The sequence below is a fragment of the Sceloporus occidentalis genome, unplaced genomic scaffold (genome assembly GCF_023333645.1).
Source record: "Sceloporus occidentalis isolate IW3139 unplaced genomic scaffold, rSceOcc1.0.p SCAF_31, whole genome shotgun sequence".
NCBI lineage: Eukaryota > Metazoa > Chordata > Lepidosauria > Squamata > Phrynosomatidae > Sceloporus > Sceloporus occidentalis.
In genome coordinates this window covers 5,998,459-6,070,547 of record NW_028317011.1, presented here as the reverse complement: position 1 = coordinate 6,070,547, position 72,089 = coordinate 5,998,459, and the positions used below count along the sequence as shown (strand labels likewise).

Below are 72,089 nucleotides of genomic sequence, written 5' to 3'. Positions count from 1 at the left end.
AGTTATAATACAGGGCTGGCCTCAGAAGTATTGTGGCCCTCTATAAACATAAAGCCACGGCCCCATCCCACTTCCCACCCCATGCTCCTTCTATCACTCTTACAATGGGGCAAAAATTGACCTAAAACTTGCAATGGGGTTACAAGGTTCAGAAAGGTGCCACAAGGGCACATAAAGGGTTAATGAAAAAGCCTATTCTTATGTATAGAATCTATGGATAAAGCTGTACTTACAGGCTTCTTCAAGGACGCCCCAGCCCGCGATGTAGCAGTCATCCGTTTTACTCAGAATGGCTTGTTTGCCAGGGAGACACGCTGGCTGAGTGTATTCGTCAAATGCTAGAGGTTTATTCAGCCTGAGCAAGGTGATGTCATTGCTCTCTGTCCCTGGGTTGTATTTCTCGTGTTGAATCTTTTCTCTTATAGTTCGGATCTGAGCCTTTTTCCCCATGTCTGAAAGTTGGTTGGCGCCAAACACAAGTCTCCAGGTATAATAGTCACTGAATAAACCAAAGTAAATTTTATTAGTGAATTAAATTTTTCAGGCATTAATAAATCTCATACTGACCTAAATGTTTGCCATAATTGTTTTTGACACAAAGAGACAAGCCTCAATATCTTAATTATTGTAAGACATATAAACAGGGGTTTTAGTTCCCCAAAGTTGTGTACTAAGCAGACATTCAGCAAATAAGCATGCTTATGGGTTCTCCTAAAGAATGGATAACTATGGTTCTGATTAAAGGATTTCTGTTAAAAGATCTCAATTAGTTGTAACACAAAACAAACAGGCCCACCACCTTCTAACCCCATCTAACTCTGCATATTTTCCCATAAAACAATTTAAGTTACTTACTTGCCGCGATCTTTGAAACAATGGGCAGCTGTGAGAACCCACAAATTATTCAGGACAACACCGCCGCATAAATGATAATACTCATAGTCAAAGTACTCCTGGACACTCACTGCCCAGGGCCAGTTACCAGGCTCCGCATCCTTTCCCCCCACCACACGGGAGCCACGGAAATCCTCCGCTAGGGGTCTATTTCCACAGACTGAAATAAAAACAAAACTTCATTTTAAAAACAGGGTGTCACTGTAAACTGTAAAATTGTTTTTTGTTTTTTTTTAAATGGCAATTATAGACATTAACCTGTTTTAAATACAAAAGGGGGAGTTAAATAGTTAATAATAATAGAATGAGCTGCAAAACTTTAAAACATCCATAAATTGTAAAGTTAATGGTAACAATCTTTGCCGGATATCCTCCCTAAAGCTTTTGATGCCAAATTATCTGTAATAACCGATAAACTCACCTTCATGTTCTGAGCTCTCAGATGGCACCAAAAGAAGCCAAATTATAAAACCAATCAGGAACCGCTTCATGCTAATAGATCCACATTGAAAAGCTATCTATAAGCAGAATCAATTATTAGTTCAAAAAACAATAAAGGTGTGAAACACAGCAAAATGATGAGGCAGGGTGAAAAAAACAATAAATAAATAAATACAAATCACATAAATGTACAAAAGTACATTATTAACCCCTTAATGACAATGGGTTTAAGGACCGCCCATTGTCCTTAAGGGGTTAAAACAGATATGGATTCACTGCTTCTCTAGCATATAACAAAGTATTAATGTACTTACGTTAAATGAAATATGGTCGTTAAATGTGATTAATGAAATTAATTGAAACAAGAAAATGTAAGACCAACCTTGTCTTATGTTATTTCATTAAAAACTATTTAATATGGAAAAACCTGGTTTTGTGTTTTGGAGGTCACCCAACTTTGTTCATAGCCTTTGACCCTATTTAAAGCAGAAAGCATAGCCAGTAAAGCTTAGTCTTGTGAATATCCAACAGAGAAGTATATTATTATACTTCTTATTATATCACCTATAAAATAGTTTAAATATGACCAGTAAGAAAACTGTTAATTGGCTCAACTGCCATTTCTTTGCTACCAAGAACGTGCAGTGAGAAGATGTGTTGTTAATCATGGGGGCTTCAGTTTCACAACCAAAGAAAATATTAACATTTAAGAAATTACAGTTACTACCCCATCTGGAAAAGCTTTATCAAATGGGTGAAATCATCTCTTACCCATACAAAAATGATAACGTTTGGGACCTCTCACAGGTGCAGCCGCTCCGGTTCCTCTCCAGCAAGAATAACAGAAATAACTGCCGCATGAGCAGATAGTTGTGGCGCACGCCAGAAGGTTATGGTAGAGATATATCCACACGAGTATAAAATTTCAAACGAGCTTCATTGTTCCTCTTGAGGAGCCATAAGAACAAAGAAAGGAGTCCTTATCTTAACGCGTTTCGCCCACTGGGCTTCATCATAGATACTACTTTATTTAGTGATGATGCGGCAGGTTAAGCAATGTGTGGCCATATAATGTGATGAATTCCAAATATATATATCGTATTTGCTTGATTATAAGGCGACCCTGATTATAAGACAACCCCCTATAATCTGAATATTAATTTAATAAAAAAAGTATGATTGAGAAAAATGCATTTCTTGTTTTTATTTCCTTTTATTTGCCAACCTGCCCCCTAGTTATGCGACAGTGATTTCACTTAGTGCTAATGAATTTTATTAATTAGTTCAATATATATTGTTTTTTATTAGTATATGTTTAGTTACTTTACCTTTTTTTCAACTATACTAATGAGGCCATACAAGAAGCAATTATATAAGTGAGGTGCATTTAACATTTTCATTTTAATACATACATGATACACATTCAAAACACAATAATAAATAAATTATTTATTTATTTATTATATGATATAAATTATTTATTTATAAAAATGTAGTTATCATATACTCATCTGTAACATAGGTTGATGTCCATTTTTAGGATATTTTATTATGATATCAAATTGTGTAGCATTAACTAAGCTTGGGAGTGTCATCAGTACCTTACCAAACAGTAGTTTTAGTGAAATGCTCTCATTGTCCTAGGAGTTAATAGGTAATTTGTCTTCTGCAATATGACAGGCTTGTTTTAAAAAAGTGAATCATCATCTTCAAGGACCACACATCAAATTAGTACTTAGCCAATGAAACTGTTGAGGTTAAATTATCTTTATTTTCAGAGGACATGCACCAGAATAATACTGACCAATGCCCAAAATGGTGTGGAAATGTTAAAAAGGAATACATGTTATACTCGCTCATAAATATTATATGAAGTAATTTCTACATCATTTTAGATGTCTAGCACTCTAACATTATTATCTCTGTTATGGTCATATCCTTTTGTAATGGTATGTAATATAGTTTTAATAACTACCTTTTTTCCACTCACATTGGTTCAGTTATTCATACCAGAACATACTATTTACTCGGGTAAGTATATATACACAGTATATACACACACATGTGTGCGTCAGAATGAGTGTGCTTGGCATAAGCACTTTGAAAGAAATGTATAACAGTAGAGAATATAAAAATCACGAAGAGCAAAAGGTGCTCAAACCCCAATATCCAGCCAGTAGTTCGTGTGAATCGGGGGTCACTGTAGATGAAGCTGACCATCAGTTAATGTTATCGTTGCACCTGGCAACTTGAAAATAATAAAATCCATCTCAAACGGATTGGTGATTGTGTTAAAAAACCCAAATATTTGTCATGTTATGTTACTCTATCAGTAACAGTTACATATTAAATTGGAATATTTTTTTGGGGGCGGTGTGGTATCAAAGCCAAAATAATGGCAATGTGTATTTCCTTCATACTCTCTGTACCTGTCGGCCCTGCAGAGCACTAAGCGAGAAGTATCACTAAGTAATGCGGGCAGACTTTATTCCCCTTGCATATACATACACCTATAAAAGCAAATACTGCTATAAGCCCTGTAGCATTGTAAAATTATCCAGGAGACCTGCTTGTGGCAGCCAAGCTAGGGCTAGCTTGCCCAATGGCCATCTCCTGCCCATTTAACTTAGACATAAGAGGGGACTACGTATGGTCTCACTCAAAAATTCAAATCCACCCCCATGTGTCCTTAGGGGTCACTGTGACAGTTGAAACCATGACAGCACTCATTTAAATGTCCCGAGCTGTAGCTTACCACTCTTGTCGGATCCTCAGTTTGTCTTGGAGATGTTGGCTTTCTGACCCGTTATCTTGACAAGTCTGATTCCTGTGCTATGCGTGACTCCTGGTTCATTTGACTCCTCTCTGTCTAGCCTTTTGTATCCTGTTGACCACTTATGCATCCAACCTGGCTTTTACTTGACTACCTACTCTGTGTATCAACATTGGCAACATCTGACTCCCCACTTTGTGTACCAAAGCATCGTTTGAGTACCTGCTCAGCGTACCTAACCCCGCTTCGTCTGACTACCCATCCTGTGTAACAATCACGGCCTCCTGTGATTGTCAGCTCTCCAATCAAGGTACATCTGGCCTACCCTGTAGTTACTTTCCCACACTACCACATAGTCTCAACCGTAGTAGCCATTACCTAAATTTGCACACTCTGGGATCATCTAGTTTCAGGCATGTTGCGTCATTATCTTTATTAATATCTTTATTAATAGAAATGGCTCAATTGACTTTTGCAGTTTGTAAATGCTTTATTTTACGTATTTACTACAATTATAGAGTACTGCTGAGAGCATTTGAAAGCAAAGATGGTTCGTCTACACATACTTTTGATTCTGAAAAGGGTAAACATTAAGAATGGCATATTTCTATGTGCCTAAAGGGTATGCAACAAAGGAAAGGACACGGGATATTATATACTACGTAATAGCCAGGTACGCATATTCTATTCATTTAAGTGGTAGGAAAGTGCTCCTCTGTATATATATATATATATATATATATATATATAGAATAATATATATCATTTAGCTGTATGCATAGAGCATACAATGTTCTGTCCCATTTTAGACGCTTATGAATTGCAAATTGTTGCTTACCCCTCTAGCACTACTTTGAATGACAAAGCCTGACACATTTATCAAGGACACCTAAGGCATAGGATATAGGACTGCAATGTCCAGGGCTGTCTTGCAGTTTACTGGCAGATATTACCGTATGTGCTCGATTATAAGACGAGGTTTTTTCCAGAGCAAATGCTCTGAAAAATACCGCTCGTCTTATAATCGAGGTCGTCTTCTAATCAGACCTCAAAAAAATTTCTGCTGGGGCCAGGCTGCTTACCGGGCTTTGGTCGCGAGCAGCGACTCTGCTTCTAGCAGCAGGAGAACAGGAAGCTAGCAGAGTCCTCACATAACTCTACCTCCCCCCTCCTTCCTCTGGGGGCGGGGCCAGAGAAGTTGCTCGCACAGCCGGGCCCCTGCAGAAGTCTAAGAGTGAGAGATCTGCAGTTCAGGTAAGGGCGTGGGGGAGGGTTTTTGTGATTAATGTGTGAAGTATGTGTGATTAATGGAATGAATTAGTATTTAAATGTTTGTGAATGAGTGTGTATGTGATAGCATGGATGTGTAAGGGGGGTGGGGGTGGTAGCATGGCATAGGGAGGCTGTAATCCCACTACTATCATCCCCAGGTTTCAGCATGTACTGGCTGCCTTGGCTTGATAGGAGTGTGATTGCTGTTAGCAGTTATATATATATACCTCCAGAAATGCATTTTAACCCCCTATATGCCACTCAGCCCCATGATATGCCTTTTAACCCCCTATATGCCAGAGTGGCATATAGGGGGTTAAAAGGCATATCATGGGGCACAGTGGCATATAGGAGGGTATAAGACATTTCTGGAGGCAGAGTGGCATATAGAGGGTTAAAAGGCACATCATGGGACAGAGTGGCAAATAGGGGGGTATAAGGCATTTCTGGGGGCAGAGTGGCAAGCCTGGGGGCAGATGTGCATAACTGGGGGGGGCAGGTTGGCAAATAAAAGGAAATAAAAAAATATATATTTTTCTCAATCATAGCTTTTATTAAATATGAAAAAATAGTTTACATGAATTAATATTTACTAGTAAACCTTTTCCTATAGGGTAGTCTTATATTCAGGCTTTTTGTTTTTTCCCTAAATTAATATTTTGATTTTGGGGGGTCGTCTTATAATCAGGGTCGTCTTATAATCGAGCAAATACGGTAGTTTGCAAGCATCTCCCTCTAGGTTGTCTAAGACAGTCAGAAGGGCTAAATGGGCAGCTACCCAGGTTCCCTGGAGTCCTCAGGAGCTCCTATGTGTTCAGCAGTATGTAAATCCACTAGGGAGAATGCTGCTTGTAAAAGGACTGAATGGTAGTCGAGATGGAAGGAGAGCAAACAATTTGCTGAAATGAATCTGGTGTGATGAGTGAGAGGAGGCAGCACCAGAAAAAAATGTGGTAATTGGGCAGTGGTTTCCTCAAGACCACATTAAACATAGAGGTTGCCCTGAATCAGATATGAGAAAAATTTGTTCTGCATTACAGAGAGACTATCAAATAAAAGCAAATGCACCCACTATAACACAGGCCTTTTGTGTGGTTTTAACTGGCTTTTTTGGGAATTTTACGCTCCATACATGCCTATGTCCAGTACCTATGATACATGGCCATACATATAAATTTGCTTTTTGTCTTTAGGAAGGAATACATAAAATGCATTGGTTGTTGATGTGTCCCCTGTATATACTTTAAAAACGTTTTTCTTTATTAATGTAATATATAGCAGGCACACATGTTATGTTGTACTCAAATCCAAAGTTGATAAGTGGGGCCCATGGTATTTGTAATGTGATCAACTACTTCAAAGGTGTATATGACGGTATAGGAAGTTTGTTCACATATTACTAATTTTTGTGCATATATGTAACTAAACACCTGGCATAGGTCTCCAATGGAAATATATTGTCATGATGCTTGAGAAATTTCTAGTGAAAACTAGTGTTGCTCTTTAGTAAATATTGACAAGGGACACATTTTTTGTGCACAAAACATTTATTTGAGGTGCAAGTTTACATTAGTGTGGAAAGCTAACTGCAGTTTGAATGCTGATGCAGGCAGCTTGCCAATTAATTTAATAATGGAAACTATTTTATAATGAAATGTGATGCGTCTTGTAGCCAATAAATAAAAAAAAAAATCTTAAAAAAGCACAGACCAATTTGACTCCTCTGTATTACATTTTGTATTGTATCTTTTTTTTTATTTTATTTTATTAAATTTTTTCAGAACATGTACATTTTTCCTGAGACAAGTTTTATGTCCATGCATGTTAATACAGTACTTATTGACATGAAAAGAAAAGTTTTAACAGTTTCGACAGCAATGAAGAATCTGGGTCAACAGAAATTGAAGTTACAGATTTGGCCATACACTGTGCCTGTGTCTTGATGTAACCAGATCAGAAGGCAGATTAACTTAATCCTGTCACATTGTAAGTGGCAATTTATACAGCCTGCTTAAAACCACATATAACATATCTGTTTTCTATGATGATAATGCAAGCGAACACTCTTAACACCCATTAGTACATCCAGGGATATGTCTCATGTATTCTTCGGAGTATAATAATATGTCTCTCTGACTTCCAGATACATGGTTCTTCTTACAATTAAATATTCTGTAGTGAAAAATCAGAACATATATCAGTTAATGGACATCTTCACATGACGTTCCAACATAATGCAAAAACTTCAAAAAACAAATTCAGTAGGACCATGTATGTTGGAGGTCCTGTGGCAGTGCAGAAATTTGATAAATCAGTAACTATATATATAGCTCCTTTCCCAGAGAGGCACCAAACCTTTTCAGAACCTTCTTCTAATTATCTCAAAACTTTTATCTATGACTCTCAGGAGTGCGACAGGCATATCAACATAGAGTTAGGTTACAAGTGCATTAACAGACCTCTTATGTACATATTATCTCGTAATGGTTTATGAAATTGGCACAGTAGTTTTCAACCTCCAGGCTGTTCAAATTCCACTGAAAACCTAATTTTTTGGCTATCTGAAAACAGATGATGTAGAACATAATTAGTGTACATTGATTATTGTATGATAAAAACAAATTATCTGATATATTCTTTCATTTACAAGAACATTACTGACAGCTCCTAATAGATGCCTAGCACCTATTGATTTTCAGTGTAAATAGATGTATTGAAATGGTCCATATGGAGGCAACAATAAAATTGTTATATATTGATATTATCATTTTATCCAGGCCCCATAAAGAAGTTGCTGGGTGATGTGTAGGCATGGCACCGATTATAAAAAAGGGCTTGTGCATAAACTAATTTGTTGTTGTAAATATCTTCCATCATATCATATTCTCCAAGTATACAATGCAATTGTGGGACTCTGTGTGGTTTGTATAAATAGATATCACCTATATGCCCATCAGAATTGCACTCATATTTTCCAGAGCCTTTAAAGTTAGGCTCTGGTTAATGCGGCATATGGAGTGTGAATCTTAAACTGTGTGGGGATCCTTCCCTGTAGAATAATGGTATCCCTCGTGATGCAGGAACACTAAGGCATGTTTGTCTACAGAAGAGGGCCCCCCAAAAATGCAATGCCAATAGATCGGGGCCAGTGTAAGACAAAAAATGAATAGAGAGGATACTGATAAATCTCACTATACATTTATTAAAACGCACACAGTTGGTGCTTTTGAGAAATGAATTAAGGTATGATAAATGCTATGAATTGGAGAGCTTCTATAAGACCTGATAATTGCCACACTCTACAGATTTCTGAAAATATATGCGCTTCACTGCTTGGTTTAAACATTGCGCTTCCTAGTTATTCTTTAATCCATGACACAGTTAAATGCCAACTTTTTTGAAATTGCTAAAATGATTAATTGCATGAAAGTGAAATATGATAAAAGATACATAAGTACACTACATTGTATCACTTTCTAGAGGATGTGGATTGCAGCACAATTGCTGTTTAATTACATCATGTTCAGGCCCGGACTGGCCATCGGGCACACCAAGGCTGGATTGACGTAGGGGCTGGTGGAGCTGCAGCTCCAGGCCCCTACCTTAAAATAGTCCCAGTCAGGACCGGACTGACTGGGCCTATGCGGCCTCTACAGCAGCATTAACGCAGGGCATAAGGGGCACCTGCCCTTTAAGCCCGCAGCAACTGCGACCGGGTCCGCCACTCTAGGGAGCCGGGCAGCCCCAACCAGGGCCGGCCTTAGAGGTGCGCGGCCGCACAGGGCTTAAATTAAAACGTCGGGTTTTTTTTTTTTGTTTACTTTATTTAACATCCTTCATGTTAAATAAAGTTTGTTTAACTTTATTTAACATGGAGGATGTTAAATAAAGTTAAAAAACCCCCCCGATGTTTTAATTTAATCTGGTATGGTCAGGAGCGAGTCATTTTAGTACTTATTATTTTATTCTAATTTTAAATAGTTAGATATAACAATACAATGTTTAATGTCTGTTCTCAATTTTCAATAAATTCAATAACAATGTTATTGTTTTGGAGACGTGTTTTAAAATTAATGAACTTGTTGACAGTTTTTGGTAAAATCAGGCAATACGTAATACTCCCCTTGCATTATTCTCCCCTTTGCTTACCCCACCTGCCTACTGCTGTAAATTATTTTAATGAGTAAGATTGTCAGAACAGGAAGTAAAGATCCCGTTAAAAAGGAGGATTAACCCACATCAGCGTGCATTGCTGGCACACATGCATTCTTAGACTGCATTGTTAGAGTCCTTGGATTTTTATGCTGGCAAAGCAGCCATGCAACCCATGCTTGTTTTGGATGCTGGAGGAACTATCCAATAAGACTGCTTACTGTGAGCTGGGTAGAGGAGAGAGCTTGGGAGAGTGAATGAATGAAGGAGATCCCATATGGTTCTGCTTGATGGAACAGAGTGTCACTGAAAAACCTTCCCAGAGAAGGATTTCCAAAGACTGATTGTCTTAAGTAGTTTGATTTTTATATTTGGTTACATATAGAAATTCAACATTTTAGTCCCTACCCAGGCTTTTAAAAGGTAAACAAAATATGATTGCATTCAGAGATATTGAGGAAGGATTTATTGTTGGCTTTATCATATGAAAATATTGGAGCCTAAATTCTGTGAATACTTATTTGGTATCTTTTATAAGACAAATGTTCAGAATAGACTTATGCCTACAATATAAATGCTTAAAAATCCCAGGAGAAAAAAGACATGGGAAAGAAGAAAAGGGTGAAAGATACTGGATGAAGAAATCACATTAAGAATAAAATGATGATGGATAAAAAACATAAAGAAGAATAAAAATAGGCGAAATATGGTTTAGCCTTTTCAGTCCACAGGAACCAGCCAATGCAATGCCCAAATATCTAGAAGAAAACAGTAAAACATATTTATTTTTTTACCTTTAATCTGATTACTCTAATACTGAAAAATGATAATAACCACAATCCTTTATCTACATTTATGTTTTGTTTTAGTTGAATTGAAATGCCTGCAATAGCTGAGTCAGTTTCTGTGTAAATCACTGCTGAAACAAAATATATTTTTAAACACATCATGGAAACTGTAGCATTGGCAGTACTATGCAAATAAAAGAGTCACATTGTATAAAGCATTGGCATACACTGAATGATTTTCTAAAATGCCATGTAAAACCACACGTTGTAAAAGCATTTGATGTGGGTGGGGAGATGTACACAGATGGTACAGTGCTAAAGATGGTACAGTACTGTTCAATAATCAACATCACATTTTATTTCACATTCTTTAGTTCTGGTCTATAATCAGAGAATTAGCATTGACTACAAAGACTTATGCAACCTCTTACCTTGACTAATGAACTTTTCACCTCCTTAGTATCAAGAGGTTACCCCAGTATTATACACTTAGCAATTTGCTGGAGAGTTTGCAGCAGATTTGTAGTTTCAAGTCACCCAAATCATCATGCATGATGTAGAACCATCCCTGGTAAGTGTCTCCTGCAAGAAGTGCTGACATGGACCTGTATAATACATAGTTTAATCAGTAAAATAATGGTGTTATAGGGCTAAAAATTTGGCAACATAACATTTACAGGGGTCTGTAAGTTGGAACTGCAAATGTCTTGCAAACTGTCCTGCCAACTCCTGCTTTGGTGAATAGTGTCCAGTCTTTATTTGTCATAAATATAGCTTTATACAGAGTGTTGATATACTGTATATGGTAAAGTCCAAAGCGTTTATAGCACTTTTGCCATATTATTTTCAAGCATAATTTCCCATAAATATATATAGGTTTTTTTCCAGGTCAAGTAGGGCTCTTTTATGAAACCTTACATATATTGAAAAAACCTTATTATGGTTATTTTCACTGTTTTGCCTAAACTAATTATATAGCCAGTACTGATAATGTATATAATATTCATTTATTAGTCCTCATTTTGTAATGATCCCATTTGCCATTGTATTCTTTAAGTTTATTTTTATGGATCTTTACCCAAAATCTATAGATCGGCAGTAAAATATGCCCCCCCCAATCCTAGTTTTAAAAAATAACCCTTTAGAGTTAAAAATGGACAGCTATACAAAGACTGCTGATCACTGTATAATAGTATGATCAAACCCATTAAAGTACAAATTTATAACAAAATATGTTTTTGTATTCACCCTAGCTGTCTTCCTTGCCTCTCAGCCTCACGGTCAGTGTGAAGCAGAGAGAGGCAGCAATCACTCTCAACTGTTGACATACATCACCGTTGGTGGGAACATGCAATCAAGCAATCACATGCACGGAAGTGCCCTCTATGGGCTACTGCTAATCCGCTTGGGTCTTCGGGCAGTCAGCAGCCGTGGTCTTGCCACCAGTCATGGCTGTAATTATCCATGATTGGTGGAGGATGCAATATTGAATGGATCTAAGATGGATCTAAGATGTAATATAAAGGCTGGTTTTGTATAGACAAAATAGTACATCCTTCTCCCTTAAGGGCTTAATGTTAAATGTATTCCACTGCTATTGTGTATAATAAAGGTGCAGTCACTAGTTCCAATGTATTTACTGAATATTTGACCACACATCTACATTAGTTAAATCCAGACAGGTGTCTATTCTAGGAGAAAATCATTTAGCACATTCAATAGTTTGGTAAGGTATAATATAAACTCTTTTGTGAATCATATCAGCATGTTGGGCAGATCTGGTTTAAATAAACAACATAACCAAAGTCTATATTCTGCTGTTATTTTAAAAACATTGATCCCTTAACAGAAGCAAATAAATACATTCTGGGTCACATACAATCTCTTTAATACAGACCGCCTAATATCGTTTTTCCATGTATAACATCAACAATATATTCCAGCATACGGAAGTCATTGTTCATGTATTGCTTAGTTAACTCCAATTCCAGGAAGTAAAGATCTTGTTTTGGAACACTTTGTGAGTCATGGCTGCAATGCAGTTGCATTATGGGAACTTAAGCATATATTTTATGACTCATTGTCTGAGTGACTAGTAAAACATTATCATCACTTGAAACATAGGTTTTCCTTTAGGATAAAGACATGTCCAAAATATAATCAGTCCCATTTATCTGTGTCTCTCTCACTCTCTCTGTGTAGGGGTTTTAACCATTTGAGTGTTGAGAGTCAGGATACATTTCTCCTCATAGGCTGTGCAATACATATATATATGAGCAAGTTAAGCTATTCATAGATACCTAATTAAAAGCACACCGTGAAGTGCATCTGATCAGATGGTATAATGGTAAAAATACCAAATAGTAAAAGTAAGTAAATGAAACTTCTTAAAAGAGCTCACCCTCCTCATCTGCTTCATATGATATGATTATTAATATTTTTGTTTTATATAGGGCCATCATATTCCACAGCATTGTAAACAAGTGGTATATATAACATAAAAATAACAAAAAATCAACTTAGAGAAACAAGAGGTAGGGAGGGCCCTGCTCAAATGAGCTTACAATCTAGAGGGAGTTAGGGTGTATTACACAAGAGATAAAAGTGCCACTGGGATAGACCAGCCACATTAGGATAAGTATTGTCCAAAGGCAGGAGAGGGACTAGGAAAGGTGAGCTACCGTAGATGGGAGGAAGGGCATTAACACATAAGTTTGTAGGTGTCCTTAAAGAAGTGGGTCTTAAGGGATTTTTTGAAGGGCCGAATGCAGGAGGAAAGACAGGCCAGGGGAGGGCATTCAAGATGATGAGGCAGCCCATGAGAAATCTCTCAAGTGTGCATGAGAACTAGAAATCCAAGCATAGGACAGATGGGGATCATTGGATGAATGGAGAGACTGGGTAGGAGTGTATTTGGAGATGAGTGATGAGATGTAAGTAGGTTAATCGCTATAATGAGCTTTAGAAGTAAGAGTCAGGATTTTGAAATGAATCCTCAAGCGCACAGGCAGCCAGTAAGATATTGACATTTATAAAAGGGGTATTGACTCGCAGGATGAAAAATATCATTTTGGCTTTGTATAAGTCAAAGGTCACTTTGATATAGTGCATATTTGGGTAACTGTACATTAAAAACACCTTATGGAACAAAGCAGTTATTGAGAAATGCTACAAAAGTTGAATTTCTGGCTTGGTGTCATACTTCCGCAAAAGAGCAGAACTCTTCCACTCGGGAGAGAGGGTGTACTCTGTGCCCCTACCCATATCTCTCTTTGGCCATTGGAAATATTTGAAGGTATGCTTTATAGCCAGGAACGATTTTAGTACCAGGTAGCCCAGGCAACTGCAGCCTGTATCAGGGGTGCTGGGATAGGAAAAATAGGTGAAATAGGCACAGTGGGCACAATGTTGTTCTGATGTCACATACCTCCGTTCCAGGGACAGACTGACCAAAGGACATTCCCCACATTGCTTAGAGACCAAATGGGTCAGTAGAGATGGGCACTGAGCAGGGTCATGTAACCCAACACAGTTTGGTAGATCCTAAAGCATGCAAAGGGAGGGAGGAGACTAAAGTTAGCTCCATTCCTTGCAGTTAACAGTAGGCTAGCTGTCAAGTTTGTGCACTGGTGACGGAGATGTGTGATACAACAATCTCCTTTCATTCTTTTCTCACTTCACCCCCAAGCATATCATATTTTTTCCATGAGTTTCCATGGATCATGCAAGCCTGCTTTTTACACATTTTTAACATAGAATATTTATGGGTATATGGAATTATATATACACAGGTATATATGATGCATGTAAACAGCAGGACTAATGTGTGTCTACATGTACCAGTACATGCACTGACACATATATAGTTGTGTACAGTGGAACTGCAGGAAATTATTAATACACAATGTGGTCTATTCACTAAAGGGAGAGTTTTCAAGTTGAATTCTAGAAATTCATTGTTTAACGATGGCTGGTTTTCCAGCTAGAATGAATGAAGTGGTCCTTGTAAGCAGATAAAGGGAATTATAGATGAACAAGCACAGTGGAGCCTTCTCCAATAAAGGTTAAACCATCTACCTGTACTGGTTCTCTGTGTTCAGTGAAGATTCAGTGAATAATTGTGTATTAGAAAGGTTTACAAGTGGTGCTTGCCTATTGGTTGTTTGTTCTGCCCTTCGCCTGTTGTGACTAGTTTTTGGGGGGTTTTCACTTCTTGCAAAAGAGCTAGCATTACAGTGCTTCTTCAGGACCTCCAAAGCAACAGTGCTCTTGGCAGATAAGAAAGAGGAGCAGCAACAGTGATGGTTCGGGGACTGATGGCCCCAAATGTGTACAGTAAGCCTAGTTCCATCAAAGCCCTGTATAGTATAGTATGTATAGTTCAATGGGTGAGGAGACCTTGAAGTAATCTTACTTATTTAACTGTAAATTATATAGGACTACCCAAGCTCTTCATGTATGCCTTTATAATTTATACAAAATTCAATGAGCTAAGACACAACTTTTCTGTCAACTTGAGCTTTAGTGAATAAACCCCATTAATTGCATAAAAATATACAGTTATCAAAATGTAAAAAAATGGGAGGGAGTGGCATTCGGTCAAGGACTGGCCTCGATTACAGCTCACAGAATTAATATTCCTGTACTGGGAAATAAAACAAAGTCAATCAAATTGTAATAGCTAAAATATTTCCTTGTATAGAAGACATTAAATGCATACTCAAAGAGAACCAAAATCCCCACCAACACTTGTAAAGAAGTGCAATAAATATATAATACTTCCCAGTGTCACACAAATAAATCTTCACTTTTTTTCACTTAGACGTAAAGGTTATAATCATTAAGATACACACACTGTCAGGAACCACTTTTTTGCTGCCTGAATCACATCTGCTACAACTAGTGGCCACCCTCCGCCCTCTGGAGCACTCAGAACTCAATTACTGGGATCAGGTGTGCCTTGTTACCTGGGTTGAGCCCTAGTCAATACATCCAGCTGGGGCTTGTTACTTGGATTACCCTCCCTTTATGAACCTGCCCTGCCCTTCAGTCAGGGCCTTTGTATTGAAGTCTGTGGACCTTTCTGCACCTGCACCTGCACCTGCACCTGGTTACTTGCTTTGTGTCCTGATCAAGTGGATTCCCTGCTTTGTGTCCTTCCAAGTGGATTCCCTGCTTTGTGTCCTTCCAAGTGGATTCCCTGCTTTGTGTCCTTCCAAGTGGGCTGTGTGCCTTTCGTGCCCTTCCAAGTGGGCTGTGTGCCTTTCGTGCCCTTCCAAGCGGGCTCTCTGCCTTTCGTGCCCTTCCAAGCGGGCTCTCTGCCTTTCGTGCCCTTCCAAGCGGGCTCTCTGCTTTTCGTGCCCTACCAAGTGGGCTCTCTGCCTTTCTTGCCCTTCCAAGTGGGCTCCCTGCCAAAATACTTATTACCGGTATTTATTTTGCCATACGTCCGGTTTCTTGCTTAGACTGTATTACCCTTATTTGTTTGTCCTGTTATATACATAAAATACATTGCATTACCTGTATTTCTGCTTGTGGTGTCTTTGTTTGCATAATCATGCACTGTGGGTTACAGACCGAACCCCAAGTATCGCCTGCACATGGGCTCCTACCCGACCTGATCACCCGAGTCCTGACACACACACAAATACATCTATAACTTTTATTTATTTATCCTTTTTGCCCATTGATGATCCGGGAAACCTCTCTGCTCACTCTGATGAATACTCGAGCGAGCTAAACACTCACTTTTGAAGTCCAGCTGTGCACTAGCGAACAATACAGTTGAGTGACACTGACGGGACGAAGCTCTGTGCGATACGCGATGACGTCAGGATCCCGGAAACAACACAGAATAAAAAGCCAGTAACACTGTTCGGACACGTATAAACTTTCTCCTGAAGAAGCCAAGAGCGAAACATGTCGAGAGAGCAGTTTTCAAGTTACTTTTTACTTATTTTTAATCGGACTACGCTGTGGACTCTGTGAGAATCAAGGGACATTCAAGCTGCTTTACACAGTTACTGCCATTTGCGCTTAACCTAATTGTAAGTGCAATCTGACTTTCTGTAAACTCCACGATCAGAGTTACGATCACCATTGCGGTCTGTTTTGTTATAAATTTTAGAGTTTTAAGAAGATATTAAAGATAATTTTTTAGGAATCATCAGATGGGCTCGATATTTCTACCTTATTTGTGAGTGGTACTTACACCACTACACATCTATTTTTAGTATTTACTATATTACACTAATTTTTTTTTTTCTCCTTTTGTCATTGCGCCCCAACTTTGGATATATGTATTAAATGCCTACTGCATTATAACCAAACATATAAAACAAATAAAGCATGGCCAGTTCCAGTTGTAAACTTCCCTTGAAGTTGCAAGAGACAGCAGCACTCCATTCCAAGGAGCCAGAATATTATTACAGTGATTTACTGTCACTATGCAACGACTTCTGTCTTGTACGTCACTAGCTTTTGTCCCATGCCATACAAAACACAAATAATAATCTTTCTGCTAAAGAAAAGCTGAAAATAGAAACTGATTTGGGTAATTTAAACTAATGTTGTTGTTTGAGTGCAAAATTAAGTGTATAAAATGTCACTCATTTTGTAGTTTTATAGGGACAGCTAACATTATATAAAGATTTAAAGAAAGGCGGGTATGATTTATTTTTTTGAACACACGAAACCTCTATGTCTAAATAAAATAATGACAACACAGACTTATTTCACCTTGGATACAATAAAAAAGGTAAAAAATACTGTATTTGCTCGATTATAAGACAAGGTTTTTTTTTCGGAGCAAATGCTCTGAAAAATACCCCTCATCTTATAATCGAGGTCGTCTTCTAATCAGACCTTAAATGAGGTCTGACTATGAGACTAAGATCCAGATCCCCGCAGTGCTGCAGGGGACCTGGATCCTCCTGTCTGGTAACCTCAGCTACTGCCGGCACTTCCACCAGGCGTCTATCACCGAGCACCGGCGAAAGTGCTGGCAGCAGCGGGGGTTGTCTGCGTTCACCGGCTGGCAGAGAGGATAATTCCCTGCAGCGCTGCAGGGAATTCTCTTCTCTGCCAGCCGGCGAACGTTCGCTCGATGAACGCAGACAACCCCTGCTACTGCTTGTACTTCCGCCGTAGCTTCTATGACGCAGCACCGGCGTCACATGACCTTCTAGTGCTCAAAGAAGGTCGGGGTGGGGGGTTGTATGGGTGGCATAAGGCCCCTGTATGCCACTCTGCTTCCAGAAATGCCCTTTAACCCCCTATATGCCACTCTGTCCCATGATATGCCTATTAATCCCCTTTATGCCAGAGTGGCATATAGGGGGTTAGACACTATGTATCTGTTATGGTCTAGCTGCTTTTCTGCTGCATTGCCGGAGGCTATACAGCCTGGCTGGGTTGCGATGGCTACACTCCTGTCACTCAGCCCATTGTCCAGCCCACAGCCAGCCCCTTTTGGCTATTTAAGCAAACTTCACTTCCTCCTTGCCCTTGCGTTGTTTCCGGCTGCAAGTGCTATCTCTGTGTTCCTGAATTCCTGTTTATGACCTGGCTTTCTCTGACGTCCCTCCCGGCTCCTGATTCCTGGCTTGTTCCTGACTTCTCTGATCTCCGTATTCCTGACCCCGGCTTGTCTGAGTACCCGTCTTGGTTCCTGACACGGCTTGTCTTTTGGTATATGCTTTTGGATCACGATTTGGCTTTGTTCACTATTGTCATTACAATAAAGGTGATTGCATTTTACGTTTTGTGTCCGTCTGGTTCCTGGTCCCTAACAGTATCTGAGGCACTATGAAAAAAAGTTTTTTCAATGGTATTTCCACTTTACGATAATTTTGAAATATTTTCCTTTTACATTGCTGTTTTCCAGGTTTCAGAACACAGCTTCACTATACTTTATATGTTAAAACTTTATAACAGTTTATAACGGGCACAGAGATGATGATGATTATTATTATTTATTGTTTTATATAGCACCATTACATTCCGTAGCGCTGTACAATGGATAGACAGGACATAACAAGTAGTATGTAACATAACAAATTGACTTACAGAGACAACAGGTGAGGAGGGCCCTGTTCAAACGAACTTACACAGAACTGGGAACAGATGGTGTTGCGTCCTAGTCTAATTTACCAAAATCAAATGAAGTAGGGATTCATGCACAATGACTTACTCCTAAATCTCCAATTTCCTGGAGATGAATGAATATGTTGTTCTAACGTATCAGTTTGGCTGCAAATAGCCAACTAAATCTGTAAGTGACTATTTGGTGAAGGTCTGCATTAACATGTAGCCTATAATTCCACTTGTGTGACAATGGCTTTTTTAACTTTTGGCACAAGAGTTCAAACCTTGTTTCTTTCTGGCCAAACGAGAAAAAGTTTATGTGAGTCTATGAGATTTTGAGACCTCATAGCCTATAGCAAATTAAATTAACAAATTGGTTGCTGAAGTTCAGCGTATGAACCTTTTTCTGTTTAATAGGTAAATAAGTAGTTACTAGTTAAACTATGCAGTTAAAGTTCAATGTGTTTAGGACCCTATTATTTTGGCTTGATTAATATAACACCTAAACTAAGATTCACTCAAAGTAACAACAGATTGATCAAGCTTTATACAAAAGTCACACACAATACATTGGGAATTACATTTTCAATGTACTCATGAGCACAAATATTGAGTGTATATGGTCTCTCATAAGGGTAAAGCAGTATGATGTGACCTATTAGAACTAGTCATTGTTGCTGGTTGTAGAATAATAAGCGCTTGGAAAGTTCCAGCAGGGTCTGCTAAATGCAGTGCCACAGCATGTTGGAGCATTCTACTCTGTCTCTGTCTATTTCAGGATTAGCCACAATTTTTTCCTTGCTTATACTAGTATACTAGACTTAGTTAAAATGTATTTATGGGTCTGTATTCAGAGTTTCTGCAATGAAAAGATAGCAGGAGGAGGACAATTTAATTAAAATCATAAGATAATCACTTGCTGAGTCAAGAAGAGTTAAGGTAAATTGCCTGAGGACACAGACATGTTTATAATTCATTCTTATCATTTAACAAAATACAAAGTGAATGAACAAAAAAAATCAATAGATGGTGTGACCATCTTTTACCTTCAAAAGAGCATCAATTCTTGTAGGTGCACCTGCAAAAAGTCAGGGGTTTGGTAGGCATATAGTTTTGTGTATGACTAAACAATTATCAAACAAGTAACTATGATCATGAATGTAGGTTAAACATAGGGATTTTAATAAAAGTGTGGTTAACACACCACAATTGGACAAAAACAATTAAATTTCAATAACAATATTAATATATATATATTTAATTGCTAACAGCAATCACACTCTTATCATGCCCAGGCAGCCAGTACATGGGAGAACCTGGGCATGACAAAAGTCTGATTACAGCCTCCCTGTGCAATGCTATCCCCCCACACTTACACGTCCATGCTATCACACACACTCATTCACATTCATTCACTCATTCATATACTCATATTCATTCCCTTAATCATGCATACTTGCGCATACATTCTCCCCCACCCCCTTACCTAAACCGCAGAGACTTCTGCAGGGGCCCTGCTCCTTCCCTCTGCGTGAACAACTTATCTTGCCCCGCCCCAGGGGAAAAAGGAAGGGAGCAGGGTCATGAGACGTGCATTCACGTGACTCCGCTGGGTTCCTGCAGCCCGGCCCCCGTTTTTGTTTCTGCATTTTGCCCATAATGCCCTTTTTGGCCGATATATTTCGGCAACCGATATATTGGTGCATCCCTAGTTGAAGCACAATCATTTACAGAAACAGCTGTGTAGGAAAAATAAAAGTGGGTGAGGAACAGACAAACTCACAAGTTTGGGGGTGCATTTCTGCAAATGGAGTTGATGATTTGTCCTGAATTAATGATCTCCTCAATGCTGGGAACTACAAGAAGATACTTATCCATCAAGCAATACCCTCAGAGTGGCATGGCTGGCCAGAAATATATTCCGCAGCATGACAACGACCCCAAACATACAGCAAAAGTAATTAAGAACTATCTTCAGCATATAGAAGAACAATGAGTCCTGGAAGTGATGGTACGCCCCCCACAGAGCCCTAACTTGAACATAATGTTCCTTAAAAACTATGTGGAAGTGTACCTAGAAGAAGGCAAAATGAGGTCACCCCAAAAATTTATCTGATTTAGGTTTTTCTTCTGTTCACGCACTTTACATTTTGTTTTAAGAATAAAAATAAACAATTTTTTTTTATTTGGAGGTCACAGGGGATAGTGGTTGCGTATAGACGAGAAGAAAGTCACAGTAGTATAATATGTGGCTGGCACCGCGTGGTAAAGAGTTAAGGAATGGGTACTCACATTTTTGGGGGACTTAAGCAATTAGTCCCACAATACTTGCATGGGCGATACAATCCTCGCCTGGGAATATCTTTAGCAGCAGTCATGTTTAGTTCTTTTTTTTGGTTCTCAGGATAAGGTGCACTAAATAGGCTTCCTCAGAGTGTTTAAAAATTTTTTGCACAGTACTGTAGGTAAGTTTCAAGCAGGGATGTAACTGTAAATCACCCCAACTTCAAAAGCTAGTCTATGCCATCATTGCCCGTGAACAACTTGTCTGTGCCTTCTTTAGCTTTTGTTCCCCTTCCAACATACAACAAATGTAAACACTTACACAAAATACATACACTTACTCATACTAACACACACATGCCCACAAACAACTACATATACATGCTCGCACACAAATACACATCCATGCTCACACACACACACACAATTACACACGAATGCTCGCACACACACACAAGTACAGTTCCATGCTCACACACAAGTACACATTCGTACATATTATGTACAAACACATACCCCTCCTGTCCCCGCTTACCTCTTACCGCTCCTGCAGCTTGCTGTCTGGTTGCTCACACACTATGCGGGCAGCCTTGGTTTCACCATAGGGGTCACGTGACCAATGTTCCCTCTAATTTTTCTTAAGTGGTGTGCGCAGAAAATTTCTCTTGTGCAAAAATTTTCCAACAGCAAAAATTTTGTGCGCACAATATGCTTCTGCAAATGTTACATTTAAATTGTTATTCTATATTTTTGGTACAGCTTGCTCATGGTTAATAACACTACATTATAGTGTGATAATGTAGTATTAGTTACACAACAGTATTACTTACTGTAAATTCTCACTGCATAAGTAAATTATGAGCGAATCACGAGCGGAGGCTCCAGGCCACATAAAGGATAAAAAAAAATTGGGAAAAACTGTTGTCCACAGGGGCGTACCTAGAGTATTTGGCACCTGGGGCGGATCCTGTACGTGGGACCCCCACACACACTTTAAAACTGCATAGCTTCTATCATTAGGCAAACATTGACAGGGGTACAGCATAACTGCTAACATTATATAGTGAAGCAAACATTGACGGTGTTACAGCATAATTGCTATCATTATATACTGAGGCAAACATTGATGGTGGTACAGCATAACTGCTATCATTATATACTGAGGCAAACATTGACGGTGGGACAGCATAACTGCTATCATTATATACTGAGGCAAACATTGACGGTGGTGCAGCATAACTGCTATAATTATATACTGAGGCAAACACTGACAGTGGTACAGCAGAACATCCATCACTATATACTGAGGCACACACTGACGGTGGTACAGCATAACACCTATCACTATATAGAGAGGCACACATTGACCGTGGTACAACATAACACCTATCACTATACATTGAGCCAGACATTGACAATAATGCAGCATAACCCCAATCACTATATACTAAGCCAAACATTGATGTGTAGGCTTACCACTTTAGTGTCTGGCCTAGTATCTATCCATCTATCTATATATATATATATATATATATATATACTATATATATCTATATAGGGATGCACCGAAATGAAAATTCTGGACCTGAAAATTTAGCATTCATTTGACTGAAACCGAAAATGACCCCCCCACACCTTTAAAAGCAAAAATAAAAAAAACACTTTTATTAAAAGTAAAACCAAAATTAGACAAACAAATCAATAAAAAAAAAAAAAAATATATATATATATAATTAACAGCAATCACACTCCTATCATGCCCAGGTTCTAGCATGTACTGGTTGCTTGGGCATGATAGGAGTGGGATTGCTGTTAGCAATCATATATATATATAAATTATTTGGTGTGTTACTTACTTTTAATAAAGGTGTGGTTAACACACCGAAATTGAACAAAAAAATATATAATTGCTACCAGCAATCTCACTCCTATCATGCCAAGGCAGCCAGTACATGCTGGAACCTGAGCATGATAGGAATATGATTACAGCCTCCCTATGCCATGCTATCCCCCCCCCCACACTTACACATCCATGCTATCACACACACACTCATTCACAAACATTCAGTTTAAACTAAAACATAACACCCATCACTCTCACACACTTACTAATTCACTCTCACAGAGTGTTTTCCTACCTTTTCTCTGTCACTTTTCCTCCTCTTCATTCTTCCTCTTCTGTGTCCTCTCCTTCCGGTGCAGTAAAGACGGTGGGCGTGGCTTCAGTGCTGTGCGCCGGGATCTGACATCAAATCCCGACGCACAGCATCAGTTGCCTCACGCATCGCAAGGGAGCAGGATCGCTCAATGTTCCATCTAATTTTTCTTAGGTGGCGTGTGCAGAAAATTTCTCTTGTGCAAAAATTTTCCCAGAGCCAAAATTATGTGCGCACAATATCCGCACCGCATAAAGTAGCAAAAAAATTAATATATATATTTTTTTTATTGGGAAAAACTGTTGTGCGCACAATTTTTGGACGTGTGCGCTCTCTAAAAATGCTATGTGTGCGCGCACAAGCGCACAGCTTAGAGGGAACACTGCTCCCGCTCCCTTGATTGATTTTAAGACGGTTGGAGGGAGATCCTTGATCTCCCTAACCGAGCTTGCTCCTCTAGCGGCAGACATTACTGTCCGTCTCTGGAGGGGTGCTGTGCACACAACCGGTAGCGGACCACCCCCCCTTCGGTACGCTACTGGTTGTGTGCACAATTTTTGTTTGTGTGCGCTCCCTCTGAAAGCTATAAGCGCACAGCTTAGAGGGAACACTGCACGTGACCCCTATATGCTCCTGCACCGCACCGATCCAAGTCGAAAGGGCCCTTTCTAAACAGTTTTAAAACCGGTAAGGATAGACAAGAGCATATCGGGGTCACGTGATGGTTTCAAGTAAAATATTCGATTGTTGATGCCTCATTTTCACTCCGAATAAACTTCAAATTTCCCCTAGCATGCAGTAAATACTAGAGTTATAGTCATGACTTTTTTAACTCCAGCCTTTCAATGACTACTTAAGAAGCAGAAATGACAGACCTCACTAAACACACGCTAAGCTTTGAGAACACATAAGGTAATTCCACTTAGGGCAGATGGAAAGTAGAGCCAATAAAATAAAAACACTTAGTCAAGTTAATTTCAGGCAGCAGGAAAAACTTGTATTCAAATGGTCTTGTCACGCACAGCGTATAATAGGACCTGTAGTCAGGTAGAACAGCGTGTGCAAGTCCAATAGACAGATCACAAGAGTCCAGTACAGAATAGCCGATGAGCAAGCCAAGGTCAGGAAGCCGGAAGTCAGGATCGTTGCAGGATAAGCCGAGGTCAGGAAGCCAGAAGTCAGAATCGTCGTGAGGGAAGCCGGAGTCAAACGCCAGGAAAACAGGAACAGGAACAAGCCGAGTCGGTAACAGGAAATCACACGGGAACGCTTACTGAGGAGTAGACACTATACAAGATAGGTACGACCATCAGAAGGCAAGGCTGGAAGATTTCTGAGGCTCTTAAATAGGTAGAGGAAGTTTAGGCACCAATTAACGTTTTCCCGCCAAAAATTCAAAGTGCCGTTACGTCACTTCCGGTCCACGGCCATCTTGGGATTGGCGAGAACGTAAATTTCTAAAAGGAGCGGTAGTACCGGCTGGCGCCACTAGGTGGCGTATAGAGGAACGCGTGCACGCGGCACGGCTGCTGAGGCTGCTGTGCCAAGACGGGGGGTCTCCCTCTTCTCCGCGGCGGTTGCAGCTGCTGCGGCAAGGCGGGGGGTCTCCCTCTTCTCCGTGGCGGCTGCCGGTCCGAGGACCCAGAGGCACCGGCAGCCAGGTATGTGACAGGTCTTAAGAAAAAAGTTTTGCTGTTGCACTAAAATATATATAAAAAAGATCAACAGTAACTGTTTTAGCTTGTAAACCAGGGCTCATAAAAATCCAGGTCAATCCAGAGACATGATAAAGGAGGTGTGAATGAAATGGAAGGGCTAGTATCTAGCAGGGGAGTAGGCATCATAAGATTGGCATCGGACAGCTGCATAGAACAAAGGCTGATCTGGACTGTCTTGCTGATAAGCATTGAATATGATAGAGATGGTAGGTGCTTTTTCAATTAGACGTCCCAAGGAGTTAGCTAGTTTATTGCAAACAAAAGGTATCATCTTTACCAAATTTGCTTTCTCTCTTTCTATGGCTAACACTGTACAACTCTATACCTAGGTACTTAAATGTTTTTTATTCCATCCCCCCTCTCTCCGCCAAGCTATACATATTAAGATCATTTAATGTTTCCTGATAATTTCTGACCTGCAAAACACATCACTTTTTTAGCTCTCCTAGCCAATGTGTCAATATCTTTCTGGAGATGTGGTCTCCTGAACTGTACACAATAGGTGAGGCATGACCAGAGATCTGTAAAGCAGCATAATCACCTCCGTGTTCCTGCTACTAATGCCTCTCCCTGTGCAACCAAGCATCTTGTGGACCTCCATCACCACCTACCCCGGCGATCTGCCCTTCACACTGAAGGGCATCACCGGGGCCACCCGATCCGCCCGGTGACATCATGCGCAATGACACGATGACATCACCGCGCAACTTTATTAACAACTGACAATTGTCTGTTTAGATGCCTGTATCTCAGGCATCTAAGCAGCTACATATAATATACATATACTGTTGGTAACCGCCTCACCTTTCCAACGGTATAAGGCTTTCCAATGGTATAAGGAAATAGGAGCAGGTGAAATATACAAATTTTAGGACTGCCAGAATCTGTGAAAGGTAAAGATCTACATGACTTTCTCTCACATACATTGACAGTTACTGGAAAAAGCAAATTGGTTCTTGCTCATTGAAATTGTGCACAGGTTGTGTCAACTACTACAGGGAAATCAGGCTAAACCCAGGCCTGTTATCTTTAAACCCTTTAGTGAGGCTATTTTTGCTGTTTAACTTTAACACAGAGACGGCATTTGACAGGGTGCCCTGTTCCTTCTTATTTTGTCTCCTAGAACAGCAGAATTTTGCAATTGCCTTCATAAAATATAAACAATATTTTCAACAAATAACCAGAACTTGACCTCATACTGGGGAAAAGATGCCTGCTATCCCCTCTACTATTCAACATTACATTAGATCTTTGTAAAATCTCATCTTCTTCTTTTATATACAGGCATATCTATTCATGATCATGAGATGAGAATTACCGACTTCGCTGACGATATGTTTTAATTTGTAGGGAACTCATGGGAACCACTTTTCATTAATTACTTTGCCAGGCTTCAAGATACATTTTGACAAATCAGAAGCCATATGACTTTCTGACTGAAGTTTTTAGGAATCAATCGGACACTGACCATTTAAATGTACCTAGTCCAAACCATTTCCCCAAAGACATCACACAGTCATATACAATAAATATTACACCACTGACTATGGAGACTCTGACTGAATTATGTATATGGCACAATCTGCCTTTGAATTTTGTTGGAAGGGTAATCCAACAAAATTAATCCAGATCCAACAAAATTAATCCAGATGTAATCTTTCCACGCTTTCTATATAAACTCAGTGTGTTGCCTATTCTCCACAACACCCATGGAAGTTAAACAAGAAATTCAACATGTTTATTTGGTGAGAGAGGAATTATCAAATTAGTGCCCAAAAAGCATATCAAAGGAAAATCACTTTAGCTTGTCTGTTATGCTATGCAAGTGTGGATCTCACTCTTACATTAGTATGCAATTTGGAGGGTAAATCAGAGCTTTTGTCCCCAGTCAAAAATTAGTTATTTACTACATACTTACGCTGACATCCTCCAACCTCCTCATTATGTCTGCCATAATGGCATTGAGGCAACAACTAGGCTATTGTCACAGGGACGCAAAAAGTACATCTTACCAGTAAGGAAAATATTCCATTATCTAATAGATTTTACAGCCAAACTGTGGGAGTAAAGAAAAAGGATATGGGTATATAACAAGTACAATCTAGATACCTGTCAGGACTCGGGTGATCAGGTCGGGTAGGAGCCCATGCGCAGGGGATACTTGGGGTTCAGTATGTAACCCACGGTGCATGATTATGCAAACAAAGACACCACAAACAGAAATCCAGGTAATGCAGTGTATTTCATGTATATAACAGGGCCAGCAAATAAGGGTAATATAGTCTAAGCAAGTAACCGGACGTATGGCAAAATAAAATACAGGTAATAAGTCTTTTGGCAGGGAGCCCGCTTGGAAGGGCGCAACAGACAGAGAGCCCGCTTGGAAGGGCGCAACAGACAGAGAGCCCGCTTGGAAGGGCACGAAAGGCACACAGCCCGCTTGGAAGGGCACGACAGACAGAGAGCCCGCTTGGAAGGGCACGACAGACAGAGAGCCCGCTTGGAAGGGCACGAAAGGCACACAGCCCGCTTGGAAGGGCACGAAAGGCACACAGCCCGCTTGGAAGGGTACGAAAGGCACACAGCCCGCTTGGAAGGGTACGAAAGGCACACAGCCCGCTTGGAAGGGTACGAAAGGCACACAGCCCGCTTGGAAGGGTACGAAAGGCACACAGCCCACTTGGAAGGACACAATAGCAGGGAGTCCACTTGGAAGGACACAATAGCAGGGAGTCCACTTGGAAGGACACAATAGCAGGGAGTCCACTTGGAAGGACACAATAGCAGGGAGTCCACTTGGAAGGACACAATAGCAGGGAGTCCACTTGGAAGGACACAATAGCAGGGACCCAGGAACAGTACAGGTGCAGAGCCACAGCAGGAAGGTCCATAGACTTCAATACAAAGGCCCTGACTGAAGGGCAGGGCAGGTTCATAAAGGCAGGGTAATCCAGGTAATAAGGCCCAGCTGGATGTAGACTAGGGCTCAACCCAGGTAACAAGGCACACCTGAGTTCTGAGTGCTCCAGAGGGTGGAGGGTGGCCACTAGTGGTTGCAGATGTAAACACCACAGGTATTAAAAAAGCCATGGTTCAGGCAGCGAAAAATTGGTTCCTGACAGTACCCCCTCCCCAAGGAGCGGTCACTGAACGCGAACAGACTGAACAAAATCTGTACACCTTTAATAAACTGAGCAGAAGGGTGTACTTAACGTGATTTCTTCTTCTTCTTCTTCTTTTTCGGTAAAGCTTGTTCACAGATCTCCAGGTCTTCCTTTCTGATTATATTGCCATTAGAGGTAATAACACAATCAAAGGAAAGGTTATCTGTGGTGCAATCGTAGGTCAAATTAGGACTGGATGCTGAAGAAGTTGATGAGAAGGTATGATTCAGTGCTTTCTCTTTCCATGTACCAGGGGTCACATAGCTGCCCTGTACCCAGGGCACTACTGGGAGCAGGGGGGTAGTACCAGAACTGCACTGGGTCAAAACGGGAGAAGCAGGCTTGGTATGGGAAGCACTGATGGAAGGCCCCTTCTTCCTCAGAGATGGAATAGGGTCATGTATCTTTGCTATCAGTCCAGAGGTGATACTAGGGGCTATGGTAGTCTCTGGTGTATCACACTTTGCTGAGGTAGCAGTGATAGGAGTTGCAATCACGGCTGAACAGAAAGCAATAGGAAGTTCATCCATATGGGAGCAACCCACACTGCCACAGACTGTAGGATCACAGACGCTGCATTCCATCACAGAACAATCATCAGGCTTCAGCTGGACATCCACCGGAGTTTGAGAAGCACCAGGAATCACCAGGGTTGGTATATACTCCATGGGTTCACTATCCTGGGGAATAAAGCTACTTCCCCTTTTAGCAGAGCTCTGTGGTTGTGATGTAGACTGCTCAATCGGTACAGAGGGTTTAGGAGGTTTCAGAGGACATTGGGTGATCCAGTGTCCCTTTTTGCCACAGTAAAAGCAAGATTCCTCATCACGCCTTTGTTGTAATTCGGTTGTGGTAAGGGGTTCACGTTTCCTAGATTTCCTAGGAGATTCCTTTTTAACACTGGTAACAGGCTTGTTGGATTTCTCAGGTGATGTAGCAGGTGTAGGTGAATGGTCTTCATGAGAGTGATTGGAGTTGGAGTCCCAGATTTGCATTAATGATTTGCACAGTTCAAGCAAGCATTCTCCTATCATTTTGATGACTGAAAGTAACCCCGCTGACTCCTTGTAATGGCCTTTGTATTCTGTCAGGACTCGGGTGATCAGGTCGGGTAGGAGCCCATGCGCAGGGGATACTTGGGGTTCAGTATGTAACCCACGGTGCATGATTATGCAAACAAAGACACCACAAACAGAAATCCAGGTAATGCAGTGTATTTCATGTATATAACAGGGCCAGCAAATAAGGGTAATATAGTCTAAGCAAGTAACCGGACGTATGGCAAAATAAAATACAGGTAATAAGTCTTTTGGCAGGGAGCCCGCTTGGAAGGGCGCAACAGACAGAGAGCCCGCTTGGAAGGGCGCAACAGACAGAGAGCCCGCTTGGAAGGGCACGAAAGGCACACAGCCCGCTTGGAAGGGCACGACAGACAGAGAGCCCGCTTGGAAGGGCACGACAGACAGAGAGCCCGCTTGGAAGGGCACGAAAGGCACACAGCCCGCTTGGAAGGGTACGAAAGGCACACAGCCCGCTTGGAAGGGTACGAAAGGCACACAGCCCGCTTGGAAGGGTACGAAAGGCACACAGCCCGCTTGGAAGGGTACGAAAGGCACACAGCCCGCTTGGAAGGACACAAAGCAGGGAGTCCACTTGGAAGGACACAATAGCAGGGAGTCCACTTGGAAGGACACAATAGCAGGGAGTCCACTTGGAAGGACACAATAGCAGGGACCCAGGAACAGTACAGGTGCAGAGCCACAGCAGGAAGGTCCATAGACTTCAATACAAAGGCCCTGACTGAAGGGCAGGGCAGGTTCATAAAGGCAGGGTAATCCAGGTAATAAGGCCCAGCTGGATGTAGACTAGGGCTCAACCCAGGTAACAAGGCACACCTGAGTTCTGAGTGCTCCAGAGGGTGGAGGGTGGCCACTAGTGGTTGCAGATGTAAACACCACAGGTATTAAAAAAGCCATGGTTCAGGCAGCGAAAAATTGGTTCCTGACAATACCATTGAGTGACTCATCAATATTTTTGTTGTACTTTCACTGTCTTTCAAAGCATTCTCAGTCTTGACTTCCAGCAGAGTTAATAGGCTTTTAATTAATATTCTATGGACTCAAAGTACTTTTACATCACTATGCACTTGTAATTGCTACTACTCTGTGACACAAAACAAAATAAAATAATGTTCTTGAAGCTGCGCGTACCACCGCAGAACAGGGTGACGGAGGACTCCCACCGCAGAACTTCAGGGTAAGTGAACTACAGGGAGGGGGGAGAGGGTAGATAGTGGGTAGGGGAGGTGGGTAGGGTAGATAGAGGGTAGTTGAGAGGGTAGATAGTGGGTAGGGGTGGGGGAGAGGGTAGATAGTGGGTAGGGGAGGGGGAGAGGGTAGATAGTAGGTAGGGGAGAGGGTAGATAGTGGGTAGGGGAGAGGGTAGATAGTGGGTAGGGGAGAGGGTAGATAGTGGGTGGGGGAGAGGGTAGATAGTGGGTAGGGGGAGAGGGTAGATAGTGGGTAGGGGAGAGGGTAGATAGTGGGTAGGGGAGAGGGTAGATAGTGGGTAGGGGAGAGGGTAGATAGTGGGTAGGGGGAGAGGGTAGATAGTGGGTAGGGGAGAGGGTAGATAGTGGGTAGGGGGAGAGGGTAGATAGTGGGTAGGTGAGGTAGATGGGGTAGAAAGTGATAAGGGAGGCAGTGGGGGGTAGATAGAAACGGGGGAAAGAGGGTAGAAAATGTGTAGGGGCTGGAGAGGGGCTAGATAGTGAGAAAGGGGGGTAGATAGTGAGAAAGAGGGTAGTAAGAATAAATAAGTCTGAATGAGTATGACTTAATGTGTGGATTCATTGTCTGAATGAGGGAGAGAATTAATGAATTTGTCAGAATGTATTAATGAATATGTGTAAATGATTTGTGTGAATGTATGAGAGAATAAATGATTGTGTGAATTAATTATGTGAATGAAAGTGTGAATTAGTGAGTGACTGTAAAAGTGTTTGTATGTATCAGGTATATAATTGTGGAAAGGCACAAGCAGGGTGTTGGAGCCATGGGGACCAAGATGGCACAGGCAGGGTGTTTATGGGACAAAGATGGCACAGGCCGGGCTGTTTGGGGACAAAGTTGACTCATGCTGGGCTGTTTGGGGCAAGTTGTATGTGTATAATTTGGGCTGGCTTTGGGGTGTGCAGCCTGTGATCTATGCCTGTATTTTAGGGGTTTTATTTATACCTTTAATGCTGAGTTTTTATGTGAATTCCAATTGATCTATATCTGCAAAGCTGTTTTTTTGGTTATTCTGTAGATCCATATCTGCTATGCTATGTTTCCATACGTTATTATTGTATACCTGCAAATACAGGATTGGTATGTCGGATTCTGTTTATTTGATCTATACCTTCAGTGCGGAGTTCACAAGTTAATTTTTATTGATCTATACATGCAAAGCTGGGTTTGTGTGTTAATGTGTTGATCTATAGCTGCTATCGGCATCAGGGTCTAATATTTATATATATTTCGTCGGCAGGGGCTAATATTAATATATATGGGCAGCAGGGTCTAATATTAATACATATCGGCAGCAGGATCTAATATTAAAGAAACTGCCAGTTCAGTTGTTATTTTGAAATTATATTTCAAGAGATAAATACTTATTATGTAGTTAAAAATGCATGTCTAATGCGTATTTGTGATGGGGCCATCACGTAAATCAATAATAAAGGTAGGGGCTTGCTGGGGGCATTAATACAAATAGTGCTGGCTGGAGGCGATCATACAAGGGTCCTGGGGCACCACATTAATTTATACTAAAAAGGTGCTGGCTGAGGCATCAATACACAAGGGACAAAAACACTAAGGGGGTATAAATGACATTGCAGTGTGGAAAATCCATCCTGGTATAGATGTCTATGTCCTGCTGTTTGTGTGTTTTTGGTTATCAGTATAGCGGAGCCTGTCCTGGTGTGTGTATATGGGTGTTGGTGTGGCAGAGCCTGTCCTGGTGTGTGTGTATATGGGTGTTGGTGTGACAGAGCCTGTCCTGGTGTGTGTGTTTGGGTGTCGGTGTGGCAGAGCCTGTCCTGGTGTGTGTGTTTGGGTGTCGGTGAAGCAGAGCCTGTCCTGGTGTGTGTGTTTGGGTGTCGGTGTGGCAGAGCCTGTCCTGGTGTGTGTGTTTGGGTGTCGGTGTGGCAGAGCCTGTCCTGGTGTGTGTTTGGGTGTCGGTGTGGCAGAGCCTGTCCTGGGGTGTGTGTTTGGGTGTCGGTGTGGCAGAGCCTGCCCTGGTGTGTGTGTCTGGGTGTCGGTGTGTAAAAGCCTGTCCTGGTGTGTGTTTGGTTATCTGTTTCCTGGCACTTAATTTAAAGTAGGAACTATTTCATTTTTACTTATCCAGAGATAAAACGCCCTCCTGAATTTGTAGTGACTTCAGGGGACAAAACATTCAAGGCCCTGAAATCATTTAGTGGAAAAGATAAGGTAACGTGTTATTATTTCAAGGATTTGTCGCACTAAATTGTGGCTTCAGGCTTCCCATGTTGAATGACCAAGTATTATGTATGTATATATATATGTTTTTTCATAAAAATGGGCTGCTCAGTCTTAAATGCCCGGGCTTATTTTTTGTCCCAGTCCGGGCCTGGGTATCTACTTCAAAGATACCCAAAATAGCACATGGAGACAAAATTACCAGATTTGGAAAAAACGCTACCTGTACTTATCGCCCAATAAAAAGAAGAAAAAGGCAAAAAAACCCATAAAAACATTGGGTATTTCTAAACTCAGGACAAATATTCAGGACAAAGAATCTACTTAGCAGGTTTTTTCATTAGCTTTCATAGACGAGTAAAAGATTTTTCAAGTAAAAATCAGAATAAGCTAAATAATGACATCTAAAGCCCTTCTTGCCCTGGAAAAAAAGATATATAAATCGTGTCAGTTCAGTTAACGGGAAAGAAGAAAATTAGCGCTAAACACTATAATAACATTGCAGCAAGTCACATTACTTCAACTGTGCTTTCTCCACACTGGTGCCTGGGTGGGGCGCATCCACATCCCTTCTCCCTTAATTACTTATTTTACAGAGTCAGCCAAGGTCTTCCTGCGGTTGGCCCTTCCTAGTGTATTGTGAAGTCAAGCAATTAAAACCCACAGCTCTCCCATAAACTCTCCCATTAGTGAATAGACACCTCTGAAGAGACCAAATACGCATTATTCAGGGTCAGCCAAGCTCGTCCTTCAGCAGAAGCTCACTGTATTTGTAGGGAAATCAAGGAGCTTAAGTGAATTGACCCCTTTATTGAGCAGATCTGAATTCGACAATCTACTCTGCCTTCACTATGTAGGTATTAGGCTTCTGTTCGTTTGGGGCATCTCCACACAATAAATGAAAGAAAATTCGTAAACAAAATGAACAGAACATACGTAGGACCAAAAGCGAACACATCAACACTAGTAACCCAAAGAATCACGTGGCTGCAGTGTATACTATTACTTTACTTATTTTAGGGAACTGAGACTGGCGGGACGTTTTTTTTTGTCGCGCCTTTGACGGTTCACATTACTTTCATAACGCATGTCGCTCAACAGAGATCTAAACGCGGTACGGACAAGCGCATTTTACTCATTGTCGTTACTTTCACGGCCATTTTTACGGAGTATAATGTTATTAGTACAATAATATCAATAATGATATTATACAAATTGTCCTTTAAAAATGGGAGTAGCGACAATGAGCAAAACGTACTTAAAGCACCCAACTAAATGGCTGCTTCGATACAGCGCCGTGTACTAGAGACCTGCTGGACGTCTACAGTCAATTGTTGCCGGCGTTGTCTCTAGCGTTTGCATCTCAGGGCAGTACACAAACATGCGTCACTAAGACCTTGCCTCCAAAACACGGGTATCTATTCTTGTGTATCTTTAAGAGGTTGGCTCCGCCCCTATCTTCCTCCTGACAAGATGGCGGCAGAGTGTAGAGTGCTGTCTTACACCGTATACAAGTGGAGCTCTTTCTCATCCAGTTATCTGCCTGAGTGAGTACAAGGAATTTGGTTTGCGCGGTCTGTGGTACTAAATTAACACCCCCCCCCGTGCACTGCGTATAGACCCTTCTTCGTATATGACTTTTGCCTCATGCAGTGTTGTGTTCGTGCCGTATTTTTTTTTTATTACCCCTTTGATATATATTCGCCTCGAAGGAGTACACTAAGTTTGTGTGTTTGTGTAGTGCTTGTGCAGTGTGGACCATCGTACAAAGGGCACCACTTCTCAGTAGCATCTTCCCCACGCAACGTTCCTGTGTAGGTGAGCTGCACCCAAGGACTACCTGAGGATGTTTCCAACTCCTCACACTTCTCCAGTACTTCTGTGAGGAGTGTGTCCTGTGCTATCACTTTATGTCCAGTGTAATATACAGGCCATTTTAAATGCAGTCATTGCAAATTATTACCCAAAAAGTGACCCTCCCCGTTTTTATTACTAGTATCAACTAAACAATATCTCAGACAGCTGTGTATTAATCCTGATATATGTTTTAGCCCAATGTAGTAGACCAACACCCCAACTCCTTATCACGCTGCCTGTGGTAAACAATGAAAGGGAGGCAGTCTCATGGGAACAATGTTTGTGTCCTTGAGCATAAAATACAGTGCTGTATGCACAAATGTAGGCTAGTGCCGACCGGATAAAGCTACCTTTATCTGAACACCTGGAGGCTGCCATTGTTGTCCACTATGTCACTTGACAATGAGATAAAACAGTTGTCAATGTTAACCTATGTTTCTAGATACAACTTTGTATTTTATGCCCAACGATGTGTTTTGTTTCCCCCCCAGTGGGGCTTCCCTTTACACTACACACACACACACACTCTAACACTGATTGTGTTTGACAGCAAGAGAGGTGTTTCTGGTGAACTGGATCAAAAGTGTGCATGTTTAGTTTGAAATGAGAGCCCCTTAGCCAAAAGAGCATTATGGGAGATGTAGTCCTGCAGCAGCTGGAGGGCCGCAGGTTGGACACCCCTGAGCTATGTATATTACAGGGCCACCTAAGCTCGCTGGGTTTTGCACTTTGTAGATATAATGTTGAAACCAAATTTATCTTGACCCAATTCAACCTTTAGTGAATAGACCCATAATAGTCTTTAAACTTTAAGATTGTAAGGCCATGATTAATTTTGTTTTTTTTTTATGGTGCATTCTTAATTTAACATTTTTTATTTCATGAAGTTGCCTTTAGCGGTTTCTAACAACTCTTAATGCCTATTTGTCATCCTAGTTATGCATTAAGACATTGATGGTTTTCCATCACCTTTACCCACCATAACTTTTGTTATTGACATTGAGCTTAAACTGATTCAGAACGCTAAACTTTTTTTTTTATTGTTAAACGTTTTTACCTAATTTACTTGCAAAACAAGTCTGTTATAAAAACTTAATACCTACAATGAAAATTACTTTTATTAAATGTTAACATTGCATTATGTACTAAATTGAAACCGTTTTACTATGTCTTTTTCACTGTTCCTTAAAAAATAACAATGTAGGATGTCAGCTATTTAACGTTCTACAAATTACCGCTCGTATTAGCCCAACGCAGGGGTAGGGCTAAGAGACAGGTTTTTTTTTTTTTCTTCCCCAATCATGTTTTTATTTTCATTTATTGCCCCTGCTCTGCAGTTAAAGGATATTTATTGGGGCAATATGACATAAAACACACTACAGTAATGCAGTTAACTCCTTCATAACAAGTGGTAATTTGCACCATAAAGACTCAAGCTTGTATGTTTAACCGTTCAATTAAACTGTTCGATTAAATTATTTCAAGGTTTCATGTCAAGCCATATTCATGCTAATGCATATTTATTGGGGCCTGTGCCTTGACTTGTTTAAACTCTCTCATAAACTGGGCAGCCGAATATGTTGGTGCTTACAAATATGTAATCATCTTATAGATTAGTACACACGTGCATACACTGCTCCCTCCACCTCTCCCTGTTACTTCATACGTGGGCAAGCTTCCTCTCTATCGCATGCGGGGTCACATAACACTGGCACCTGGATGCTGTGCACCCTTGGTACCCGCCTCGGCCCCCCCCTGGTGGCAGCTTCCTGGGTACCTAGTGACAAGCCGGTGAGATAGGTTAGGTTTTACATGACCCTGACTGCAGAGCCTATTAAAACCTCAGGGTCTCAGATTGAAATCCTGGCATTATCAACTCAGCCCTTCCTCCTTCCGAGGTCGATAATTGACCATTCATTGGTCAATAATAACCACGATTATTCAGCTGCTGATTTGGTTAATTCCAAAAAAAAACCCGCTTTCAGTCCCACTGGTAGAAACGTGCTATATAAAATAGTTATTTATAGTCATTATGGTGACCTAGCACCCAGAGTTTGCTGAGCCTTGCCCTACACCAGCATACACCTGCACACTCACACGCTAAAATTCTACGCTCATGTACACACATGCTTACACCATACACTGATACACACACTATATGCTGACATACACACTCACGCTAATGCCGTACTATAATGTACCAGCACTAGCTGACACTACAGTATATACACACTGACTCCAGCAATATACTATATATAATTTGTCCTCATAGCGCTTCATTTGTGTGTTTTCTTCCCTGTCAACCGAATACTCATTTCAGCATGTCACCGAATGTTGGCATATATCACCTTAATATTTTGCTGTGCTGATTATATAAAAATGTTGCATGATACCGTGATGGTATGACTGACCTAAACAAATGTCTTGAATACAGCTATCACAAAGTACCAAAACATAAGTAACATTGATACCTAAAATATTATTGATTTTTATGTAGGTGTCTGTAGCTGCTGCTTTTCCAACTCCCTTGAAAATCTTAGTGTTTCTGTGAACATTTTTTTTCTGTTGTTTGTTATAGCAATATATAAAGATATTTAAACGATGAGTTTGTAATTTTCTGGATTTTTTTGAGCAGGGTCGTCCTCCCCTTTTGTTTCTTTAAATCTAAATTATGTGATACTAGTTATGTCTAGTTCACTCATTGTACTATGCTTAATATGATGGGGCTTTATGTTAACAAAACATGAGTGAAGTTTTTTTTTTACTGAATACACAAGGGCAAGTTATTTTAATCTGTCTTTTCAGCATTTTTCTTCACACTTTTTAGGTTGCATTAAATAGAAACTGGCTTAATATTATCTGGTTAGGGCTGTAACACTTTACCGTATATTATAAACCACCATGGGCAAAACTTTTGCTCCCGTACGACAGTCCAGTCTGTGTATATCCCGTTAACAGGATTGGCACTAACCCAGACTTGACCTTGTCTGAAAGAACGTATGCTAGATGAACTGGGTCACCTCTCAAAGTAAATAAACTCAATGTTTTCCGTGTGCTGAGTCTATTTGCAGGAGAGTTGTACTTTTTTTTTATTTTACTTCTCTGTGTGTTACCCTTTGTGAGTGACGACAATATCAGCTTATTGTAAAAAGCTGTTTCTAGTTTTTTCATTGAGGTGGTTATAAAATGGAAAATACAGAGCCCTCACAATAGTCATCAGCTTGTTGATGCATGTTCCAGTGTATGCTACATTTAGCTTGATAACGTGATGCATATATTTCCTTTTAAATACAGATACACGTGCTTAAATGAAGTTTTCTTTAAACTTGAAGGTTAGTATTTCTGTATAGTTTAAAGTTCTCTGAAGAATACATTGACTACATAGTTCTGTCCCATGAAACATAATTTTTAATTGTACACTTTCTTAGCTTTTTGTATGTCTCAATAAATATACACCATTATGGTTTTATATAGCGCCATCAAATTCCACAGCGCTGTACAATGGGTAGACAGGACATCACAAGTAGTATATAACATAATTTGATTTACAGAAACGGGTGAGGAGGGCTCTGCGCAAGCAAGATTGCAATCTATAAATTGATTACATTGACAGTGGTTTCCCAAGATATGTGTATATATATATACGAGTCATTACATTACATTTCACTTATATGGTGCCCTCAGATTTGGTTAGCACTCTCAAACAAATGTCATATCCCTGCGCTTCACCTTGTGGACAGAGACCGTGCAGGAGGTAGATCGGGGTGCTGGTCAGGGCTATTGTCAATACCAGAACTACAGAGGGGCAGATGCAAATATTGCGCAAACTTTTACTTATTTGCGGAATGTATAAATGTATTGCATATTTTAAGAGGCATTAAATCCTTTTAGTGATGAATGAAGCAAATCATTTGTTTATCTGTCCCATTCTGGTTCATAATAGTATTTGTGAAAACAAAATGCTTTCACAAATGCTGATAGTATTTCAAAGGGTTGGTTAATAATCATGATGGCTAATCAGTTTAGTGGGTTAAAAGCACTGAACATTGGGCAATAAAACGAAGCTTCCCCATTGCAGATAATGTCAGGTAAAATTCCTGGCCTCACCAGCCCGGAACAAGCGTATCACCCTGGGCTTGGTTGGCTCAAGCAGTTGTCAGAACCATGCTCAAAGAAACACAACTGTTGCCATTTCCTTGCAGCATCAATACTATATGTGAGAGTTGGCTCTTTGGTTAGAACAGCAAATCATAAAACTAATAAGGAATAACATATAAGGGACTTGAAGCGAAAAGGTAGCCACATCTTGTGTAAAAAAAATAAATAAAAAGGAAAAAAAAAAATCCCCTGTCCTCTGTAATATCACTCACTACAGAGTTTCAAACTGTCTCTGGAAGCAACCTCAGCATGGCCGAGCAAAAGCACACAAAGCGAAGATTGCTATGCACAATGCCAAGCATCCGCTGGAGAGGTGTAAAACACACTGCTGCTGGGCTCTGGAGCAGTGGAAAAGTTCTGTGGAGTGATGAAGGCCTTTTCCTGTTTCAGCATGACTGTGCCCTTGTGCGCACCGGTCTATATACATAGAGATATTGATGAGTTTGATGTGGTGGAACTTGAGTCGGAGCCCTGGCCTTAAAACCATTGCACGCCTTTGGAATTAACTCTGCCTATTGCTCGCCAGGACTTCTTGTCTGACATTGGTGCCTGACCTCACAAATGCTCTTTTGGTTGAATATATAGTTGTGTGGTTTTTTTTTAGTACACCAATATTTTTTTAAAAACTCATATTTAATGCACCTTTAAGAAAAACCTTTGTGGATTTGTCCTAATTAATGAACTGATGTATAAAGTTTTTCTGTGCATTGGTAACGTAAATATCTTGTACTTTGCACGGAAAAAATAAAACCTAGAGATGCGAGTCAGTGTTAATAGCCAGTTGATCAAAAAAACGTTGCAAGATTTCAGTACACCGTGATCCGAATTAGTACTGAAAGAGAACATAACGTGGCATTTGACATCAAACATAATAGTACTCTGGTTTTGAATTACAGAACTAAATTTAGGAACGGCTATAGTTGGCAAAGTAAAAATATTCCATGACATATTAACTTTATTTCCAATAGTGAAGCACATGTTTGCCAAATATATGCACTGCATTCAGTATTCTTCTTCAGACACTCTTCTTGATCAAAATATCGTATAGAAAATGAATAATGCTTTGAAGAATGCCTCATCTTGGAAACTTAAAAGTGTACATTAGAAGGTTACTAGCCACCCTGCAGAATACCTCCATGCCTAGCTAATGGAATAGCATGAAAGAAGACCACACAGCTATATTATGCATTAAATGGAGTATTATTACTGCTGTGTCCCTTTAAAAACAGGCTACCAATTATAAAATGCTGCTACTGAGCTGTCTGATGGTCAGCTTTCGTTTTTTGTGTAGGTTCAAACAGCCATCACTTGTTAGTTTTGTGACATGAAACTTCAACTCTCGTGAGTCACCTACTTTAGGGGGTGAACCTCTTTCGCCTCTAGTTTATGTAAAAAAAAAACAAAAAACTTGTCCTATAATTTTAACTTGAAATTACCCCCCTTGTCTTTCATTGAATGTTTTGTGTCTTTCTCTTGGACAAAACTTTGCCATCTATAACTAAATTGGCTTTTTTTTTTTCCTCACATAGATTTCAATGTTCTTTGTAGCACAGTGATTTTTAAGCCAGGCACCTATTCTGTTTTTCACTGCTTCTGGTATAAATCTCCTAAAAGATGGTTAGGCATGTGGACTTGGGTACTCTGTAACTAGAATATTCAAATAAAGCATTGTTTGCATAACTTGCGTAAATATACAAATAGCTTATTACTCAATGTTTACAAACCATGCTCGTACAAGAATGGAAGGGACTTTATTCACTTTTTACTCAAATTAGAGAGCTTAATATTTCAGTCCAGTGTGCGTTCCATTTAAGTCTTGTCCCCTCAGAATAGAAAGAATCTATGTATAACAGTGCTGTAAAAACAGTATTTGCATATTTGTTGCACTAAAATGTTTAAGATAATCAAACTAGTTTTAATTTTAGACCAAGATAACCAAAGTAAACACAGTGCAATTTATTTTTTACATGGGTGATCTAGGTTTTGATAAACTCTTTACTTTCAATAAATGATCATTTAAAAGCTGCGTTTTGTGGGGGGAAAAAAAACCTTAAACATTTTCACTATGATTATGCAAAAAAAAGAAATTGGGAAGGGGGCAAATGCTTCAGATTTGTATAAAATAATGTATGTGTGTGTTATGTTTCAAAATGTATTGCATATCAAAATATATACAATTAGAAGACTGACTAGTCAATTAAATAGTATTTGAAATGCACCAGGTACAGCAGTATTCTTGCAGACAGCAAGAGACGGGGAATATCATTAAAATGTAATGCATTTTGCCTGCCCTTCCGCTCTGCCAGCATCAGTTCAGCAATAAAAAAATATTATTTTTTTTTTTAAAATTGTTTAAAAGTAGTGTTACTAAAAATCAAATGTCAAAACAAAGACCCCAGTGTTATCCCCATTACATCATAAGGGGAACCATCCAGTTCAAAGAAAGAATGTCCCAAAAAACCCCAATTTTTACAAGTCCTAAAACTGGCGCTTTGTCTTCCCAAAAATCCTGGCATGTTAAGAGTTGAAAAATCCTGGGGCCTCTAGTTTGATGAAGTAAATTGAATAAGCTGTTGTCAAACCAAAATAGGGCATGGGCACAGACTGACCAGATGTCAAAATTAAAATAAAATAATGCTCATCTCAGATGTGACCTTTCAGCCCCTAACCAACATGAAAAGCCTTTGCGTGGGTGGTATCAATGTACGCAGGAGATGTTGGGGGGTGTTTGTCAGTGACAAATACTAGTGCCTGTAAATTCATACATAAAGTTCAGGTGTGGGGAGAGAAAATATTAACTTCCACAACAGTTACTAGTAAAAAATTACTACCAAGTTTACTAAAATGACTGCATTGAAAGAGTTAAGATACTAGCATTTGAAGTACCCTGGGGTAATTCTTCTGGTTTGGAAAGCTACCAAAACAACTTGTTTTCCGGAGAGTGTCATGCCTTTGGTGTGATTTAAGTATTGTGTTTACAGAGGGTGAAGAAATCAACATCTTCCTAAGTAAAAACTTTTTGTGTTGTACATTTTGCACATTGACTTTCTGTAGGTTGATTTATTTAACGAAAGATTACAGCTGTTTATGTACGGGAAATAACAAAACTGTATATAATTTTGTAGCAGACTCCTCTGTATAAAAGGTGATTTTCATTGATTCTCGCACTTGTCTTGGAGTTGAAGTACTTTTTCTGAATTTTAGATTTTTTTTTTTGCTGATTTTTAAAATGTGAACACGGGATATTCCATTTTTTTTAGACTTATGGTGTCAATGGGTTAAAGCATTTTGGTAGGAAAAAAAAATAATTCCTCTTGAATTATTTGGCTTAATACCAGCAGTCTACAAACTCTGCCATTGTTAACTTTCTGCATTCGTGTCATACAGCACGTATTTCAAACTTTTACAGATTTGATTTCATTATGTAATCTTTGTTCCTGACTTACTAATACATGGAAATATCTTTAAAATAACTTTTTTTTTTTGTAAGTTTTGAACCTCAATGCTGTACTTTGCTATTTTAATTTATGTTGTCTGACATTCTTTGAAAATTAATACAATAAAATGGATGCGGTAGTTCACCTCATGATTAGGTACAGGATTTGTTGACTGGACTTTTTGACCTTATACCCTGCCAAGTTACTTAAATTGAATTTACTTGAATAAGTTATTAAGTAATGGTGTGAGTTTAGCCTTTGTGCAAAAACGGCTTGCAAACTACTGTAGATAACAAGGAAACTGATTTCCAAGTCTCAAGATTGCTACATGTATTTCTGGGTTACTTAAATGCAAGATAGAATATTGGATCTGTTAAAATTGATAGTATTTTGTGATATCACATGGGTCCTTAATCTTAATTTAGTCACTTTAAAGGGTAAGTCTAATAGAAAAACAAATTTCCTTGAGCATGAAATACAATAATGTATACAATAGTGTAGGCTAGCATCGTGAAAAAACTGGCTTTATCTGTTTTTGTTCCAATAAATGTCCTTTTTCTACCAGCCTATAGATTCTCGATGTTATCAGTAGTAAGATGACTTTTCCTCCTCAAACACCACACTGTGATGATTCTTTATAGCAATGTTAAAGTGGTCTGTTCTTCAATAGACTTACCCTATTCTATGGTTTAGGATGTGAGGTTGTGTGTCTAGTAAATTGATTATTTCTACTTTTAAAAAAGTTAATTTTTTTTTTTTAAAGGAACATTTTAGTTGATAAACCCAGTGACCAGTCTTCACGATGGTCTTCAGAGAGCAACTATCCCCCACAGGTGGGTTTTATTTTAACCATCATTACTTTCCTACTATTCAGGTAAGCTGGTACTCGACAACCTATTGTACTTGCATTTATGTATAGCATCTTGTACAGTCCCCCACTTTTGCTCTGTCTAACATTTTTATAGAGCATTTCTAAACTTGTAATATCTTCCGTAGTTTGTAAGTTGTCTTCTCCTATTATTACCCTTTGTCTGCCAATGGTCAAAGCACAGTTATTCCTGTAGAAGTCCTGGTTGTTTTTTTAGGTTTGATATAATTAGATTTAGGCAACGACCATATAATGATGGGCATTGTTCCACACAAATGCACATTAGTCCAAAAAAATAATTTAATGAATATTTTGGAGGGGTACCTTTGGCGTCAGTCACTGAACCCTACGTGTTAGCAGAGGGCAGGGTTTTTCACTTGCATGCTATCCAGCTGATAGGTGAGCTGGCAGCATTTTTGTCTCATCTTTTGTTTTTACAATGTATTCAAAGTGGGCACAATACACTGCCACTATATATGATATGTGGTTTGTATCCTCGGCCCAATTTGCAAACTACATATCACGTCATTGGCATTGATATGGTTAAACATTAAGACGTTCATGTCGCTTTGTACAAGATTGAACATTATCTTGTAATAATGGAAGTGCTGCAATTGATTGCTTTCTTCTTGAACCTAGTTCCTGATTTTAAAGTTGGAAAGGCCAGCCATCATTCAAAGCATCACTTTTGGAAAATATGAGAAGACTCATGTATGCAACTTGAAGAAGTTCAAAGTTTTTGGTGGCATGAATGAAGAAAACATGACAGAGCTTTTATCTAGGTATTTCCAACTGAATTTACCTCAGTGATGTTTTAGTAGACTTGAAATACTAAAATGTAGGGCTGCAACAACTAATCGATAAAATCGATAATGAAAATCGTTGCCAACGAATTTCATTATCGATTAGTTGAATCGATTTTTGATTATAAAATGAGGGTTTTTTCAGAGCAAACGCTCTGAAAAATACCCCTCATTATATAAACCGTTTCAGTGACTCACAGCAGCAGCTCCTACTTACCAGCCCCTCCCTGTAATCACTGTGACAACTGGCCCCGCCCCCTTCCTTCTCCCAGAAGGCCAGAACCACATGGCTGTGACACTCATCTAACTGTAAGTATAAAATTAATATTTGGGCTGCTGAAAGTTAGGGGAGGTGGGAGTTAATTTAGGGGCAGTTATGGTTAATGGGGTGTTTAGGGTTAATTTAGGGGCAGCTATGGTTAATGGTGTGTTTAGGGTTAATTTAGGAGCAGCTGTGGTTAATGGGGTGTTTGGGGTTAATTTGAGGCAGTTGGGGTTAATTTGAGGCAGTTGTGGTTAATGGTGTTTTTAGGGTTAATTTAGGGTAGTTGTTTTGATGGGGTATTTAGATTTAATTTAGGGGTAGTTATGGTTAATGGGGTGTTTAGGGTTAATTCAATGATGAGGACTGAGGGTTAATTTGATTAATTTAATAAAGTTAATTTAAGGCGCAGTTAGAGGTAAAGGGGGGCAGACTAAGGGGAATCTAAATCCTGGGGGCAGTGAAGATTAACCCAGTACTTATTTATAAAAGTATAGTGTCTGTGTGCTGTGAACGGGTCTGTGACTCTATGAGGTATCTGGGGGGTATAAGGCATATCTGGGGAGGATGGAGTGACATATCCTGGGGGTATAAGGCATATACGGTATATAAGGCATATGTGGGGAGGGCAGTGTGGCATGTCTGGGGGGGATGGAGTGGTGTATCAGGGGGTATAAGGCGTATCAGGCACAGTGACGTGTGTGGGAGGCAGCGTGGAGTGGCATATGTGGGAGGCAGCGTGGAGTGGCATATGTGGGAGGCAGCGTGGAGTGGCATATGTGGGAGGCAGCGTGGAGTGGTATATGTGGGAGGCAGCGTGGCATGTCTGGGAGGCAGCGTGGAGTGGTATATGTGGGAGGCAGCGTGGAGTGGTATATGTGGGAGGCAGCGTGGCATGTCTGGGAGGCAGCGTGGAGTGGCATATGTGGGAGGCAGCGTGGCATGTCTGGGAGGCAGCGTGGAGTGGTATATGTGGGAGGCAGCATGGCATGTCTGGGAGGCAGCGTGGCATGTCTGGGAGGTGGAGTGGCATATGTGGGAGGCAGCGTGGAGTGGCATGTCTGGGAGGCAGCGTGGCAAGCCTGGGCTCAAATGTGCATCAATTGGGGGGGCTGGTTGGGAAATAAAGACAAGAAATGCATTTTATCAAAGTTTTTTTTATTCTGCTGTTTTTATTTAACATCATTTGTTTATTAAATTATTTTAAATAAATGAAAAATTTACATTTTTTTTATCCGATTAATCGACAAAATAATCGGCCAACTAATCGATTATGAAAATAATCGTTAGTTGCAGCCCTACTAAAATGTAACTCTCCAGCAAATTATTATTTTTCTTCTCTCTCTGTTTTTATACAAAAATAATAAATCTCACAGGCTTCAGAATGACAATATATTGAAAGGTGCTAAACCTGTTAATAAACTCTTACATTGTGTGTTTAGTGCCACCCCTTAAAGTGTCTCTGTTAGTAATAATAAATGACATTAAAGGCACAGTTTAATGTCTTTGACGCCTCCACTATCGGGGATGCAAATTAAAATACTTGGTGTGTAACTTCTAAAATGGAAAAAGAAAGCACACTTACCTGATATAGAAGAGGCTACCTTACAACAGTAGCACTCGGCACCCTCTGTGGTCTGACTATTCTTGCCACGGTGGTAAGGAAGTGCTGCCCTCTTGTACAGCGTACATTTGCTCCAAGGGGTCTGTGAATGGGCAAAAAACGAATCATTGTGGATCAGTGTTTTATAATGCCTCTGCTACCCCCTTAATTTTAGTTTTCCTTCACCTTTACCCCATCACAACGTATGATTGAAATCAATGGCAGCACTTTCCACACATGAGCACAGGTCTGAGTATACCATGTGATTTGTTTGGTCAAACACCTGCATGGTTTTAGCTGTCAGGTGTGGAAAGGAGAAAATGCATAATCCCCTGTACACTTGCAAAATGGACAACGTGAAAATGTAAAGATCTTGGCGGCGATAGTGCATTAAAGTCCGTGTCATGGCTGGAGTGTCCCTTTAATCAGTCGGACCGTTTTTGCCCTGTCATTTATAGCATATAATGTGCAACTGTTTGAAAACTTTCCCTTTAACACACAGCATGTTTATTTAAAACTGCTCTTATTACTTTTTTTATGCCACTTATGGATATTTAAAATATTGCTGCTCAGTTTGTGTGGTTGTGTACTGCAATACATAGTCTCCTCAACAGCAAGGGACTGTAATATTGATACGTACATATATACATCTAGCATTGGATTACCTTTCTTGCTTTGTGAAAATGTATTTACCTAAAAACACTTAGTTTCACAAGAAAAATAAAGTTCATGAGTTGCCCACTGCAAAGCCATTTTAATTTTACTTTTCCCCCCCAGTGGTTTAAAGAATGATTATAACAAAGAGACATTTACGTTGAAGCATAAAATTGATGAGCAGATGTTCCCATGCCGGTTTATTAAAATAGGTATGTAGAGAATGTAACACAAATTGAGTAACTACTTGGTCTGGAGAACATCTTTTAAAATGTGTTTTTTGATATATATATATGTTTACAAACATCAGCAATTGTGGTCTGGAGCTAAAAAATGTCATTCATTTTACTGATAGACTGTCGCTGTTAAATCTTAATTAGATGATGATCATGAAGAACTCTAGATAGCTAGATGTTTAACAGACATTAATCCTAGAGTGCCAATGGTTCTTGAAGGCTAGTTCAGTAATTGATGCTTGATCAGTTGTTCAGTCTTGGGTATTTTTCCTGCGTTATTTTCTTGATGAAAAACGCCAGGAAAACTGCCACTGCATTTTCCTGCGTTTTGGCGTTTTTTCTTGCGTTTTTTTTCTGGCGTTTTTAGCCTTTCTGTGGAAATTGCTTTTTTGACCTTAGGCAGTTTTTCCAGCCTTTACAAGTTAGAATTTTCACCCAGCTTAAAGGGATTAGGATAAATGGCAAGTATCTGCCCCCTCCTGATGTCATTTCCTTGGTAGAGTTCTACTTAACCACGCCCCGGCGGACCCTTTTGTCTCTTCTGTGGTTTGTAAGGCATGCTTTATTCCGAATGTCTGCTCCTCTAGGAAGATTGGCCCCAAATGATGGTGCAAATTGCAAGGGATACTCACTAGTTGAATAAGCTTGGACACATCAAAGACAATTCTGGGTGCCATGCTGCTAATAAATTACACAGAGACAGCACACAGTGTACAAGCAGATAAAAGTTTTACCACAGTACTGTGAAAATGGCAGCTCTTCCTCTTCCTGGGTCCTGCCTCTTTTTTGTAACTGTGGAAAAAAACGCCAAGGCAAAACCCACATGGCGTTTTCATGGCGTTTTTCTCTCCCATAGACTTCTATTGGAGAAAAACGCCAAGATTTCCTTGCAAAAAACACCAGAGTGTCAACATGCTGCGATTTTGAAAAACTGCCACAGAGCCCAAAAAAGCAGTAAAACGCCGAAGAGGACTGAAAAAACGCCAAACAGAAAAATGCCAAGTGGATATGGCATTGTGCGATTTCCTATTGAAGAACAGCTAACATCTGGACGCAGCGTTTTTTCACTAATAAAACGCTGTGTGGCTGAATTAGTGTAATTATGGGCGTTTTTGCAAAAAAATACCCAGGTGGAAACCTAGCCTAAAAGTGCCCTTTTTTTTTTTAAGATGTCCTAAGATTGGAGCACGAGTGGATCAGTCAATGTCCTTCAGCCCAGTATTAGTTCACCCTGAGAATCTCTAATCTAGGTTTTAAGCGGATCATAAAAATCACTGAACATATCATTGAACTTGGATTAAATATTTTGTTTTCACAGAATCCTGTGTTACTCATGGCCATCATTTTTTCTCTTTTCTCTAGTGCCTCTCTTGTCCTGGGGGCCAAGCTTTAACTTTAGTATTTGGTACGTTGAAATAAATGGCATTGATGAACCTGATGTGGTGCAGCCCTGTCTTCACTGGTACAGTAAGGTAGGATTGTATTATGACATTTGTATGTGGTGGTGGGGGGAATCTATACTGTATGACCAACAGTATTATATGAACCTTTTGGTGCTATAGTACCATGTGTTCTTGCCATTTTTACCTTATGTGGGTTTACGCAACATTCCCCTTTTTTTTTATGATGTATGTACCCATGCAAATTATACAACCTTTTTGTTTTTCAGCAAAAATAACCCTTTAATTTGAAACCATAGAAACAAGCAAAAATATACTAATTAGTGCTAGTATGTTTGAAAAAACAAACCTATACTGAAATAAAAAAACTTATTTGCAATTTTGCTGAAAATTTCAGCTACACAGTAGGGTAGTGAAGGGGGGGTATAATGTTTACATGTAGTTCTAGGGTAATGGGATGTAAGGGCTTTTTTTCTTAATATTTTTTCACAGTTATCAATGCAAAATGAATAGCGATCCCTTTAGGGATCTATCAAACAGCTTATGGTCTCACTGTATATTATAGAGATTCTGCGTTTGCTGACAGGGGAAGTCCAGACTGTCAATAGACAGCCAGATCTCCCGTGTATTGGCAGAAAGGTATCCCTGCTTCTGGGGGAAACATTCATGATGTACATGTAGGTCCTAAATGACTTCTTACGTGTTTTGCGGATATACCTGTGTGTCTGTTGGACAATCACGTTGAAGTCACTGAGCTGTTCTTTCTACTGCCAATGTTTAAGTGTGGAGATTGCTGCCTATGTCCTTGATTTTATATACCTTTTAGCAATCTAAATTCTAGAAATTCTAAACTGTAAAGATCTGGTCATATAGTGTATGTAGTAATTGAGAGTATTAGGTGTGTGCTTATTTTTTATAAGACTACATATTGCATGTCACCCATGGAGACAACATTAGCCAGGTTACTTAAATCACCAGAAAGCATACTGCCTGTTAAGTTTTACTGACATCTTAAGTTGCCTGCTCGAAGGCCTATCCCTGGCTAAAGGCAAATGGCCCCAACGTTGAGAATACGTGATTGACATCCTAGGTCCAGTTTTTACCAAAAGTGCATCACATAGGTGTTTGGCTCTGAAACATGTTACACATTTTTTTTCCTATTACTACAGTGTATTGTGATTTTGTGCTAATACTAACATCTGCTAATAAAAATCTTCCTGTATTATTTCCCCAAAACATGTTAGGAGCAGAATATAAGCGTACAGCATAAATTTTGATACATATGCTTTATATATTGTTTTAAAGTAACAATAGATTCTCTTATTCTTTAGCTCTTTACCTGCCATCACACTGTGCTAGTCCTTACACTGGCTTCCCATACCCACCAGAATAGAATTCAAGCTCCTGACCTGTATGTGGCTATTTAACCACTTTGATTTGAGCTGTCTGTATTTCACTTAAGGCCTGTTGACTGCTGTGTTTGGGTCACCCCTGTGTAGTAAACTTACTCATTCTACCCCTTGTGTTCCAGTAGTACCGTGAACAGGAAGCCATTCGCCTATGTCTGAAACACTTCAGACAGCACAACTACACAGAAGCTTTTGAGTCCTTACAGAAGAAAACCAAAATTGCTTTAGAACACCCGATGTTAACTGAACTTCATGACAAGCTGGTTCTCAAAGGAGACTTTGATGGCAGTGAGGAGCTGATTGAAAAGGCTGTGAATGGTAGGATCGTTTACTGCACTTTTATGTTTCTTGCAAGTATGGTTGCAAATATCCATGCCAATGTTTTTGTTTATTTCATGGTTTATGTGAGCAAATATGTTGGGACTGTTGTCTGATTAAATGGTTTAAAGGGGCAGTTAAGCCCAGAATTTTTGTTAGAACTAAGCAATTTTCTACCTGAAAACTTGCCTCTTGGTTTGAATGAATGTTTGCCACCTCATTGACATCTGGCATTATGCTGCAGTACCAGAAATTGACTGATCTAGAAGATTATAGATGTGTTTGTGTTGGTCCACATTAACATGTAAATGCATGTCTTAACTACAGGATGTCCCATAAATATGAAACCAAAGTCTAAGTGTCCACTTATATTTTTTTTTTTATATAATCATATTTATCATATTCCATATCTCTTCTGTGACTTCACACGGTTTACCGGGTCTCCACCATCAAAATAACTTGAATTTGTTCCTCCTTATTCAGCACCATGGTTTTTATTTACATTTTATAGTGGTTCAATAAGATAGAAGTGCAATCCTGCATGATAAGTGTCGTACAAACATTCTTGTACATGATATAGTCTGCATATTGTATTCCAGTGTGGCATGAACAATAATCTCAGCCCTGCGTCACATTAAAATACATGCATAGTTTTTTGTGGTTTTATATGCAACAAACGTAGATTGCACCCTTTTAACAAATGGTGAGTACTTTCCTCTAATTCTGCATCCAGTTCCGGTGTGTTTTATGTAGCACATTTGCTTACAGTACCACATGTCCCTTAATATATTCTTTATACAGCTGTGTCTCTGATTAGAAGCTAATAACACTTCATTATGTATTCCCACAGATGGTCTTTTCAGCCAGTATATCAGTCAACAGGAATATAAACCACAATGGAACCAGATAATTCCCAAAAGCACTAAAGGTATCATCTGGGAGAATGATGAAGCTGACTACATACGGATAACTATTAAATGTATTTGGACTGGAACGCTTTACACCATTTCAGTCTGTTTCACCAGTCCTGCCGGACTCCTAAACTACAACTCACAGAATCCTTAGTTAATCAAGTACACTTATGAAAAGTAAAAATGCATATGCTGAACAATATACACTATATGACCAATAGTATGTGGATGTGCCTCCTGTTACTTTAGGTGTTTCAGCCATACCCATTGCTGCGATGTGTAGTGTTTTCCATAGACATATATTGGAAGTAGAATAGATTAACTCGCCACAGAGTTCCAGTTTGCCTCCTAAAACAACACCAGCAAAAGCGCAGTCCGTCAGGAGCTTCATGAATTGGATGGCCAATTGTGTATAGTTTTACCCCATATTTCAGTGTTAACATTAGCATAGATTACAAATTTAACATGTTTTACCCCAGACCTTCTAAATTAACAAATGTTTTCTTTGTAGGTGATACAGATGATAGCAGGCCAGGAATGAGAGGTGGACATCAGATGGTCATTGATGTGGAGTCTGGTAAATGTTTCTTTTTTTCATATTGCTATGTTTATAAGATGAACCTTGGGTTCTTATGTGTCATCCCAGTGTCAGAATAAAATGTGCATGGCCCTAAAGTAAATGGATATTGCACTCAGCTGGGTGCAATATAACCCACTCTCACAAAACATTTATTTAAAAAACATTTGTATAATCATGTTTAATGCCAATTTGAAAGGGAAACATTAGTAAGTTCCTACACCAATTTTGAAAACCTAAAATATGCCATTTTTATGTGTAATTGCAAGAAATTATACTGTGAGATACAGTGAGCGTATGTGTTTTGAATGAAGTCATCTAGTGCGTTTTCTTAATGTTGGTCCTCGGTAATGTTGAATAGGAGTCTTTAGTGATCACATGTCTGACCTTGATCGATCACATACTCATTGTTAAAAAAACAAACAAAACAAAAACTAAACTTTTTGGACCAGTGGCAGCTTTTTGCGGTTTGAATAGATTATACCCCCTGTTCCTTCCTTCATCTCTCTTCTCAAATCCTCTGGCCTATTGGCTTTGCCACATGTCCTAGAGCTGTCAGAGCATCACTGGCTAAATGGTTAAAAGTGACTAGTGCACATAAGCATAGTTATTAGCACATAACATGAGAAACATCTAGCCAATTACATGTAAAGCAGTAATATAGATTAAAATTTAACCTATACAATCTTGTCGGCAACGGTCCAATCAAAGTGCATGTAATGTATTGCCCAGTGTTTCAGTTCCCATCAGGACACATGTCCTCTGTTCATTCATGTCCCTTTGCTGCCCTCTGCCCTTTTTCACCCCTTCCATCTCCTGTCTGATCCTCACAGTCCCTTCCTGCTTCCCCCATATGATCATCTCATCCCCTTCCTCTGCCCCTTTGGACCTGTTTGCTTTGACCACTACAGTAGTAGGATGCCAGGGAGAGTGGCACAGAGTGTGTAGCTGCAGTGAGAAAGGGACTTTGAGATAAGTGGGTGATGAAAGGAGAGGGTATATGAGGCAAGGAAAGTGGAAGTCTAGTGAGGCTTTTCCATCACCTTTATCCCCACCATAGCTTTTATTATCTGTGCTTTTTGTACTGCTCCAAGCGTCAAGCAGTAAGCTTGTATCACAACCTTATGCTGATGAGTCCCATAAAGAACAAACCAGCTGTACATGAGTGGTGATCTGGCTTCTGCATTTCTGTCCCAAACTCTGTTTAAAGGCTGTCCAGTATGGCGTACATTTGTTCCAAGGGATCCATGTATAAAGTGGATATAGAGACAATAACTTATCATTTTTAACCTTGTTTGCACGCGCCTACCCAGAATCCCTTGCAGTTGTGGAACACTACAAGATTTGAGGGAAAAGCAAGTGTTCTGGCTTGTCTAGTTGGTGTAGTGTTTAATGGCTCTGCAACCCCATAATTTAAGTGGAGGGGTTTTTCATCATATTTACCCCACCATAACTTTTATGTGTAAGACAGGGAATACAGAAAGAGCAAGAGAGATTTTTTTCCACATCTTTTCAATGACTCGCATATACAGTAGTATTGAATATTTCTTTGTCCCGTTTAGGTTTCATTGCACCTTAATATAAAAGTGCTTTCAGTCTTAATGTGTATTTTTTTCCTTTGTTTTACACATTTTACCCTGTGCATTAGTGATACAGCAAGAAAATAACAAAGCCTTTGGCACTATTGCTGCTAGGGTTTTGGAAGCTGTCCCATCGGATATGTTTTCTGTGCCAGAAATTCATTTGCTTAGCTATGTATGAATGAAGCTGTTGTGGCCAGGGCTTGTGAGTGGTAAGAATTCATGTGCACAAAGGGACTATCTCATTAGCAAGAACACTGAGTGTGCGGTGTTAAGCAGTGAGGCTAATTACAGTTAATGAACCAGAGTAACCGTGTCAGTGCAAACAGTCTTAACCTCCTTTTTAGTTTATCTTTTCCCTCTTTTTATTTTACTTTTTATTATCAAGATAGTGGAGATGTTATGGTACCAGGGTTTTCTCGATTTTGTGCGGTTACCTCCTTCTGTGTTATGCAAAAATATTACCTGTGTAAGAATTTGATAACTAGTTATTTTAGGCGACGTCTGCATTATGATTTTGCTACAGCATAGTGTGTTGTATATCATAGGGCATGCATACCTTCCAACATTTCAGGTACGGAAACTGGGACACCTTTGAGTGGTGAGGCCGGTAGGGGCTGCCCCTGTGCAGTGCTCTGCTGCAGAGCATCAGGTGGAAGCCATGTGGGTGCAATAGCACAGACCCTTGGTTATTATTTTACAGCTCCCTGGGGCAGTTAGGGATGATTAGAGAATCTCTGACTCTCTCATGATCCCCACTACCCACAAAAATTGGACAGTGAGGCCGCTACCTGGGACAGTTCCCAAAAATTGGTTTTGTCCTACAAAAACCAAAACTGTTGATATGTTGCAAAGAACGTTTTCTGTGGACTTTAGTGCATTCGTATGTCCTTCTTTCTTGTTTTCCAATCAATAGAGACGGTATATTTATTTGGTGGCTGGGATGGAACCCAGGACCTGGCTGACTTCTGGGCTTACAGTGTCCGAGACAACCATTGGCTCTGCATATCCAGAGATACTGAAAAAGAGGTAAGCCTAAAACATTTTATTCTTTAACCGATCAAATACTTATGACTCTGGTAGAAAACATGTAGCTGTAACTGTCTTGTTTACATATGTTTAAAAATGTTGCATTTACGATCCCTTTTCATTAATAAGATGCTTGTCTTCTTCCCGTTGATGGCAGCTCTTTTGGGAGACTTTATAAGAAGCGGAGAAAGCAGAGGACTTTTATTCAATCTCCCTCACTTTCAAATCAAACATTTCCGAAAGAGTTACACTAGTGGGAAAACAAAACACAAGCTAAAAATATCTTAAATTAAGTAATGGTGCAATGTAGTTGACAGCACTTAATGAATACAATTATTTCTATGGGTTGTTATGGAAAATGTAAATTGTGTTGCTAAACAACATTTCTTGCTGGCACAGTACACTTCTTATGGACATTATTTAATGAAGAAAGGGCTTGATTGCAGTACATTATTGGTCCAGTATGGCTAGCATTGAAGTGTTGTATTTATCCAAAATCTGAAACAGCTGCTTCATTTTGCAGAGGTCCTTGACTAGATGTTCTTAATGTCATCAAAGGTTAATTAATTTTCCGATGGATGTAGAGGACCCTTTAGGTATTTTGGAAAGGTTATTTTTATTATATGATTAATGTAAGATATTTTTAAACTTGTATGAAAAATCTTTGCTGATATTGAAACTCTGCTCTTCTCCCTTCAAAATATTTTACTTAATGAGCACTTAAGTAAAATAATCCCAATGTTAAATTATCTACCATATTTTAGGGATTGTTACTAGTGTAACTCATTGCTTTGCATTTAAATTGTCCCTGAGCAAATTTTTAATTGCTTTACATTGAAATACATGTTTTTTCTTCCCCCAATTAAAGTAATCTTATACATTTTTATACTTGATGTTAAAATTGTCAATAGTTTACATGTATGTCAAGGTGAAGATTGGGCCAGAGTATTCTATTAAGTAATTAAAGGGTCAGCACTGAACATCAGTGACACTAACTGGGGGAACTCACGCTTGCTACCATCCAAACTTGCAATGAGCTAATTTCGGTGGCTCCAGAATTTCCCCACACTATGAACATATGGTTGCTTTGTATTACTTCGACCCTAAAAGCCACATTAAAGATATCCAAAATAATTTCCAACACTTCTACCTTAAAGGGTATAAACTTTGATTTTAATAATGTATAAATAAACCATTAATGAGCTAATCAACCCTTTCTAAAACACTAAACTCTTGATGCGACAACTAATCTGGTCATTGTGTTTTATGTTTTTACCCCCAGAATGGTCCAAGTGCCAGGTCATGTCACAAGATGTGCATTGATACTCAACGCAGGCAGATTTATACACTGGGTCGATATCTGGATTCCTCTGTAAGAAACAGCAAGTCATTAAAAAGTGATTTCTACCAATATGACATTGACACAAACACATGGTCACTGCTAAGTGAGGATACCTCTGCCGACGGAGGACCTAAGCTTGTGTTTGATCATCAGGTCAGTGGTAACTTGACATACTTTATCTTTAAAGCGGTGATTTTTAATGTTTCCCTATGTTATGGTATAATTACATTTCGATATAGCTGAGAGTGGTTTGTTTATGATGGATAGTGTTGTGCATGGCTTCAACGCACTAGACTGCACTAGACTATATGGTTTAATATAGGTTTCTTCATGGGACATTCTCTTCTCTTGCAAACTCTGAACATACTGAGTTTGCTTTATGCTATAATTTCCTTGTTTTTAGACTAACTGGTTTGTTCACTAAATCCTGGATTTGCAGATGAGTTCAGCATTCTGAAGTCCACCCCCTGAGCTTCTCCTTCAAGAAGAGCTAAGAGGGTTCTGTGCAATGATTGATTCAGTTGTCTCCACAATAACTATGAATTATATGGTTGCAAACATGCCCTCTTGCAAGGGAAGTTAGCTGGAGTTGGCTCTTCAAACTTTGCAATTAGTGTTTAATATTTCAGCTAACAGTCTTACCTACAAGCTTACTGTTTTACATTGTTAGCAATACTATAATATTTATAGTATGGCAGCATCAGTAAACCCACTGTAAAATTTCAGAAACATAAATTCATCCTTTGCCTTATTAATCTCTGTAGTATTTAAGAATGCAAACCTAAGTGTTAACCAGTGTCTTTAAGTTGCTTAGTGAGAAAACTCCATGGATCTCAGAAAATGCTTTGTATTCTCTCAATATATCAGCTGATCCATCTGCCAAATACACCAGCATAATTTTTCAGGTATACTGGCTCCTTAAAGTGAGTTTTCTATCAATGGTAAGTATGCTGTCAGCGATAAAACCGCTATATTCTGGAGCTTATCGTTAAGTAAACCGCAAGATGGTACAATAAGAGGAATGTTTTCAAGTAAGCCAATTTAATGGTATCATTAGTGAGTGCATATTTCAATCATTTTCTTGGACACATTGATTTAAGTGGGTTACAGGCGGAATAACATCACATGCTATTTTTTTCATTAGATGGAGCTAGGCTTTCAGTGGATATGCTGATGATACATTTTGAAAAAACAAATTCACTCTCACAATTTGTGAATGTTTGCATGTATTAATTTTAGTAATAGTAATAACCTTTGTCAAATATCTTGTCTTCTGGCAGATGTGTATGGATTCGGAAAAGCACATGATCTACACTTTCGGAGGCCGCATTTTGACATGTAATGGCAATGTAGATGACAGTAGGGCCACGGAGCCCCAGTTTAGTGGACTTTTTGCTTTTGATTGCCAAACACAGACATGGAAACTACTTAGAGAAGACTCTTGTAATGCTGGACCAGAGGACATTCAATCTCGGATAGGACACTGCATGCTTTTCCACTCAGTAAGACATTGAATTAGGGTTATTGTGTGTGTGTGTGTGTTGTATAAATGTTTTGTAGATTCTTCTTGCTTTTGTAATGTAACAAAGTTGTGCCACTTTTACAAAGGCTGGCCTAATTAGTTGGCTTTGTGCGTCTAATTACTTACTGTGTTCTTTGTTCTTAGAAAAATCGTTGTTTGTATGTATTTGGAGGACAGAGATCAAAGACGTACTTAAATGACTTTTTTAGCTATGATGTGGACAATGATCATGTGGAGATCATATCAGATGGTACCAAGAAAGACTCTGGCATGGGTAAGGAAAATGTAAAATGCCAATGTTACACTCAAGACTCTATTTATTAACACACAACTTATTTTTATGTAGCTGTATGCTCGTGTCAATCTCAATGCACTGCTGTGCATACATCCACAGACTGGTTCTGATAATTGGGAGGTATTCATGAGACTCTATGTACATAGACACGGTTAAGTACTATACTACAGTACCGTTTGTATACATAGGGAAACATGGTTAGTCTTGTTCATAAATTGGTCTTAAATGTGGGGCGGTTTCAGATGGTAAGACATTAACTACCACCTACCTTGCTGGCTTGGAACTACAATAATTTGCTTCATTTATGGGGTGGGCTTGGGGTATTTTTTTTGTCTTGTCTTTTTTTTTTTTGTAGGAGTTGACTGTACCAAATTTGTAATATTTAGTGGTAATTAGATAAATGGTTTTGCTTTATAAAGTAAATGCTGTGTAAATTGTTGGCGCTATGTAAATAAAAGACAATAATAATAACAATAATAAAGGAATTTAGCTTGAGTGGATCATGCAAGTTATCCTACAGGTTTTTTGTTTGTTTTAAAGCAACCATATTTACAAAGCACTTGAGGTAATGATCTGTGAGCTTCCTAACTGGAAAATGAAAACCCATTTCCCTATCCACCCACACAGCTTCTATAAAGTACACACGCGCACATACGCAGAATGTAGTACTTGGGCATAGGTGGCCTGGTGATTTTTTTTTTATATGTTTATATGATGACTGCAAAAAACCCTCTCCTTTGAGTATCCAAAATTGCAAAACATTTACATTATATGTGCTTTTTTTGACTGCCATCAAAGTCAAGAAAGGAGATAAGGGTACACTCTGATTTGGCTTAATGGACATTTTGGGTAAAAATGACTTACTTTTTATAGTGGATTTCAGAATTCGTGACCTTTTTGACCATATTACCTTGACACTGACCTGTTCCATGATAATGCAGTCGTTTAGACTGACACAATTGTTTTTTCACAGAACAAAAAAAAGTGTTTGTAAAAAATCATCCCCTGCTTTCAACACTAGACAGCCATCGAGTGGACAAGCGTAAGCTGCAAAGGCTCTATATTTTCAATTTGGAACAGATTGTATTGGCTTACATTTTGAAAAATGTGTGAACTGTTTGGTCAGAATGATCTCTTGCTAGAGGTTTTGTTAAAGAAAATGTAAAAGCCTTGACATAGTTACTAAAAGACGAATTTTGGCAATTAAACCTGCCCTAATTTTGTAAGCGGTAAAAAGCTTTTAAAACTGCAACTATCCATTTAATGCCTGTAAATATGGATGCAGGTCAGACAGGGGTCCATATTGGCCGAGCCTTGTAAGTCTTGCTGCCTTAACATATTACTGGTGAAATAATCCAGGAGCGATATGGAGCACCCTCTATGGGGAAAAATTGTTGTTGCAGATAAAAGCAAATAACTTTTTAGCCACAGATGCGCTAGATAACGCCACTTTGCACTGGAAACCAGATGACTGGAACACCCGTCTACAGGACGTTTCTGCCCTCTTATCCATAGGGTCTTTGAGACCAGCCACTTCACTAATGGGAATGGTAGTACGCTTAGAAAGCTGGGCTATCTGGACGTCTACTTTAGGGATATCTTCCCATTTCTCATCACCCTGAAGGTGAAAAAGCTGCTTAAAGTGCTTTGAGATACAGGCTCTTTTGCCTGGATTATTCCATTCTCTATACATGAGGTTCTGCATTTTAGGTAACATAGGCAACCCTTAAGGGTGCGCCGACAGGTCTGAATCTTGAAAAAGCCGTGAGACCTCCTTAACAAATTTACGCGGTTCCTGCGGAGGAAAATTGGTCTCATCCTCTGACTCTTCGCTAGATGAAGCCGAATAGGACGAACTAGAGACCTCTCCAGAGGACCAGTCAGAATGAGGGGTAGCTGATGCCCTTTTACGTTTGGGATTTAATCCTTACGTGTTCCACAGGCTTAACTGCTGCTGCTTTAAACGTTTCTAACATTTGTGCCAGGTTGTCCTGGAACCAACCTAAGAAAGACTGCATGTCTTTTTGTTTCTCTTTTGCCAAACTCTCAGCGGAGCAGGCATTGCAATATTTCTTTTTACAACCATCCGGCAAAGGACTGGCACATTCAGTGCACGATAAATGTTTAGTCTTAACAGCCATTTTTGGAGCAGGTGTAAGATTTCTCCTTATCCGGCTTATCTGGTGAAACCGGACCAGACACCAGGTTAAGATTAATCAAATCCTACCTTATACCTCCTCAATCCGTGTGAGGGGGCTGGTGACACGGAAAAACCAGTGCTGATAAGCTCCTCTGCTGTCAGACTGGGTAGCACAGCTTTATATATGCGAAAACAATTTAGTTTTCGCTCCCTGAACAAGAGAACTGCTTCACGCATGCTCAGTAGCGTGCTCAGTACTCTTGGTGGAACGCAGCGCCCTCTGGCATGCGTTCCACCGCTGTGCGCATGCTCCAAACTATGCCGGCATTAGAGCGTGGCGTCTGTGCAGCTCCGTAACGTCCGCCGATGCGGACGGTACACCTCGCTCTGCTCACCACCCGGGGAGCAATCTGAGGGATCCCCTGGACACAACCCGTGTGTCCCACCAAAGAAAAAAGGAAAAGTTCCGTCCCTGACAAGGGACAAGGAAGAACTGGAGGTATTTGGGCTATACCGGGGCTCTTATAGGGGAGGAGTAGGAGGGGTTAGGAGGTAATCTTAACCTCTTCAATTCTAGGTCCTTGTCCCTACCCCGTGGTACTGACACTATACTAAGGAAAAAAGAATTTACGGTGAGTAAAATTTCTATTTATTTTTTTTAATGCTGCTATTTTACTTTTTTAGTCCCTATGACTGGCTTCACCCAAAGGGCTACTATAGACCCTGAGCTGAATGAAATTCACGTTTTGTCCGGTCTCAGTAAGGATAAAGAGAAACGCGAGGAGAATGTCAGGAACTCATTTTGGATCTATGACATTGTTCGGAATAGCTGGTAAGCATATCCTGTGCTACTCTGTAGATGCATTGTAATGTCAAATAGTGCGAGTTTGAACCTTCTTGATTGACCATTGATGCATACCCTTATCTGTTAAACCCAATATGGAGTTAATGCAAGCTTAGCATCCAGAGATGGATGAGAAATGACTAATTATTCAAATTTGTTTGTGTTACAGAATTAGGGTTCTGGCTACTGATTCTTCCACATGTCAATTTTTTACTAAATACATTTGGAAAAATATGTTGATCACAAGCCATTAAGGAGCTAACGTCATCTCACTATTCATAATTTTTCCAAGTTTTTTTTTTTTTTTAAAGGGTAGCCAATGATTGATGGTAGCGTTAATGATTGTAAGTTTGGATATTCGTCCATGATCACCATGTATGCACTTTAATCCATATGATAGCTATGTGTGCCCCTTGAAAATGTATGCAGAATCCACTTATATGCAGTTTCCATTTTTTCTAACCCCCCCATCTATATAACCCATGCAAGAGCTGTGTCCAGCCAAACACATCTCCATGCATTTGTGTGTATTCCAGAACATCATGCTTATGCCCAGAGAACATTGCCATTGGTTTCAATAGAAATGCTTTCCTGCCACTGCTTCAGTAAATTAGTGGCCAGAATTATGATAACATAAGAGAGCAGCTTCTACGCTGTAAGCATAAGACCATGGAGAAAGGTGACCTGGTCTTGTGAGTCATGTTTTGTTTTACCTCGTGTGGATGGCCAGGTGCGTGTGTGTCGCTTACTTGAAGAACAAAATAGTACCAGGATGCACTATGGGAAGGAGGCAAGCAGGTGGAGGTGGTGTGATGCTTTGGGCAATGTTCTGCAGGGAAACCTGCTATTCATGTAGCTGTTACTTTGAAATGAACTACCCACCTAAGTATTGCTGCAGACCATGGACACTTTTTAATGGACACGTTATTTTCTGATGGCGTTGGCTTCTTTCATCAGGGTAATGCACCCTGCCACAAAGCGTAAATCCCAATCGTTTACATTTATACAGTGCTCTCTCTAGAAACCCCTTTGACATAGTATAACTTGATGCATTTGTCTGCTACTGATCACCTGGCCCTGATGTAACAGGTTGCTAAATTATAGCTTTGTAATTAGCTTCTTAGGCTGTTCAGTTTCTATCAGGACATCAGACCCTCATTGGAACAATGTAACATTCAGATAAAGAACATCTTATATTCCTTTTTAGGTCTTGTGTCTACAAGAATGATCAAGCATCAAAAGAAAATCCAAACAAAAACCTTCAAGAAGAGGAACCTTGCCCAAGATTTGCACACCAGTTAGTGTATGATGAATTGCACAAGGTATATCTCATATTTGCGCATTCTGTGGGAAAACAAAAAAAATTTTTGCAGCGTTGAAATGCAAGTGACTCAGGAACTAAAACATGTTTAAAACAAGAGTTTAGCATTAACTCGTAATGGTTCTTTGCTGTTTCCACCAGCCTTTTGAAATTCTGTATGGAAAGCCACAATAGCCTTCAGTTTTTTAATGTGATTTCTCAGAGACTCTGTTTTCTGAATAGCCTTCTAAGTCTGTGTTAGTAATGAAGCATGTGTTTTTATGTTTTAATTACGCCTTCAAAAATATACAGTGAGCCAGTACTGTCGATACATTTTGGTATTTTACATTTTGGACATTTTGTAAATCTCAGAAATGCCAAATAATCTTAGGGAAATAGCTTAGTAAAGAAAGGAATAACCCCCCCCCCCAAAAAAAACAAACAAACAAAAAAACCAGTTATATCCATAACCAGTATTATTGGTACCCTGAGGGGAGGGGGGGGGGGTGTTTTGAAGCCTTGAAAGCTCATGACTCTTACATCTTTTTCAAAATTGTTACCATACTAGTATTTTTATTTGAGGTTTATTCAGCGAGCCTTGAGAGTGAGTTGCTGTCAGTTTCAATATTTCAACTTGCCACATTCTATATGCATTAAGAAAGCCCAGTGTTTCACAACTATTTCCTTTTAAGAAGATGAGCCGGCCCTTCATAATGCATAGTTAAAAGTGGTATTTTCAATTGTATTGTTTATTTGGCCATTCATTATATAGAGCCAGGTTAACCTTTCGCGGGGGGAAAAAGCTTTTCAAACAACCTTTCATAGTTGTGTAATAACTTTGTCCTGCAAATGTAACTTTTGTAAAGGATATGAAGTGTATGAAGGATGTTGACGGTGTTTAACGCTGGGTACATTCCAGTGCAAAGTCCTAATGTAGAGCAGTCATTGTAGAAAGGAATGGACTCGGGGTTTTCTAAGAATTTCCCCAATATGTTTAGTTAAATGGCTATTTTGTTTATAAAAACGAGTTTAAATGTATATAAGGAAACACATATTCAACATAGGCCTTTATATTTCTAGGTTCATTATCTGTTTGGAGGAAACCCAGGGAAGTCCTGCTCTCCAAAGATGAGGTTGGATGACTTCTGGTCATTAAAGCTTTGCCGGCCTTCCAAAGAATACTTGCTGAGACACTGTAAATACCTAATTCGGAAACACAGGTAATTCTCTCAAAAAACAATCACTGAGCTAGTAATAAATGGTAGTAAATGGATTTTACATTTACTTTTTTATTCCTCTGAAACTTAAAGGGACATTCCAGTCCATCATATGCACTTTAATACATGTGATAGGTGTGTAGTCCGTTTTGTAGATGCATTTGCCCCTTTCCCGCACTCCCATCTAAATTCCCAGCTTTCTGCTATGTTCTCTGCACACCACCTCTCGTCCCTGGCAGTATTTTTTTTTTTTTTTTTGTATAGTGATTGTAGTAAACAGGACTGTTATTGACCAGTTAAGTGTTCTAAGCTATAGTAGCAGTTTTTTACCCTTACAAAAAAAATCTCCCAACTTCTCCTTATCCTAATAGATATATGAATCCATTTCATTAATCTAATGTTTGAATTTAAATGTATTCACATACCAAAGTAGGCTATTTGTTTCTTGCTATCAAGTGTAATTAAATGCAATTTCTTGAATGTGTATGTGGGTATGACTTGTAGTAGTATGTATGATGAACAGATTGATTTGAAAGTTTTAATGGTTTATGAAACTTTGTTGGAAAAGTTACCGCCTTTTACTATCTGTAATCGTCTATTCGGTTTGCTTTTATATGTTGCAGGTATGAAGAACGTGCTCAAACGGAACCCCTCAGTGCACTCAAATACTTGCAGAATGATTTATTTGTCACGGTAGATCACTCTGACCCTGAGGAAACTAAAGAGGTGAGGAGTTTGGTGGGAACATGAGTCTATATGAAGATGTGTTCTTTGTATAAAGCACATGCCAATAGATGAAGTCAATAGACAAGGACAGTAATATCATTACTTACTGCACTATAGTTTAAATGAACCATCCAGACCACTGTTTCTTAACTAGTGACCAAGATACCACTTGGCACTTTTTTTCAAGTATATTAACTTTTCCCTGCTGTTATCAGTTTGGGTAATTAATGATGTCCAGTGAGAAGTAATCCATATGTTATATATTACACCCCACACGCACAGACTGTGAGCCTTAATCTACACAACCACAGGACCATTTGTGTGTCAGGCCTGTGGACAGTATTTTCTTCTGTACTAGTAACTACCATGCCAATCCTCTACAATTTGTAAACATTGTGGAACATCACTAGTTATTTTAGTGTTTTAGTCCTAAGTGTTGAATATTGATAAGGAATCGTCAGGTGTCTACATGTCCCACTATTTTCATGTTTTTGTTGTTGTACCTCAAACGTCCTACTTGTTTTGCTTTAAAACACTGACAAGAAAATGTGATGGTTTTTTTTTTTTTTTTAGTTTCAGCTTCTCCCTTCTGCACTGTTCAAAACCAGCAAGGATTTTACTCCGTTGGGTAAGTGTTCTAAGCAGGATTTGCCCATCCCAAGTCTGAATAGTAACACAAATTTTTTAAATGGGACATATTACTGCCCCAAACAGCCTCACAAGACATGAATACATGTTAAAGTATTTAAGTTTTACATTCTGCATCAAAGAATAGGACTTACCTTGTTCAAAACGATGCTGCTGCTTAGCTGCACACGAAAACCCCTCCTCGCTGAGATTCCAGCTACTAAATTCTGCCGATTACTGTACAGGAAAACAATCCCATGTGGATCTTTCTACTTTAAGTGGTTGTTCCTGGATCTCATACATATTTTTGATTAAACTGTAAAATAATATAACTATTCTGATGCATTTTTGTGGCATTGCATGACTTCGAAACATCTTAATGCTTGAGCACTTGCTAAGTCCTATTGATCCAAACACATTTTGATTTTTAATAACTAAAAGGTAGATTTGCTAATGATGCGGGTTTTTATCTCTTATCTGTTGTCAGGCTTCTCTGATGTTGATCGCACATATGCCCAGAGGACGCAGCTTTTTGATTCTTTGGTTAACTTCTTCCCTGACAGTATGACCCCTCCGAAAGGCAACCTGGTTGATCTTATTACATTGTGAAGACGATACTCTGGACTACAAAGACAATAAAACTTGAGTGACTTTTTTGGTTTTTTTTTAATTGGCACTGTGGCTGTATAGATGAAATGCAGTTGGTGCACAAAAGAGACAGCTTTGTGAAATGTTGGTAGGTACCCCTCTCTAAAGAGATCATGCTGATTGCCAGGAGCACTTGGTAGAAAGTTTCTTTTTCTTTTTTCCATGCTGCCTTGGTGCAAACTTTTTTTTTTTTTCCTCCCATTTTTATAAATTGGCAAAAGGGATTAGTGTGTGGCCTTCATTTCTAGAAGTATTTTTCTTTTCTTTTAATCCTATTTGAAGTGTAGGGGTAATATGCATATGTTATGGCAACATATAAAAACACAGTTTAATTATGGGTGACCAGAAGTCAGTCACTCACTGAAAGTAATTATCAGGGTCACACTGTCTAACCTCTTGTACAGCTTACTGTATCCTCTGTATAAAAATGTGAAATATGAATATAGTTTTTTTTCTTTAATTGCTTTGCAACCTTCATCATTTAAACCCAAGGTTGCAAAGGTTAAATGTGAGGCCACCTTAATTAATGATGTGGGATATTGCATTAGAAAACTATATATGTATTTATTTGCAGTCAGATCCATTAAATACATACCATTCTAGTGCTGTACATCACAGAAAAGAGGCGGGGGGGGGGCTTTAGGCACCAAATGTATTTGTGCACCACACCGGCTTCTCTATAATCCAGCAGGGTTTTCAAACTGAAGTATCTCTTATATAAAAGAGCACATGTTTATAAGCAAATTAGTTTGATTTTTTTATAGATATTTTTTTTTTCTTATTCAATGGTTCTTTTAAAACCAGACTATTGTGCTTTGCATTTTCCAAGTGAATTATTGTGAATGACAGCCTCTTTGATGACATCATAGCTTGGATGCACTGCAGTACTCTAAGACACTGACAAGTCTTTTAATTGATTGTTTGCTAGCGTGTTTCAAACTGTATTTTGCCTCCTTGTCATTAAAGTTGAGCAATCTTACTGCTCTATAATGAGAGCCATGGAGGTCATCAATGATGTCATCAACAAAAGCAAATTCACAATTAAGCAGATAAGATGCCAACCAGCTTTTCGTAGACCCCTAGCATCAACATTTATTAAAAAGAATGGTAAGTTTGTATAATGAAATGATACATGGTTTTTATTGCAACTCTGTGCTCCTTGATATAAGAAGTACTTATATCTGGGTTCAAATTGCCTTCAGTGTACATTACATGATTTACTCTGTTTGGACATTCAATTATTCCCAGCCACAAGAAAAACAAAGCATTTATCATTGTAGTGGCCTCTGTTGTCACCAACTTTTTGTTCTGTCATGTTTTGAAATATATGGCAAAGTAAATCTTGTCATTGCCTAGTTGTGCCATTAGCACTTTTTTTCCTACATTCTTTAATTCTCTTTTGTCTACTGTTAAAATGCATAACCATAAGACTTTTACCTTAGACATGTGTAATCTCTGCAGTGTCGGGGGCAGGTGCTTTAATTAGATGGTTGTTTTTGGTCTTTCAGTACATATGTATACATTCTATATTTATTGTCATGTTAAAAAAAAAAAAAAAAATCTAAATATTTAACCCATATAATCTTAAACAAGTGAAACAGTAATCGTTTTACAAACAAGAAAACTATCAATTTGGTCTTTCCCTTCAGAAGTTGCCCAAAACTGTAGGAATAAGGCAAACATGTTATCCACAATTCACTTGGAGGGTGGCATTGATCCAGTAGACTTTAACTGGTTCTCTTGCAGTAAATTGAGAATTAATGTTTGTAGAATAAGATATCTATGCTTACATTGGCTCATCCCTTTCTATATAGTCAGCTGAAGACCCTACACAACACTCATGCTCATTTACTCAGTTGTCAGATTAAGATGCATGTTAAATACATTAATGTGAAAAGATGATGAAAAATACATTAGATACATGTCAAACAATAAAGAGGAGCTTTTGAGCATGGTAGCCAAAGAAATTGGAACTGGAAGTTGGTAAGAGCTAATGTTTTTAGAGGTTACCTCCTGAGGTTACAGAATAAAGGCTTTTTTTAATCCTTCTCTGGGTACAAGAAATCTTCTTCACTGTGCCTGAACTCAGGTCAGCCTCTCATAAAACACCTTTTGCTGTGAAATGATGTAAGTATTTACGAATCACTGGGTATCAGTCATTGGTCAAACAAAAATCATGTGCTTTTGCATTTCACAATGCACATTTGGTGGAACTTGGTGTGCGTAGGTAATAGTTTCATTTATATGAGTCGAGGTGTGATACCCATCATACTGACTGTACATTGTAAAGAGCCAACCCTGCATTTCATGGAAGAAAATGTGATTATCCTTAATGCAGTGAGCTAAAACATTTCATCACAATTTACTACTTAGTAAATAAACTCAATGTACTGTGTATGAGTTTTATAACTAGAGCTGGGAAATTCTTTAGTTTCCTTGCAAGTTACCCTAAAAAAAGCAGGCTTTTTTTCCCCACAGGCTTCTACAGTAACCACTGGACCACCCCAGACCTATGTCTTTGTTAAATTGTGCATTGGTTCTAATGCATTTTTGTTCATGCACATTGGGGCATGTATTATTTAGTTATTTGTGTTAGAGAAAGAAGTCATCTTCTCCCCACCCCAGGTGCCTCTGCTGAAAGCAGGAGGCATACCTAAGTATTCTTCATGCACACGCTCTGTAGGACTCCCATTAGAGCTGAGCTTCAGTTTGAATTGAAAGAGGGTAGCAGCAGATAATCATAGCTGAACAATAAGAATATATGCAACCCTCCGGCACTACTCCCTTTGAATACAAACGAAGCCCGATAGAGAATACAGGAGGAGGTAGACAAAGAAACAAAAAGTAATTTCTGACTTAAGTACATAAAGATTTTTTTGGGGGACCGTGCAGAAGGGATTTCAAAGTACAGTGCATAGTGTTTTGTTGTGAGGATAAATGCCTTCTATTTTCAATATAACAATACATGTTTCTGCATTTTACCGTTATTCACAGCTCCTGCCATCTTTTGATATCAAGACAAATTTAAGCTCAGAGCAACTGTTTTAAGTGTGAACCAGTTTGGTTTAGGTTTTTGAAAAAAAGGCCCTTTTTCCATATATCAAATGAACCACCCTGGAAATAGGATTTGTTAATAAAAACAAAAAGATATATATATGTGTGTTCTTAAAGTATAAACACCTTAAAACTGCAACTGACATCTCTATGTCAAAGAAAAGCATACATTGTACTCAAAAAGGTTTATTATCAGTTTATATAATTTTGAAAATATAAATTGTATGAAACTATGTGCTGTGAAAAGTCCAGTTCAGAAAATTCCAGTGTGTAATAGACCCCTGTTCCTATAACAATAAAATTGTAATTATCAAGCAGCCCTAAAAGGCATGAAACATCCAACACACAGTTTCTTATACAATCTCAGAATCTAGAAGCACATGTCATTTTAACAATAAAAATATTCCCTTTAACAAAACAAAACCTTCCTGTTTTTTTTAGGAGGACATTGGAAGCAATACATCAGATTAGTGCATAGTGGTGCTAACAATATGATACACTATAGTATAATACATTAGAACACGGTTGGTTTCATTGCATTTACCATATTTTTGTTCTATTTGAGGGACACTCTAGCCATCATACGCAATACATATAAAGGTGTGCCATTTTTCTGGAGATAGTGTTAAAAACAGGGTAAAGCTTATAAAATTAATTTGTACTTTACATACATTTTACTGCAGCCCTGCAGATTTCAGTTTTCTTAATTTTGACTTTGTAAGGGTTATTTCATCAGAGCTGCAGCCAAGTTTTGATTTAGTAAGACCACTGACCCGGCTTGGATGCTTGCGAGGCCAGTAAGACTTACTCCAGAGGAGTCGTCTGAGTCATCGCTGCTCCACTCCACTCCACTCGCCCTACTCCATTCTACATGAGTGGAATCACCCAGCTAACTAGGGATTTTTCTGTAAGATGTAACATTACATATTTGTTTGCTTGTCTTCTTCACAAGTATTTTTATTTATTTATGGAGGTTATTTTGGATAATTTAGCGGCGATCCAGATATAACCCATTTTGAAAGGCTGCATCTGAATTTGAACAATGCAAACAAAATGATTTGGACCAATGTTTCCTGTTTTCAGTAATCGCTTCCGTTAAAGAATTCTTCTCAAAAGAGGCAGTTTCTGCCATGTGCAAAGCATAATTGCTGTCTTAGGTGCTGCAATCGCCTATAACGTATTCATTCAATTGAGCTCTTTAAGAGTAGTACTCTCTCCCACATAAAAAATGGTCTATGTTGCAATGGCTACAAAATTTGTCATCTATTATAAAACTGCTCCAGATAAACTAATTGTATTTTGTATTTACATGCTTATGCGGTCTGTTCCTGACTGAAGCCCTAATGCTCTTGTGTTTTACTATAGACACGTTGTCTGAACTGATTGAGTACATTAAAGTATACCTAGTAATGATAGGTAAAATATAAAAGCTAATGTGAAGAGTTGACATTGAAAACTGTCATGAAGGTCAAGTGTATAATGAACTATAATGGACTAATACTTTGTCAAAATATACAACGTGATATAAGTTTAAGCTCAACACGATTAGCCATAACCACTGACAGGTGAAAGGAGAAACACTGATAATCTTGTTATCATGGCACCTGTCAGTGGGTGGGATATATTAGGCAGCAAGTGAACATTTTGTCCTCACAGTTGATGTGTTAGAAGCGGGGAAAAATGGGCCAAATTGTGATGGTTAGAAGACTGGGTTAGAACATCTGCAAAACAGCAGCTCTTGTGGGGTCCTGGTCTGCAGTGGTCAGTACCAAAAAAAAAAAAAAGCATCAAAAGTGGTCCAAGGAAGGAATTGCAGTAAATTGGTGACAGGGGCAGCCAATGCTCATCGATGCAGGTGAGTGGCGAAGGCTGGCTTGTCTGGTCAAATCCAACAAATAAGCTACTGTAGCTCAATTTGCTGAAAAAGTTAATAGATGCTGCATACCCGCAGACCAGTCAAGGTGTCCACACTGACCCTTGTCCACTGCCAAAAACAGTCAACAATATTGCAAAATAGCTTAAATTCCATAAATCACTAATATTTCTCTACATCATTTTATGAAAACAGAATGGCCAAGTCTTAAACTATTCTTAGGCAGTATTTAACTCTTAAGTGGCTGGCAGCAGCCTTGTTTCAGAGTATGATGGGAGTTGTTAACTGCCTACATGTAAAAAAAAAAAAAAACTCAATTTGTATCTAACCTATGAGACTTTAATAAAATTCCATTTTTTGGGATATAACCCTGGAATATATACAGCACTAGGAGGACAGGCATTAAGTAGCGGGTAATCAATAAAGCATTACGAATGTTGCCTCCTTTCACCTGGTTCTTGTTGACAAACATTTGGCAACCTAGCAAAGCTTATTCTAGTTGCACTTATGTCTTGTATACATTATATGTCATCCCTTGCCCTTTTCACATTAGTATAATGGGCATAAATTAAAATACACTGTTGTGCTACATAATGCTTCTAAGAGCTGAATACGGTAAAGTTTTTCAAAACTTTTTACATTTATTTTAGGCAAGAATTTAATGAAATTCTACTTATCTATTGTGGAATACATTGGCACTTAATTCACCTAGGGTTTAGGGCAGGGGTGGGCAATTAATTTTCCCATGGGGCCACATGAGAAATTGGAATGGTTTTAGAGGGCCAGACCTCTACAAACTACAAACTCCGAAGCCTTGTCCATTTTGTTAACTTATGTGCTGTTTAATAAAGTTATTCAAGCCTACGTCATTGGTAGAGGTGCTTGAATAAGTAAGGCCTGAATAACTATTAGCACAGCACAGAAGTGAACAAAATGAACAAGGCTTCGGAGTGCATACCGTATTTTTCGCTCTATAAGACGCACCTGCTGATAAGACGCACCTAGATTTTAAAAGGAGAAAAAAAAGGAAAAAATATTTTGAGCTAAAAAATGGGCTAAAATATTTATTACAATAACTGAATAAGCTATGAACACAGTAAGACACACGCAGTAAGACACACACAGACACAGTAAGACACACACAGACACAGTGAGACACACACAGACACAGTAAGACACACACAGACACAGTAAGACACACACAGACACAGTGAGACACAGTAAGACACACACAGACACAGTGAGACACACAGACACAGTAAGACACACACAGACACAGTGAGACACACACAGACACAGTAAGACACACACAGACACAGTGAGACACACACAGACACAGTGAGACACACACACACAGTAAGACCTCCCTCCCTAACCCCCCTTCTCAGTATCTCCCCTCTAACTCCCTAACCCCCCCTTCTCAGTATCTCCCCTCTAACTCCCTAACCCCCCCTTCTCAGGATCTCCCCCCCCGCCCCGGTCACTTACCTTAAACTCCTGTGTTGGAAGCGTGAGGCGTTTGTCTCGGGTGCCGGCGCTTCACTGCTGATCGCCGGCGTCTGACGTCATATGCCGGCGCCCAGCGTAAAGCGCCGGCACCCGAGACAAACGCTTCCAACACAGGAGTTTAAGGTAAGTGACCGGGGCGGGGGGGACACCGGACTCATTGGTGAGTCACCAGGACACTCTTTGCGGGCCGGTCCGAGCTATTCAGCGGGCCGGATGTGGCCCGCGGGCCGTGCTTTGCCCAGGTCTGGTTTAGGGCAATAGTTGTATTCATATTAGGATTTCAAAAATAAGCAATAAATAAAATACAAGGAAACAGAGGTGCTAATAAGCAATATAACAGTGATCAGATAAAGCAGTACAGATTAGATCCAGCCACGCAAGCACTCCAGGCATATACAGCAATCCTAAATGTGGCTTTCTGTCGTACAATAAATGCTTGATCTTGATCTACGCAGTAACACATGTGAAGAAAGTTCACATTACTATTTTAAGCTTGCAAGCACTGCCCTCTTTACCTTTTGGTAGTCTGTCATTTCTGCATAAATTCTTGGTGCTATATAACTAAAACAAAATAATAATATTGGAACATTCTCGGTTTTCTCAATTTAGTGAGATTAGTATGACTCCTAGGTGTTGCTTGATTATAATTTCAGTAGTTTAACTGCAGTTTGGTTGTCATGCATGGATCAAGCTCATAATGCAGTCCACCTTGCGTCAGTTGTACAACTGGAATATTGGTGGTGCTATATAAGTCAATAAATAATAATAATTGGTATGTTGTACAAGGTAAAATGCACAATTATATCTAATACCAAATAACAAATGTGTAATATCCAAAGCAAATATCTGCATGTGACATGGACATACATTAAAATGTTACAGCGGAAGTGTAAGACACAGAATTACATAGCAAACTAGAATCTTTGTATTGGTCAAGTTAGGTGAAAATTGTAAAATATATATTGTGACCTTATATAAAATTAGCAAATATAAAAATGCATGGCACATACATCTTAAAAAAAAAAAAAAAAAGTTTCAAAAACAGAAAACCTCTCAGTAGCACTTGTCAGTTAAGTCGTGATTTACCAGTGGCACCCGAGTAATTAGGTTTTTAGTCAAGTTGCTTTTTCCGGCAAACGTACACATGATAGAGATACCGCCAATAAAATAAGTTGGCAAAATCTAAGCAAATCATGTAAGACACATCCCTGTATATATAGTACTATATATACATTAAATACAACCTTCTGCTCCCTTTGCATATAAAGTACAAGTTCAAAGAGATTTCTCACACTTACATTTAATCCAGCATTGAAGATCATGCAACCAGTCTCCTTTCTTTCACCATAACTGGTTTTTCTTTAAAAGGGGGTAACAAGTGTGTGTGGTTTTTTTTCCCCCACCAAGAGTTCATTGAATACTGACATTCTATTCTATTTCTATTTAGTGTCTTCATTTGTGCATTGTAAAGACAACATGGAGTGCATTATAACCTAGGTATATAACACAGTGTGTGTACATAAAGCACATATTCCACCCAAATGCTTTATAATTCTGATTTTGAGGAATACAACTGAAGTGCTCTTGGATGCAGGAAAACAAGTCCCCTCCTCTATGACATAGCTGAATAGTCAATTAACAACAGGTTGTTGTATGCATTTGATCACATCCTACTAA

The 72,089-nt window shown here is 39.3% G+C and overlaps 1 protein-coding gene across 1 annotated transcript; it reads left to right on the top strand.

Moving 5' to 3' along the window:
* The first annotated feature begins 33,686 nt into the window (after positions 1 to 33,686).
* LOC149298766 (muskelin-like) lies at positions 33,687 to 63,937 on the top strand. Its single transcript, XM_089487153.1, has 18 exons — positions 33,687 to 33,760; positions 42,429 to 42,498; positions 43,173 to 43,315; positions 45,979 to 46,067; positions 47,454 to 47,563; positions 49,026 to 49,218; positions 50,069 to 50,146; positions 50,641 to 50,706; positions 53,203 to 53,315; positions 54,598 to 54,810; positions 55,938 to 56,159; positions 56,324 to 56,453; positions 59,299 to 59,446; positions 60,666 to 60,780; positions 61,839 to 61,978; positions 62,599 to 62,701; positions 63,275 to 63,329; positions 63,816 to 63,937. The coding sequence occupies exons 1-18, from the start codon at positions 33,687 to 33,689 to the stop codon at positions 63,935 to 63,937; spliced, it is 2,184 nt and encodes a 727-aa protein (XP_089343279.1).
* Positions 63,938 to 72,089: the final 8,152 nt, after the last annotated feature.

Bases quoted from the DNA above. Each gene is read 5' to 3' on its own strand.
- LOC149298766 (XM_089487153.1), top strand. From the start codon at position 33,687: ATGGCGGCAGAGTGTAGAGTGCTGTCTTACACCGTATACAAGTGGAGC. The intron at 46,068-47,453 runs GTATGTAGAGAA...TCTTTTCTCTAG, and splicing joins ATGCCGGTTTATTAAAATAG to TGCCTCTCTTGTCCTGGGGG. The intron at 59,447-60,665 runs GTAAGCATATCC...ATTCCTTTTTAG, and splicing joins GACATTGTTCGGAATAGCTG to GTCTTGTGTCTACAAGAATG.